Source organism: Vitis vinifera, chromosome 15 (assembly GCF_030704535.1).
Source record: "Vitis vinifera cultivar Pinot Noir 40024 chromosome 15, ASM3070453v1".
NCBI lineage: Eukaryota > Viridiplantae > Streptophyta > Magnoliopsida > Vitales > Vitaceae > Vitis > Vitis vinifera.
Genome location: NC_081819.1, coordinates 6,593,619 through 6,665,707, shown reverse-complemented (window position 1 = coordinate 6,665,707; position 72,089 = coordinate 6,593,619). Strand labels below are relative to the sequence as shown.

The following is a 72,089-nucleotide window of genomic DNA, read 5'->3' as shown; positions in this document are numbered from 1 at the left end:
TGTCCTACAAGGAATTAATCGGTTGTCTCCTTAGGAATTTCAATAGATATAAAATACCCAATATTGAAATATAGGGCAATGATTTTAACTATGGGTAATATTAAAAATAAGTTTTAGAGAATATGATTTTTGAAAGATTCTTAGGAAAGTTTCCTTTTTTTTTTTTTTTAATCTCCAAACAAGTTGAAATGTTATCTTAAAAATTTGTCAAGGCTAATACAGAAACTAATTTTGATTTAGAATAAGAAAATACACAAATTTAAGGCCAATAAGCATTACCATCTCCATCTATGAGTAAAAATAAACAAATTATACATATACCAAGTCTAACCAAAATATGGTGCAAGTCATATTAAATAATCTAACCAAGAACATAGCATGCATTTAGAGAAAATTGCCCACATAATTGGGTTTCGGTTAGGTTTGGGTAGTTCAGACCTTGACTTAACCCCAATTGTAATTGAGTTTGATTTAAAAAAACTTAACCTAAGCTCAAACTGAATGGAGGTGATAAAACTCACCTAAGTCGAATTCACTGCCCTACAAGTGTACAATCAAAAACTAGGCTAGGTAGTCCAGCCAATTTCTTGACCTTAACCGAATGGAAATACCAATTCACTTGATTAACAAGTACAAAAATTGCCTAAAGCCATGAAACGTTTGTAGGATGTCTTAGCAAAAGTTGTACACTCTTTAAAAAAAAAAAAAGTCATGCCACTAAATAACAAACCACCAATGAATTCAAAGTAGTACAAATAGGAAATCAATTGTCCAAAGAGGGACGAAGGTCGGCCCTCATCAAAAACAGCTCGACCACTTTGTGTATTGCCTCAAAGAGTATAATGCAACTATTTATCAAAATTAAGTCTCCTTTTAGACATTAGACTTCTGTTCAGAGTAACTTGGTAGATTGGTGAACTAAGAAAGTTAGCAGATGTTTTTTCTAGTGCAAAGGAAAATTTTTTAGGAAGGATGCAAGAATAACATGGTTGAGAATTTTATTGTGGTAAAAGGGCTTATGAGCTCATGTTACAGACATTATTCATAATTTAGTTTAGTATGATTAAAAGTACATGTATTCTAGTTGATCAAAGTTCCATGAAAAGGTAAAAATGTAACTTGTTTTATACTACATTTACTTCGATGGATATCAACTTGCAGGTTTCTTAGATAAGAGGATCAATCATTAATTTTATATTTGTTTTTGCAAGTTGTTATTCATATTTACAACTCATTCCACCATTCTATGATTTCAAGTACTCCACCCAATCATCTAAACTTACATTTGTCTTTCATTCTAAATAATTTCATGAAGTACAATTTAAGCAATGAACAATCAACATTAACATTTTTAGTACTGCTGGTGTTCTCTCTCTCTCCCTCTCCCTCTCCCTCCCTTAGATGGGCATGTACATATCGTCTGACATGAAATCATTTCTTTCACCCTTTATTTTATTTTTTCCATCTATTTCTATTCCATTAATTCTACCATTTGTTTCACCAACCTCTATTTTGTTTTTGTTTTTTTTTTCCATCTATTTATATTCCACGTTGTCCCATTAAACTTAGGAGTATTTCCAGCTATATGTGTATCAAAGCCTCACATTTAAGTAACGTTTAGTTCTTTGTGCATGAGATGAGATACAATGAAAGCATGATCATTAATTGGTTGTACATATATAGCTTTACTCATATGAGTTACTATCTTTATACTATATTTGCATTAGGATTGGATGCTCAAGAATGGTTTGAAGGCTCTTCTTTTAAATCTTGACCAAGGTAAAACTATTTAATGCACAATTGTTGAAACTCTCATATATTACAATTATACATAATTATTATTCTCCATAATGTTGTAGATCAATTTAATGTAGTATTCATGTGGTTGGATAATTTACTAGCATGATTTAAGTCTAATGCTTAAATCATGTTTTGTTCTCAGAAAGTACCAAGGAAAGAAAAAAAATGTCAAAAAAAATTATTTTCAGATGTTTGATTTCATCATGAAAAAATACGAAAGAAAATCAAATACAATTAAAATTAGTTTAAAATTTACATATATTTAAATTATTTAATCTTTATATAATAGAAAAAAGATAAGTTAAATGAGTTTGAAAAAGCATACAAAAATAATTTATTTACTTTTAATCTATTTTTAATTTTCTTTCACTTTTTCTTTCTTTTTAATTTTTTTTCTATTTTCTTTTCCTTATATTTTCTCTTGAATTTTCCGAAACCAAACATAGCCTTAATGAATTTGTTTGGTAGAACTAACTTAAAAATTTTCTCAAATTGTTTGGATGCGACTTGGACACATGGTGGTAAGGAATGTGGAAAGAAAGATCATGTCACATGGGAGAAAGCAAGAGTTATGATGAGTATGGGGCTAGCAAAGCCATGTCTTTGTGGAAGTGGAACAATGTCTGGGAAAAGCCAATTTAGTAGTGATGTTACAACACATGGCAAAGTGGGTCACCTACTAAGTAAAACCTCATGATAATGAGGTGAGAGCAGTTATTAAACATAAGAAAATCTATTTGTAAGAAGGCTTTCGTGGAAAAATAGAATCCTTCCACAAGTGGGATCATTGTGAACGTATGACAATACGAGGAAGAGTATGAGGAGGAGATAATAATGTGCATAAACATAGGCAGAAAACACATATACTTCAAAAAACATGTGTGGTTTCTGAATTGGGCATTCTAGCTAATTTAAATCTCTTGTAAATATGGAAGAGCAAGTTCACTTCCATTATGAATAGGATTCTAATTATAGAGAGGAGGAACCTCCTCCAACACAAAAAATTCTTGTTATTCTAGGCTTCTTAGCCTCTGTCTTTTCGTTTTATGATCAACAGTCTTTATTTTCTATTAGGAGTGGAGTAATGTAACTTAGTCAGGAGTCACTATCATAAGAGTAAGTTTATGCATTTGGTTGTGGAATTCTTCCATTTTTATTTTTCAAGGTTAGTCTAATCAATGTATGTTTTATGCTTTAGCATCATCTCATGCCACAGGTATATTTTCCTCCAGAAATACCATAACATTGAGTACATTTATGATCAATTCAGGGATGATCCATCATTATACTTGTGCATGTGTTCAACATATTTCCTAGGGTGTTCACAACAATTCCTTATATCATTTGCAGCCTGATCAATGCGATTGTGGTGATTGGAAAAAAGGCTGTTAAATTTTTATTCAATGGCGGGATGTTTGCATTCTTGCATCCAATGCATTTTAACCAAGTGTTCTCCTGGGTGAAAGCATTCTAGTTTAACTGCAACCTGATTAATAGGGAACTATACTCATAGTTCAAAGTCGCGGTATCGGTCATTGACTCGGGAGGTCTTGAGGCACATCTGTCTCGGTATCTCAGATCGGTATCGGGTGATACGCAAAAAATTCTAATTTAAGAGCTTAAAATAATTTTTAAAAATTATTAAAATTATTTAAAAAATTAAATACAAATAAGTAGAGTGAAAATTAATAAAATAAACTTCTATTATACTAAAATTATTCAAATTGTAATAAAAGCATACTTTTGGGATGATTTAAAATAATATTAAAATTCTCTAAAAATATTTTAATTTAATCACTTAATAATAAATGTTTCTTGTTGAAGATGAAAATAATAAAAAGTAATTTTTTTTTATAAAAAATTGTTTAAATTAAATATTTTAAATTTTAAAAAAAAATTTAACTATTAAAAAAATAAAACCATGATTCATCTTTAAAAAAATAAATATAATTTTTCTTATAAAATATATTCATTAATTTTAATTTTTATATAAATATTCATCTCCTATTTATTTGATATAAGTCTAATATTCATTATTAATTTTTTATCATTATAATTTTCATCAAATTATTTAAAACTCAAATTCCCACCAAATACTCATTATCTACTTAAAAAATAAATACATATTATTTAAAACCTAAATCCTCACCTATTTATCAAAAAAAAAAAAAATCCAAATCCACATCTGTTAAATACTCATAACCACCATTGATCGGTCAAACACCCATTTCTCCCCACAACCAGCTCCTCTGCAGGCCCACTTTCTCTCTTCTCCCACTTCCATCAGCCACCTCACCGTCGTTCTCCGTCGATAATAGCGGTGTTGGAGTCCGGCGACTCTGCCTCCTCATCATGTCGCTCAGTTCCATCTCCGGCAAGAACTTGGGGGATCCGACCGACGACTACAAGATGCAGTCCATCTCTGTAATCTGTATTTTTCATTTTCGTGGGTTTTGATCCTCTCATCTTCTCCATCATTTCTACTCCAATATTACCTTTTTTTCCATTACCAATAACCCAAATAGCTTAGTCTCAACATGATCTTGGAGTTGTCTAGACGTTTCCATGGGATTCACTCTTTCAATTCAACCAAGTTTGTTCGACAAAATATCCAACTCGAGTACTGGTCCGGTATCGGCCATGGTCGAGGCGGATACGACTCGGCCGAGTCGTACCGATATCGACCGAGATTTTGAACCCTGACTATACTGGTCTTTGGTATTCCTACTATGCATGCTTTCTTATCCTTCCTAATCATGGATGCTAGTTTTATTGTTCTATACTCCAATATCTATCAAGTCCTAGGAAAAACTAGGTCTATTTTGCATTTTTACCTTACCCATTTTTTTCCTATTTCTAGTGAACATCTCCCGTATCTATATATATATATATATACATATATATATATATATATACATATATATTTCCTTCTAGCCCACAACCCAAGATTTAAACCTCTAAGGCCAAACTTTAAACCCATGGGCCAAAAATTTTATTTTTGGGTTAACTTCTCCTTAGGTGCTACATCCATGCACTCTTAGTTTCAAATAGAATACCCTAATCCTACTTTCAAGCACATCTTATTATACAATATTGATCTACTTATAAATAAGGGTGACCTCCTTTAGTTAGAGGATCAAAAAACAACTTCATTAGGGAAAAAAGACATCACAAACAGAAAAAGGCTTCATAAGGTATCCTTACTAGTCCAAATTTAAAAATAAAAAATGCATGCGAAGTATTGCAAGCGTGCTCTTAACCATCTGCAAAGTTCAAAAAAATCATTCAAAAACAAACTGTGCTAGGCCCTCAATTGAATTTCAACCAAGAAAATACTCTTATCATCATCACTTAGATTGGGATCAAAGTGATCAAATCAGAAGAAAATATTCTTTCATAAAAAATATTACCACAAAAAATAACTTTTCTAATAAAAAACAATTCATTTACATATTTTTCTTGTTGTTTTGCTTATTTGTTGAAGGACTTCTGAAATTTATGTATAAAAAGTGTTTTCTCCAATTGTGAAACATAACTCAACTAGGGTGTTACTTGTTATGGTTGCTTTAATTGATTTATAGTTGAAGCAATTGGATGTGAAGATTACTTTTCTACCTAGTGAGTTTGAAGAACAGATATATATATCAATTAGAGGAATTAATTATTTCAAGAATGTAAGACCATGTTTTTTGAAAAAAATCGCTTTATGGCTTGAAGCAATCTCCTATTTAGTGATATAAAAGGTTTGATACTTTTATGATTGATAGCGGTTATCGTACGATTGAGTCTGATAGTTGTGTTTATCATAAGAAATTATTTGATGGTTCTTTGTTTTATTTATTGTATACATTGATGATATGTTAATTGCCTACGAGAGTATGCTTGAGATCAATAGGTTGAAAACTCAAATTAGGGGAGAGTTTGAAATGAAAGACCTTGGAGTTGCAAAGAAAATATTTAGTATGGAGATTCATTAGAGACCAAGAAATGGGAAAATTGTAATTATTATAGAAAAGTACAAGGAGAAAGTGTTGGAATGCTTTGGAATGCAAGGGTCAAACCAAAGAGTACTCTAGTAGTAGCTCACTTCAAACTTTCAAGTTTTTTATCATCATAGACCAAGGAAGAGGGGAGCACATGTCACATGTTCCTTATGCTGGTATAGTTGGGAACATTATCTATGCTATGATTTGCACTAGGCCAAAAATTTTAGATGCGGTTAATGTGGTTAGTAGAATATGGATCACTCTAGAAAGATCCATTAGCAAGCAGTGAAATGGATAACTTGATACTTGAGAAGATCACATGTTAGCTTAATATATGATAAGTAGTGAAATCTCTGAGGCAATTGTTAGTTATGTTGATTTTGAATATGCTGAAGATTTGAATAATAGATCTCTAATAAGGTATGTATTTACTTTGTATGGTAGTGTTACTAGTTGGAAAGCAACCTTGCAATTTACAATTGCTTTGTCAACAACTAAAGTAGAATACATGGCAACCACAAAAGAATTGAAAGAAGTTATTTTGCTTAGGGGTTTGGTTAGTGATTTAGGATTACAACAGGAGTTAACTATTGTGTATTGTGATAGCCAAAGTGTTATACATTTGATGAAAAATCAAATATTCCATGATAGGACAAATGTATTGATGTCAAAATGTATTTTATCAACAATGTGATTGCATAGAATGTTATTTCAATGAAAAAGATCCTTATAGTGGATAATCCAATGGATATTATTACTAAGCTCATTCCTAAAGTTAAGTTTAGGCAATGCCTAGACTTCATTGATATTCGTAGTATTTGAGGATGCACTTAGGGTTGTGGGAACAAAGTAACATGGAAAACTTTTAAGTAAGTTTGAGAATCTTGGAAATTTGAGCCAAGGTAGAGATTGGTGGAAAGTGTCTCAAATTCTATTTTGAGTCAATTGGAAATTCATTGATAGTTTCCTATTATCATAAAGGAAATGTCCTATAATGAGATCTTATTTTAGGAATAAGGTTCTTTAATAATTATATAGTTAGCTTTGTATATGGAATCTTTCTACGTCATTAGGAAAATATATAGGAAGATCTTTTGACATTGATAGAGAATCTCTTTTTGGTGTTGGGACTTTGGGATTTGAGAGCTCTAGGGTTGTAATTCCTTCAACAATGGTGCAAGTTTTATTCGTTTTCACTCGTAAATGTAGGCTTTAGGCCAAACCACATAAATCATTGTGTGTTTTATATGCTTTCTCTTTTTTAGTCTCTTATTTTCTTTTCCCTATTATTATTCTTTATCTTGGTTTTTCAAAACAAGATGTAACACTAGAAGCCTTCAATGGTAAGCATTTATTATGACCATATCTAAATATCTAAAACTTTAAGAGTAACACTATCTACATATGTAGGTTTAAACTATTACTATGAATAGGTACAAAATTCCATTACCAGACTGTTTTTAATATTATGCAAACTAAACTATACATCTGTATCATAATATATATATATAGATTTCCTGTATATGATGCTAATTTATTCATGTCTTAAGTTGATGATTTTGATACCTTCAACTAACTTTATGCTATAAGATTTCTTTTCTACTTAAATAGTGTTATACTACTTGTGCATGGTGTGCATTTCTATTTCTTACTCAAGTTTAAAAGGTTTTGTCTTGCTTTAATTACTAATATTCTTCTTCAACATTTTACAAAGTGATAGAAGTATAATTTAAATGCAGGAACGCTGTTTTGCCTATAAGTATTAAAATGAAGGACCATCAACATCAATGGAAGAACTTAAAGTTACATCATGGGTAAGACAATGACTGTATGTTGATTTCTTGTTTTATTTTTTATTTTTTTTTCCCTAAGTAAGCTTACCTGCACTGTGACTTCTATTCTGAGTGCTTTTAAAGTAGAAGACCAAGTTATTCTAATGATTACTACTCAAAAAGTGCTATTTCATAGCTTGTAATTAACTCTTTTAAACACTTTTGAGTAGTAGTTATCACCTTTTAACCCAATTAACATATTAAGGACCCTTGCAATCAATTCTAATCAAATTGTGTTAAGTTTTGGTGTTTTGATAGCTTTTTTATCACCAAAGCAATCAGAGATTGAGGAGAGTTCTTTGGAATCCATGGCAAAGATGTCCGAACAGGGTGTCCGGACACACCATCGGAGGGCGGCGGAAAGGCTTGCTCACTTTAGTCAATGATCCGGACAACATATCCGGATAGGATATGCTATCGTTCGGGTGTGACGTTCACGAGTGCCGGATAGCATGGCGGCGCGTATCCTCTTGGGGAATCCAGATGAAGTTGAGCCGGATGGGTCCTTACACCTTACACACACAGACGGTCCCCCTTGCGACGTCCGGATATCTCATCCGAAATTATGTCCGGTCAGACATGTCCGGATCCTTTGATCGGATATTTTACATCCGGATATCTCACAGTCGGATGGGAGAGGAGGACGTTTCAACTTCTCCGGTCAGACTTATCCGGATCCTCTGATAGCGCTTACCAGGAGAGTTTTTCTCTCAGTATACAGTGCCACGGTGTTCTCTTGAAGCTTCTTGATATTTCCGACCGACATCCTAAGATATTTTGCTTTAGATATTTGTTGTCTAAATCCCCAAAGTCTTCTTGTAACCCACCTATCTTAGGATTCCTTAGTCTTTAAGTAAGTACAAAGGGTGAATAACCTCATATAAAAAGTTTGCAATCTTCTTTACAAAAAGAATTATTATGTAATAAGCGGAGGGAAGAAATATAATTCACAGAGCACTTGCTCTGTTTTTCCTTCATATAATTGTTTTCTCGTTAGTTTTCTTACTAGCCAAACAAGCTCTGAGGAAGTTTCCTCAGAGAATGAGTGGCTAGACTTTTAGTTCCTTGGAGTTAAGGTTGCCGAGAAAGGTTCCAAGTGCAAGAATTAGTAGCTTTGTGGTTTCAGTCATTAATGAAGAGAAAGTGTGATACTTTAATGATTTCTATGTTTTTAGTTAACTTAAAACACCTTCAAGTCACTTGAGCCAACACTTGGTAAGACACGTGATCTCCGTCCATAGAGATGCACTTGTTTATCTCTTGCGAGCTTTTGGGAAGTGACTTGGAGGTAGGATTTTCTAGAATTGCCAACACTTGGTAAGCTTTTTGACTCCAAGGAGACATCCATTAGTTATCTCTTGCGAGCTTGAGAAGAGAAGTCCAAAGTTAAAGATCACCTTGAATGGCAAATGCTAGGTGAGAAGCACGAGCCATTGCAAGTTGCATCAGTGAGAGGGAATTAGAGCTTAAATTCATTTAAAGGTTACATCTGTACAACACCGGTTAGAGAATTGACTATATGTTAATTCTCTAATGCAAGGAAATGAACCAAATGACCAGAGCTCTATTTTTGCATAAGAAACCTCCCCTGTGAACCTAAACCTCCAAGGAATGTTTTTCTTCATAAGTAATTTCCATTACTTTCTTTTTAGCTAGCTTTAAACAAAACCTCATTTAAACAAAGTTTGTGTTTTATTTCTTAAGCTAACCTTGAAATGAAAAAGCACCAATTTAACTTTGAATTGGTATCAGTTGAGAGTTGAAAACCCTTCCCAATGAACGATCCTAGAGCCACTATGCTATATTAGCTAAGCTATCCTAATGCATGGTGATATAGGTTATAAATTTTGTTGATTACTCTCTCAATCAAAGAGCACCAGTTGGACATGAATCAGCTGAGACACCAATTGGGAACGAATCATCTAAGTATTGCTAATAATTTCTAGTTAGTTGAACTAAATGTATATAAGTATGCTTTCTCATAATTCCATACAAAAAAGAACTTATAAGTTGTATATTTTAGATTCAATCGATTAGCCCCAGTTTTCCTAAATGATCAACCCTCAATTACAGTTTATTCATAAAATTATAAAAGGAATTATTCTTGTTGACACTCTGATTTAAACATTAGTTTGAACTTGGATAGAATCAACTTCAAATTGCTAGTCTTGAAGTGAAACATTTCAAACGCCTTCAAAATATAATAGCTACCAGTGTTGATTTTTTATTATAAAGAGATGTTAAAATATGTCTATTTGTAATTTTCACATGCAAGTGTGAAGTGTGACAGCTTTAAACATGAAGAATAAGTGTTTTTCTTTACATTTCGACCTTATCTTTTAAATTAACATGTTATTTATTGACTTTTTAATAAGTTTGGGGGCCAAATGTTGCTCCTTAACAAATTTAGACAACAAAGTGTTGAATTTTGAATGTAAGAGAATAAAATATAAAACACATCAAATGTTGAAGAAAAAAAAAGTTAGAAGAATAAGAAAAAGAAGTAAAAGGTTGAAAGGGTAAAGTGTATTCAATCCAAAAAATTAAAAAGATCACATGAGAAAAATTTTAAACTTAATACCAAAATTTACAAAAAAAAATTAAATATGTTTTTCAAGTCTTATTGGTAAAAGAGGAGAAGAAGAAGAAGAAGAAGAAGACGGATTTCAAGTTTCATTAGTAAAGAGAAGAAGGAAAAAAAATGATGATGATGATGAAATTGTGATGGGACTTGTGTTAAAATTTTATGATGGTGAAATTGTGATGGTAGACTTGTACTAGAATTTTATACTTTTTTCAAGTCTCATTTCTAAAGGGGATTTGTTAAGTCTGTCATCTATACTTGATTCACTTGAGCCCTAAAAGAAGAAAAAAAAAAAAAAACTCTTTCATAGAAGACCACCACCTTGTTAGGTAAAATCCAATCTCTATAAATCTCTCCACAAATTATAATCAACTACATAAAGCAAATCTCATCGGATCATCTTGATTATAAGATCATTTGTAGTATTCTTGAGTAGTCACTTAATAAGTATTTACTCGGTTTTAGAATTTATATGTTGTGTCTTTTGATTAAACCTTGTAGCTTCTTTATATAATTCTGTAAAAAAGATGCATAACATGAGCTTTCTCGTTTCACAAAATCCTTTTATGATATTAGGGCATCAAGCCAAAACCAAAAAATATCCATTATGACTAAAGAAATTTCTACAAACAAGCAAGTTGCCTTTATCACTTAATCCTTCCAATTTCATATCCATAAATGTCATTATCCAACCCTTTTGAAACTTACATCTCCAAACCATCCACCATGGTGGGCTCAATTCAATTCCTTGCTCTTTGGTTATCATCTAATAGGCTATTTAAATTTGTCAAAAAAATTTCTATCCAAATGATTGTAGGTAATGGAACATGTTTAGTGAATCAAGCCTACATTCATTAAGTGATCAAGACCACCCTTGCTTTAACCTACATTTGCCACATTATTTGAACTAGTAATGCCTTTGATTGCATATACACAAACTACACGTGAAGTGTTGAATAAATTATCCCAGGTACATGCAAATCGCTCTTGCTCTAGGGTAATATTCCATCTCAATGAGTGCATAAATCTAGTAATCCCACAGCCTATGGACCAAAAGTATTGTCTAAGTAGCTTCAAATGAATAAGAGTATGGAGAATGATGCTCTGTTGCCTAGATATGATCTTAGGAAGAGATCTAAGATTGACTTAATTGAATTTGATTCAAGGTGGAGATTTTTAGGAAGTGTCTCAAATTCTAACCAGGAAATGTTTCTTTTTGTAAAAAGAATATCATATAAAATATTTCCTAAGTTTATATGTTATTGTAATTAGGTTCCTTACAGAATAAGGAAAACTAGTAGGAATATCTTTATAAATATTATAAGTCATGAAAGGAAAAAATTATGAGAGAGAAATGAATTTGTGAGGCTATATGAGGTGGATAGAAATGTGAGCAAGAGAGAGGAACACTCGGTGGAATAAGAGGGCTCACCAAGATGTAGATGTGAATAAGAATGAGAGATTCCTAGTGGAATGAAAGAACTTGTGGTTTTGGGAGGAGATATACAAAGAGTAAGGAAAAATGGAATGTCTTAGGACCTAATAGTTGTATCTATTTTTGTCATATGTAATTCTCTATCATATAATGGAATGTTCTCTCTTATCTATGGTGATAGATATGGTTGATCAAACCATGTTAAAAACTCGTGTATTTTATGCATGGTTTCCTTTATTTTTGTATTTTTCCATTAATATGTTTATATTAATGCTTCCATTGGCACAACAAGTTGTATTAGAGCTTCTTCATATTCAACAATTGTATCATAACTTTGGTTGAAGATGTCTAGGGGAGCTTTGATTGAAGATTCTAGAAAAATCTTGGTTGAAGATGTTTAGAAAAGCCTTGGTTAAAGATGTATGGAAGAGTTTTGGAAGAGTGAAGAATAATAAAACATAAATGGGGATTACAAAAAGGAACTTGGTTATGATAGAATGTGATACAAGAATATTGTGGCACACGACAAAACTGTGGTGCACGAAGGTAACTATAGCACATGAGAAGAGCAAGGTGCACTAAAAAAATCATAGATAATGAAGATCCAATATTGACTTAATGGAATTTGATTCAAGTTTGAGATTCATGGGAAGTGTCTTAAATTCTTAATTAGAATATGTTTTTTTTTTTTTTTTTGTGAAAGGAATGTTATGTAGAATATTTCCTAAGTTTATATATGATTGTAATTAGATTCCTTGTAGAATAAGGAAAGCTAGTAGGAACATCACCATAAATATTTTAAGTAATTAGGGGAAAAGTTATGAGATAGAGATGAACTTGTGAGGCTATATGAGGTGAATAGAAATATGAGGAAGAGTGGAAGACACTCGGTGGAGCAAGAGGGCTCACTAGGGTATAGATGTTAGGAAGAGCAAAAGACACCTAATGGAGTAAAAGAGTTCATAGTTCAGTGTAGAAATACAAAGAGTAGGGGAAAGTAAGATGTTTTAGGACCTAATAGTTGTACCTATTTCTATCCTTTGTAATATTTTCTATCATATAATAGAATGTTCTCTCTCACCGATGGAGGTATGTATAGTTGGTTGAACTACATTAAAACCTCTATATCTTCATATATAATTTTCTTTTATTTTTGTGTTCTTTCATTAATATGTTTATATTGAAGCTTCCACTGACATAACAAATGGTATCAGAGCTTTTGTTGATGATATTTAGAAGAACTTTGTTTATTAGAGCCAAAATCTGTGCTCCAATGTCACATATATGATATGATTTATATATGCAATATAAAAAGCTCAAATTATCTAACTTAACTTAAATTGATGCTAAGACCCTAATTATGGATCTAACTTCTATTTTAAACCTACTTACATGTTTAAGGGATGAAAAGAATGCTAAGTGCAAAAGTCATTGTTAACCAAGGAAGTAAAAAGAGTTCAATATAATTAAATACTCATGAAACATGAGGAAAGACAAAATAAGGATGACATGAACTTGAAAGATGAGGAATAACCATTATGAAGTAAAAAAAAAAAAAAAAAAGGCATGCAAATATGGAAAATAAGGCATGAAGCAAAATCCATCAAGTTCACATGGAAATTTGAAACTCAAAATCTAACAACAGCATATACTTTTATTTTGAAGTAAAATCTGGAATACTTTCCCAAGGTTAATTTTAGTCAAACTATATATCATTTCGAAGTTTTTGAAGTTGAGAGTTTAATGCTTTAAACAATAGATGAATTAGAGGTGAAATGAGAAAGTTATGCATGTTTGAAATGAATTGTGCAAAGAATAATGCTAAGTTCGAAATTGAGAACCTAAATTCAAAATGGTTTTTGGTTATTTAAAATTCAAAGGAATGCAAGGAGACTTTTGTCAAAGGTTGAGTCCAAATCGCCCCACCTATTTCAAATAAGAGGCACACATTTTGAACTAGAAAACATGGTGAACTTTAATAGGCAGTGGGTAAGTTCAAAATTCATTGTGAATTTCAAACTCACCATGGTGATTTTGAATTAGACCTTTTTCCTACAATTGTGAGTTCGAATTTGATTTGGAATTCACTTAAATTTTAAACTCAACCACTGATGATCGAGTTTTGAGCTCTAAAACACATCGAAACGAGTTCCAAATGCCCATCCAATTCAAAAATGCATTATACTCATTTAGAACTCATAATATTTGAAGTTTTTTTAAGTTGTTTATGACTTTTCTTTATAATAAGTGGCTAAGGGGAGTGCACTACATGTTAGGCTATTGATTTTACTATATAAACTCTCTTAGTTCTAGGGTTTAGGAGTCCTAATTCAGAGTTTTGATGTTGTAGGTGGAGGAAGACAATGACTTTGGTTTATTTCCTTTTTTTCTAATACATTAGCTTTATTTTTTTATTCAAATTATGGATTTTTACTCTATTATGGATTGTGAATGTGACATCACCCCCATAAGAGGTTAAAAAGCCAATTTGGGGCTTGAAACATGAAAACCTAAGGGTTAGAAACTTAAAGGAATAATAGGTTATAACATTGAGATATAGTAGATTATTACCCAATATTAGTGATTCTTAATAACTCTTAATCATTAATTATCTCAATTTTCCCTATTGTTATCTACTCCAAAATAAACTACAAAGAGTACGAAGAGTTATAAAGTTAAAGTTTGAATAGATAATCAATCTCGTTTATTTGATAATTTTAGGAATTGGTTTAGAAAAGGAAAAATTAGGTTTTAGATGCAATTATAAGTTATAAAGCTCAGATTGATTGTGAGCAACCAAATATCCCAAAGCCCTAAGATCATCCTACATAAGAAACCCTTGTTCTCTCTTGTTTCTATACTTGAAGTTGGATTTGTTGGGATTAAGCCCCTAAAAGCAAGACATGATGTAACAAAGTTAAACTTAACTGTCCCCATGCTATCCTTTTGGTGTATTGGCTTTAATTTGATCATTCAACCCATGTCTCTTACATTGTACATGACTTGGTGCATTAGGAGTTGTACAAAAGATATAAGTCATGGGTTCCTTGTAAGTAGATAAGATGTCTATAGTTGGTTAATGGATTTGGGCAATCTAGTGGAGACTGTAGTGTACCACATCCTAATTAAAGGGATGGGTTTCCCATGGTGAGTGCACTAGTGTATGTAATGCACATTAGACAAGACCTACGGTGAATCATGGCACAAGGCTATCAATTGTCATGATTCACCAAGTTACTATATTGCATGGACTCTCAACCTTAAGAGGATATTAAGTTTGTGCCAAAATCAAGATGAGGCTTTGACCTATGAGTGAGATCCTAAAGTGGTCATATATCCCTATGGATTTGGTCACTATTGATGGAAGTTGGTAGCAATAAGTATTCTCAATAGAGGTACCATGATATCTCATGGGATTGAGACAATGTGTCCCCTTGGGTGATCCAAAAGACATGTGATCATGAAATTTATGGCCACAGTAATTCATTTAGTAAAATTTGACATATGCTCCTTAGAACTAGAGTATGTCAATTAATCACATAATAAGTGAGGTCTGTAATTTAAGGATTTGAGAGGTAATCTTGATAGGTGATAGCACTACCTTGTTAGATTATGGACACCAGTTCATAAGAAGTCTGCATGCAGTAAATAGTAAGTCAGGGATCTAAGTATTTGGTGTCTCGTAATATACATAGGGTACTAGAGTGTAGTTGACTCTCTATAGTAGGATATTGAGTCAATTTCAAAATTTGATTCTAAGGAAGCCAGTACTCCTATGGGGTCCCAATGGTCCCTGCTTTGAACTCATATTCCTTAATGACACAGTTTATGAGGGTTGGATGGGTTTTTAGTTCACTTTTATGCATAAAGGCATTTTAGTAATTATGCAAGGTTGCATAAGGATGAGTGAGTGGCATCTATAGACTGGGTTAAATGATTAATTAAGGCCTTGTATGGTTAATTAATCATAGCAACCTTTTTGGGGTAGATTAAGTGACCTAAGCCCATGGTGAGCTTAAGTTACTTAAGCCTAGTAGAAAGCCTATAAATACCCATTTAAGGGTTCAGGTTTCTATGTCTTTTCATTTTCGTCCTATAGTCCAAATAGAGAACCCTAGTCTTCACCCTTGAGGTCTCTACCATTTCATTGCCTAAACACAAGGAAAATCATCAGATCTTGGGTTTATGAGAATCACATTAGAATCACACAGGCCGTAAGCATGAGAACCATATAGGATACACATAGGTCGCGTGCATAGGAATTGCACGGGATGTGCACAAGCCACCTGCATGGGAATCTTACAGGACGTACACATGGGTAGCACCATGAGGAGAGATTCTCCTATTTTTCTAGGCATGTTCTTTACTACAAAGAATTGATCTAGGAACATCTAAATCCAAGTATGAGCACTTTTCCTCTAAATCTTTATCCTAATATGGTTTTTCAAGGTATTCTTTTCCACTACGTTAGATTTAGAGAGCCCTAGGGATAGATGCATGCACCCTACAAGATCCAGGGCATGGGAATGAAGTAATCCAAGGTTCCTAAAAGGATTATGGAAAAAAAAATAAACTTGAATCATCTGAATTAAAAATCAATATTTAAATTGCTATTAGTTTATTTTTCTTTATTTAACTCTATGTCATAAAAAAATAGTACATTTTAGGACTTAAGTAAAAGCAACTCATTTGACCTATTATTGACAATTTCCATAAGCTTATCCCTGAGCTACTACAAATGTCATAGTAGTTATTTCTCTGGTTTTTCTTACACAAAGCTATTGTGTATTTAGGCTTAAGTATTTTGGTACAACAAAGAAAACCAAATTAGTTATTTGAAGATTTCAAGAAGAGTAAATTAAGAAAATAAATCATAGAAGAGGATTACAAAAGAAATTTTAGTTAAGAGTGAAGTCAATTTTTTCTCTCAATAGTGATAAAATAAGCAAAGGGATAGTGGCATAAAACAAGACAATTGTACACAAAGGGAACAGTAGCACACAAGGAGGACGTGCCTAAGAAAACCATAGATCATGGACAAATGGAAGATTGACTTAATAGAATTTGACCTAAGGTGGAGATTGTTGGAAAGTATCTCAAATTCCTAATTTTGTCTATAAATATTCTAGGTCAAGAGGACTATATGGAGTGGATAAAGATATGAGGAAGAGTGAGAGATAGCCAATAGAGCAAGAGAGCTCACCAAGTTGTGGATATGAGGAAGAGTGAGAAACACCTAGTGGGGCAAAAGGTCTTGTGGTTCAAGGTAGAGATATGAATAGTAAGTAAACATAACATATTTCAAAACCTAATAGTTGTATCTATTTTTCTCCTCTAGGATGTTCTCTAACATATGGTAAAAGGTCATGCCTACCTCATCCATAAAGGTAGGTATGGTTGGTCAAACCACGATAAGACCTTGTGAACCTTTCTTGGTGGTTTGTTTCATTTTTGTGTTCTTTCCTTAATCTATTTATATTAATGCTTCCATTAGCACAAAGAGTTATGTTAGATCTTCTACATACTCAACAAAGACATGATCAACTCTTTAACATCAAGCATCCTTGCCAATGTTAGGATAAAGCCCTTAAAAGTATGACATGATGCAACTATAATGGATTTATTATTTAATAATAAGTTTCATGTTTACCTTTTCCATCTTATCCATGTATTATACCTTTTGAGCATTTTGGCCTAACATATCTTGCATTGTTCTTGAATTAGATGCATTAAGAGTTCCACAAAAAATCTAAATGTTGGGTTCCTTATAAATGGATGATTACTTTACAATTGATTTATGGACTTAGGCAATCCATTTGAGGCTATAGTGTACTACCTCCTAATTAGAAGGATGACTAGTCTTGGTCATCTGGATGGGGCTTCCATGGTGATTACACTAGTATCCAAGGTTATACATTGGATATGACATATGGTGAGTCATGAAATTGGCTATCAAGTAGTCATGATCTCATCAAGCTATTATATTATATGATTTCTCAACCTTGAGAGGATACACTACTTATGTTAAAGTTTGTAGTGACTTTGACTATGGGTGAGACCCTAAGGTGGTCATATATTCCCTATAGATTGGGTCACTATTGATGGAGGCTGGTGGTAATAGGTATTCTTAATAGAGGCATGATGATATCTCATGGGATTGAGATAGTGTATCCCCTTAGATGATCCTAAGGACATATGTTCAATAAATTTATGGTTATAGTAGTTCCTTAATTGGAATTTAACATATGATTTTTATGAGCTAAATTTTGTCAATTAATCACATAATATAAGGATATGAGACTCAAGAATTGTAGAGGTAATTTTGAGAGGTTGATAACATTTATATTGTAATATACAAACATCAATTCATTTGGAGTCTGCATACTGTGGATAATAGTCCATGGACTGGAGTTTTTATATCTTATTATAATTACACATGATGCTAGAGTGTAGTTGACTTTCTATAGTGGAATGTTGATTCAACTTCAAAATTAGATTATGAAGAGCTATCATTTTCTTATGAGTCTTAGTGGTCCCTAATTGAGTTTAGTTTTCATGGCAACACATCTTATGAGGGTTAGTTGTGTTCTTTGTTCACTTGTGTGCATAAGGGTGGTTTGGTAAATACATAAGGTTTCTTAGGAGCTTGTGAATGATTTCTCTAAATTAGGTTAATTATTTAATCAAAGTCCAATAAGACTAATTAATCAATTAGGACCCATGTAGGCTAATTTCAGTAACCTAAACCCAAGATGAGATCAAGTTACATAAGCTCACAGAAAGCCTATATAAACCCCCTTTAGGGGTTTAGAGCTTCATTTTTGCCACTCTTGCCTCCAAATCTCCAAAGAAAAACAAAACCTAACCATTATAAGGAATGCTTGAATTGCTCTATTATTTGCCCAACATCTTAGAAGATTCATTCAACTAATCCTATTGCCCTCTAGATTTATGTATAGCAAAACATTCAAAAACCTAGATCTAGAGATTAGGTGTTTAACCTTAGATCCAGATATTCCTAGATCAATTCTAATGTGGTGAAGAGGCTTTATAAGTGTCGTAGGTTTCGTAAATGGAACAACTTTCCACTTAATCATACATTCTCATAAATTTAAACACTAGAGAATGGTAGTCTTCTCTCTAAAGGAGGAGGCTAGGGTTTCTCTCTAGAGTCTAAAAAAATAAAAGCATAGAATGAAGCCCTAAATATATGCTTCCCTATGGGCTTAAGTGATTTGAACTAGATTTGGGCTTGGATCATTTAATCTAACTCACTTAGGTCCTAATTAATTTATTAGCCTTATTGGGCTCAAATTAATTAATTAACCTAGTCCAAAAAGGTCATTTATAAGATCCTATGCAACTTTCCATTTTTACCAAAACACTTTTATGCACACATATTTATTAAGAACCCAAAATTTTCTTTAAAAAATATACTATCATGAATTAAGAGCTCAAATAGGGATAATTGAGACCTATAGGAAAATCTTAGCTCCTTCATAATCTAATTCTAAAGTTGACTTAACATCCCACTACAAAGAGTCAATAGCACTCCAATACCCTATGATATTACAATGAGATACAATTTAGATCTATGACCTACTATCAACTGCATGCAAACTCCCCATGAACTTGTGATCACAATCTAATGAGATAGATGCTATCAATTTCTCAAGATTACCTCTCTAATCCTTGAGTTATAGTTCATCCTATTAAGTGATCAACTAACATACTTTAACTCATAGAGCATATGTCCAATTCTAATTAAGGAATTACTATAGTCATATTTTTCCTTATCACATGTCTTTAGGATCACACACGGGGACACGTTGTCTTAGACCTAGAGATATTATGGTGCCTTAATAAAAAATACTTGTTGCCACCTAACTTAATCAACAATGACTCAATCCATAAGGAATACTTCAATAACATTAATTTAAATGGAAAGTTGAAAGGACACCACATTTTAAAAGTCTATAAGAGATTTATGAGATAACAAAAGATCAAAACAATATATCTAACTCTCCTTTGTCTTTTTACAAATTATGAACCAATCAATTATAAAGAAGCAATTCTATCCTACAAATGAGGAAGTAAAAGAAATAAGAAAGAATGATGCATGAGAAATAAAAAGTGTTTTTTATAAGCTAAAATAATTACCAAGAGTATGGAATAATAGAATTGACAAATATTTTTAAGATAATAATTTTATTAAATGTGCTCATGAACATACTCTCTACATAAAGGTGAATGAGAAGGTATATATTACTTGTCTATTTGTTTGTGGATGACCTAATCTTCTTTGGAAATAATTCAATTATGTTTGATGAGTTTAAAGAAGTAAGGGTCGAGAGTTTGGGATGATTGATATTGGTATCATGTCATTCTAACTTAAGTGAAAAAACCAAAAAGGATGTTTTTATTTTTCAAAAAGGTTATGTATAAAAAAATGGAGAAGTTTGACATGAATATATGCAATCTGGTGTACCCATCAATAGAATGTAGAGTTAAATTGTCAAGACATGTAGAAGGAGAAAAGGCGGATCAAATACAATACAAAAGTTGAGTTAGAAGCTTATGCTATTTGACTTGTACAAGGCATGACATTTCTTTGGATATAGTGATAGTGATAGTAGTAGGGCCAAAGACTTAGATGATGAAAAGAGCACTACTGGCTAGTGTTTTTTTATAGGAGATAGTACATTCACTTAGAGATTAAAAGATATATATACATATATATTGTGACACTTTCAACTTGTGAAGTGAAATTTGTTTCAAAAACATCATGTGTATGTCATGTAATTTGACTCCAAAATTTGTTGAAAGAGCTCAATTTGTCATAATAGGAACCAATAAAATAGAAAACAAATTAGCATTGCATTATCAAAAAATCTAGTTTTCTTAAGCAAGTACATTGATACAAGATATCTTTTATTATTGAGTGCATTATAAAGAAATTAGTGCAATTAAAATTTGTAAAATTTTAAGATCAAATTATGGATAATTTTTTACCAATCAAGTTTAAGGAAGCATGTTGGAAAGTTAAACTTGATTTAGAAAGTTTTTAAAATTTAGAATTAGATGTAGACAATACAAGTCAAAAAGAATATTTTATTTTGAGTAGTTATTTTAATTTCTATATTTGAATAATCTAATCATAGAACATTTATATATTTTATTATTAGTATTTCTTATTTTGTTAAGTGTAAATATTTATAAATAAAATATTATATGATATTTGAATAAGAGAGCAGTGGAAGATAGTAAATTTCCAATTTTACCTTTCTTTATGTAATTGTTTATATTTCCCATTTAACCCTAATACTCTAGTAGAGACATCCTTGTCTTCTGTCACTGAGACAATTATGAATTTGTCTTTCTTGTGACCATGTTAATATATTCACTCAAACTTGTGAAGCCCAATAGTCTAAATTTCCTCCCTTTTTTATTGTCATGGTTTAGCAATAGAGAAAAGTTCAACTGATTTTGAAATCCCCTTCCTCATCTAGTGATTATCATTACATGTACACTATATAGCCTCCTTAATACAAGTACTCATAGATTTAACATGATGGCAAACTAATTATTTATCTTCTTCATCTTGTCATTAAAAAGGAAACTTTGGTTATCTTACCATATCAAATTTAATGGTGAATTGACAACCTTCTCTATATCTTCTTTGATTATTTTGACTTTCCAGTCTTTCAAAATGAATCTTAGGGTTTGAGATTAGTCCTTTTAAGTCAATGAACATATAATAAGGGGACATAAATTTCAGCTTGAAGGTATGGTTTATGTACTTTATATTTGAGAATCATCCTAACTACATTTTTCTTCGATTGTAGAATCAGGTCAATTATTTGTCTTAATATGCCTAGCTTTCCAGGTGGACTCGATCCCTGGGGAGAACCCAATGTGAAGGAAAAAAAAGAGGTAAATTCTGCAGAAATCAAAGTTAAATAGAAGTAACTTTCTCTATGACTACAAGTCAAATACTTGATCTTGATTAGAAGTTTCATTCCAATATTTTAAATGAGTTCTAATATGGTATGTAGAGAAAATTCACGGCCTCTTTTGTGGGCGATCAACTTCTTGAGGTTATTGGATTTAGAGATGCTTGGCATGTGGATAAATCTCTTCCTTTAAATGCTCATGGAACACGTCTTGCGCAGGTCAGTTTGATGTATGTCTATTCTTTATGAAGACCTAGGACTATATCGTGTGTAGAGTTCGAAAACAAGGATTCTCAAAAAATATGAAATAACGACATCTAGGAATTCAGACTGTTAGATTTAGATAATAAAGTTCAGGAATCAAGCTAGGGAACTACAGAGTGCATATCATATGCATTGACTTTTGAAACAATGAAGGCAAGGAAGTATAAACTGGTAATTATTTATTAGACTCATAATAAGTTGAAACTTAGCATATTTGTTGACCATTTTCTTTGGAGCTTTTAATCTTTTTCATACAATAACAATATGATGTATTGTCAAAGGCCAAGCTTAACTGCTATATATGTTTTTTTACTCACTAACTCAGGCACAACGAATTCGCTTTGAGCTTTGTAGAGGTGCAGCTAAGCAAATTTACATGAGTTTTGACGGGATAAAATGGAAACAACCTACTCCTATTGATGATGACACCTTTCCAATTGAAATCTCTTATTTAGGTAGAACTGGAATGCTTGTAGATTCAACTTCAAAGTGCAAACTGAAAGCATCCAGTGCCACTTCTAACCATGATCCTAATCAACCAAAACTGGAATGCTTGTCGATTCACCTTTCTATGTGCATGCAGAACATAGAAAGCACAGAAAATGACTCAAGAAGAAACAGTATTAATGACCACATTAAGTTCACCCTACATTCATAGATTCATCGATTGATACATGCATTTTCTAACTCACATTCATCAAATATTTTGGCTTCTTCATGTATGTAAAATACTATATACATACATAGATTCATGGATTTTCATAGATTGATGCATTTTTCTAGTTTGTATGGTTGCATACATTAATTAAATTCATCCTAAAAGAACTCAAAATTCATGAAAGTTATGTTCTCATCTAAAAATCAATTACCGTTCCGTGAAAGTAGATTCAGATGTCTACTCCAACATGATGACCTTAGCTTTGGTATCAACTTTTAGATTGAGTTTTGATCATCTTATCAGAAAACTAAATGGTATCTAATGATTTGAATCTTTTATAACATTAAACATCACTATCATTTAGATGACTCATTTTGAAGTTGAAAAGCGATATTATTGCATTCCAATACAAAGAACTTAATTTTCGCTTATCGATGAGATAATTCATAAAGAAGTATATATAAAAGACTCGTAATCCCTCTCTCCACTCATTATTTTCTTATTATCTCTTATCCATCATTAAGAACCGCTTAAAAGTAAAAGTAGGAGCATAAAGATTAAAGACTTCAAAATTATTATTTTCATATTTTTACTATTAAAATTTTAGTATTATCGATCAATGCATGCACTATTTCATTCATATTGGAACTATGTTTACTTAAGATAATATTGATTGGGTTCTATGCTTCTTCTTTTTTATAGACCTGCTTGTACTTGTAAATCTTATTGATAGTTTGAATTCTAATTTTCTACCCCACAAACTTGAATTATTATATCTATTATAAATGGGGCCAGAAAAAATAAAGAACACAGAATTTATTCCATTCAAAGTAAACAAAAAACAATTAATCTTTTAGTTAGGAACAAAAAACCAAAATAAAACAATAGGGAGAACATGAGGTAATCTTGCATCTAGAAGGCCTTCAATGATTGGACACTATTTAACTATAAATTTGGGATGAGCATATCGGAACTTACTATTTTCTAAGACCTATTCATCTCATTTTTCATTTAAATAATGGCTTTTAAAATTGCATAGGGGCGAATTCTGAACAATAGAGTCAAATTTAATGGCCAAGATCCACTATGCAGTCCAATAAAGGAAAATAAATAAATAAGTAAATATATCTTTTATCTAGTGCATAACCATCAACCAAATTTGGACCAGAAAATTTTATTAAATTTTGAAAAGGGACAAAGTTTTACCATTTCAGAGATGGACTAACTTTAAATGTGTACTCTAATTCTTCTTCAAATCATCAACCCGACAATCTCCAATTATTCACTCCAGATTCCTTTCCTAAGCAAGTTGACCATTGATTGTCAACTCTAATTCAAATCATGACTTTAGGGTTGTTGGTAGACTAGTACGTACTAATGGCACAATCATCTGTTCTTTTTTTTCAATTTTGTGCATGGAGATTTTTCAATTTTTCAAACTTCTCTTCAATTTGAAATCAGATTCTCAAAATATCAAGGCCATGGAGAATTATGAAATAATTTTATTTTTCCACAATATCTCAGGTTGATTGATTAGGCATCGTATTGACCTATTGCTCTTAATATTTTTTTAAGTCGTGCATACTGCTAGTAGGACAATGGACTAGTTCTAAAAACTGATTGACCAATCCTTTTTTATTGTTAATGTCCAATGGATACTCCAAATGGAACAATAGATGGGTCTTAAAAGGTCAATGGATTGATAAGCAATTTTGCATTTTTTTTCCCTAATATTATAAATGTGACTTTGTATCTATAGCCACCCATGCCCAAAAGCCTAGACACTACAATAATTTCACATGTAAAGCCTAAAGACATGACATGAGAGTGACCCAATAAGTTAAAGTAATTAACAATATGCTAGTCATAAAATCTTCCTAAAGTAGTAACTAAACTAATAAAAACTTTTAGTGAGATTGTTTTTATACAAAAAATTCATGACTCAAATTATGACAAATATCCCAATAAGTAGTAGTAAAACAAGCCACTTATACAAAAAGTGTCTAGTCTTATAGCCAAAGAAATAAAGGAACTCTCAACACTTTCTAGCCACATCATTCTTTCCTAGAATCAAGTATACTTTACCACATTTAATAAAAGGAGTGAACTTGAAAGCCCAATAAGGGATAAAGATTAACTACGTTTATTTTTTAAAAATGAAATAGGAAATATTTATAATACGAATTCAATCATATAAAATAAACTTGTATTATAGGTGTTATTTTCATAATAGTCTTAAATCCATTTTTTTCAATCATTGTACGTATATCATAGGCTACTTACATATTGGTGGGCGGAAGTAGAACCAATCCAGCGATATATTATAGGTTAGCAACTACCCTATTGGCTGGAATTACAAATCATCATTAACCATAACAAAAGGCTACCTGTGGACCCCATATTTCGGCTCATGCGCTTCAACTCGATGGCGAGCTCGCGTTTTAATTGAAAAAAATGATTTATTGATTAAGAAAATGACTTGGAGTCGTCACTTATTTTTGTTTTATTTTAAAGGGTAAACAAAATAAGAAAAAAAAACCCTAAGTGTGACTTCTTATTTGGAAAATGTGGTATGGGAAAAACCAAAAATGGGCTCGGAGGTCAGGTTACTTATTGGGAAAGTACAGTAAGGATCGTAACACCCCTTTAAGTCCCTAAAAAATGGGTCTCTACAAATAAAATGAATCAAGCACGACGATTAATAAATAAATAAATGGATACCGAATGAAAATCAAGACAAAATACCCGAATAAATATGAGAGGCAAAGAGCGTACTTGAGTGATGAGCAGATTCATTTCATTGGGAAGCAAAGGTTATTGAACAAACACAGAATAATCGTGTGCATATCATAGAATGGAATAAATCAGTCATGCATAGCAATCAAATCAATCAATCATAAAATCACATATGTTGGGCCCCCCACCAAAGCCCAATTTATTTCTATATGAATTAATCCCATGAATTTCCATTATTCGGAATTATGGGAATAAGTTCATACTTATTTTAAAACATTTTTAAAATCATGGAACTTATGAAAATTGCTTTCCAAAAGAAAAAGTGGTGGAAAATTTTTATTGAAAATGATATTTTGAGTGATCTTAAAAATTCTAAAGATGAAAAGTTGAAAAAATAAAATTATTTGATAGAAAGGGAATTTGGAAAATTAAAAAAACTAAAATCCGAGAAATCATATGGAAAATGGGAGGGTGGAGAATCATTGCAAAATTCAGAGAGGAATAAATAATAACAAAGAAAAAAAAATAAGAAAGACACGTGACCTAAAGTTGCATGCCAAAGGTGGCCATGCAAGGCTTTCACCAAACTTCAGCTTCATAGCTGCATCGCTCAAAGGACCCCTCTAAAGTGGAAGTTTTGATCTCTCTCCTTACCTCTTTATTGCTGAAGTACTTAAATTGTAGAGTTCTACCCCATAAGAGCATCATTGCCAACGAGCCCATTACCAGAGATATTTAAAATCTGGTTCTCATCTCTCTTGTTGCTGTAGGTGACATAATACCAAACTGACGCAGTGGTCATGAGGAGATGGATTAAGATAAGAGATGGTCTTCTCATCAAGGTGTTTCTCAAATCAAGTGAATTTGGGAGCTACTATTGTCTTCAGGGCCTGTGATGGCGTAGGGACACTTGAAACTAGGAATGGTAATTTCGCGGGTTTGTCGAGTCACCCGCTCTGATCCGCCCTGGTTAAGGTGGGTATCAGAGCATAGTAATCGGGGACGGGACGGGTTTGGGCTTAATTTTTAAAACCCGAATCGGGTTTGGGGCAAGTTCGGGTTTTGTAATAATCCACCACGCCCCGCTCCGGATATATATCTTACAAAATACCAAAAACCTCCACTTTCTCTCTCTTCCTTACGATTACTCCCCTTCAACACAAAAATCTCCCTTTCTCTCTATTCTCGGTTACTCCCCTTCAACACAAAAATCTCCCCTTCTCACTGTTCTCAGACGCCTAGCTTTCGGATTGATTTTCCCAACTCAAAAAATTTTCATCTCAGATTTTGAGCCGTTAGGGGAGAAAGGAGATAGGGCTCACAGCTTGTGGAGAAAACAACCCCTCTAGCTTCATTTTCTGCCTTCTTGAAACACGAAGAAAACGAAGTCGAAGCTCACCAAGAGTACCAAAATCTGAAGTCTAAAGGCTTTGGTTTTGTTTGGATTTCTTGTTTGCAGGTAAAAAAAAACCCTAAATTTCTAGGTTTTATTTGCTCGAATTTCCTCTTTCTTATTCTTGCCTGAAATCTCCATGTAATTGGTTATTGTCAAAGCCAAACCGATTTGATTTAGTGGCTTCACATGGAATGATTTTATGATTTTTATCAACTCATTAATTGTAAAAAAAAATAAAAAAAAAAATCTTTGCTTTGACCCTAGTTTGAAATCTGTAATCATTTTTCTGATGATTTTTATTTTCATATTTATTTTCAAATTTTCCATTTCACATAGATTTCGTTTATGTGCTATTTAGAATTTAACAACTCCATAATCCGTAATCATTTTTTTTTTCATTTTTTCTCTATGTTCTATTTGATTGCTGAGAAAGTGTGGGAAAAGATGGGTTGGGACGGGTCGGGGATGGGATTTCAATGGTTATTTGAAAACGGGAATGAGACCACAAACCCTGCCCCACCCCGGGTTTGGGACGGGGATGGAAAATAATTATATATTTTGGGACGGGAATGGGATAGGGGAGCCCGTCCCAAACCCGCCTCGTTGCCATCCCTACTTGAAACAGCCCCACAACCTAGATGAGGGGACTTTAGACATAACATCATGAGAGAACGAACAACAACCCCTGTGTTTTAACATTTCCTTCTCATCAATTATCAATTCCATGCGCATTAAAACATGCATAATCCCCACCAAGCCATGGGCAGCACCCCAATACTTTTCCCCATACCATTCAAACATCAATGGGCATCTTCCCTTGTTAGCCAATCGTATTCCGTTCTTTATAATTTCACTTACAACTGCTCCAGTGTAGGTAGGAGGAACTGTTCCCTGACCTATATGTTTGTTTAAGAACAAACACGCCCATAAGAACCCAACTCTCCCATACAATAACTCATCAGGGAGACTTCGTGGCAGTTTTATCTCGTTAAATCGACTTAAATAGTAATTCATCAAACGCTCATCACCACTGTACTTTACTACAACAGCACCAAGAGCACAAACACCAGCTCGTCCGCATATAAATGTAATATCCTTTGAACCAAAAGAAGTAGAGTCGCAAGCCTTCACAATCTCAGAGCAAAGACCCAGATCAGTCTTGTTGGCAGTAACTAGATACGCTCTGTGTTGATAAAATTTGGATACAATGGAGAAAGGAAACACTCTCACACACTCACTTTGATACAATAAAACTCTCTTAGATACAAAATAAGAACAAGAAGAAGAAGAACACAAGAAAGGCTCAAACAAGTTCTTGGAACTTTGTCCAAAGACTCTATTTCCTCCCACCTCTAAAAATCTTTTTGGGAACTAAAGGGAAATAGTCTTGGGATTGATCAAGCCTTTTCACTTTTCTGCATGAGATTTCAAAAAGAAGAAAAGTCATATATATAGCACTCTTAGGGTTGAAAAAGGTTACAAGGATGAGAAAAAACTCATTGTCTTCCTCAATCTCTTCATCTTTGTAACATTCAAAATTAAATCATATGTTTAATTCACACATTAAACATGATTTAATCTCAAATGTGTAACTCTCTTACACTTAACCTCTTAAGTTTATAAAGTTACAAAGATGAGAAGACTCATTGTCTTCCTCAACCTCTTCATCTTTGTAACATTCAAAATTAAATCATATGTTTAATTCACACATTAAACATGATTTAATCTCAAATGTGTAACTCTCTTACACTTAACCTCTTAAGTTTATAAAGTTACCAAGATGAGAAGACTCATTGTCTTCCTCAACCTTTCAAGTTTTGTAACATTTCAAAACTTAATCATGTGTTTAATTCACACATTAAAAGTGTAACCCTTCTTACACTTTATTTTCCAAAAGTTATTTTCAAAAGTGTAACTCTTCTTACACTTTATTTTTAACCAACAATATATATATATATATATATATAAATATAACACTCTGAACAGCAAGTAAGTTGTCCCAAGAACCCCAGACTCAGAGTAGAGGGTAAAGTCTCGCACATGTTGCCCAATGAGTCCCCAAGTCTCTATCACAGCGGTTTCTTTGAGATCGAGAGCTGTTCGTTTGAGCCTCTGAGAGAGTGCAGAAAAGGGAATAGAGAGAAGCTTGATAAGCGAGTCCTTCCCCCCTTGGGCGGGTGTTTCTTCTTGGGTTGGTGGGGTTTCTTCAACGAGCTCGGAATCCATGGGACTCACTCCCACGCTGCATAAGAGCCTCTAGCATGTACAGCAAGTGTTGGTTGCTGAATATCGCCAACGCGTTCCCTGAGGTCAGTCTTTCTATGTGTTCCAACATATACCATCTAGTAATTCTGATGGGTCCGCTTAAGAAATAGTTCTCTATGTCTCTCTTAACACATATAGCTTTCTTCAGGACCTTAGGGTTCATTATCCAACCATCTGATGACATCTTAAGCATAACATGCCTCCGCTCGATGAATGGCAAGACGGGCCATGACTGAAGCTGCCGCTTCTTGATCAAACCCAGTGGCGAGAAATGGAGAATGGAAGTGTGGTGATTGGTTTGGTAGATAGGTAAAGTTGAAGGTGATGGGTATGAGGAATAGTTTATTAGGATGGGCAGGTGATGATGTACGTAGGTTCATGCACGATGGTCTTCATACACTTGGGGAATGATTTAAATGAGCTGGATGGTGGGCAAGTTAATAGGCATGGAGGATATAAGCATGGAGTTAATGGAATGGGTAGTGGGGGGTTGGTGGAATAGGTACTGGAAATGCAATAAGGAGCTTTGACCCAAAATAGTGTGTTTTAAAAAAAAAATCCAAAAAATAAAGTTGTTTTGAAAATAATGTCTGATCTAATGCGTTTGTGCCACATAAGCTGCCATGTCATAAAACCGTAGTTGGTGACTACGGTTTTATTTTTCTAAAGTGGTTAGAAACCGTAGTTACCAACCACGGTTTTAACTTTAAGTTTAATGCCGTAGTTGGTGACTACGGCTTTGACTTTTTTTTAAAATGGACAAAGCCGTAGTCACCAACTGCGGTTTTAACTTTATATATATTTATATATAACTTTAATTTTTTTAATAAAAATATTATATTATTTTGATTTTAAATATACTTATTTCATTATTTTAAAAATAATAATATATGAAATTAAATAATTGATATTTTTAATTTGATATAAATATATTTTTAAATTTTATTAAAATAATATACTCTATATTTAATATAAATATATTTAGTTAATTATATTTAAATATAAATAAAATATAATAAATTATGAAAGCCTATTAAAAAACAAATAATATAAATTATTATATTAATTAATAATTTTTTATATACTATATGTAAGTGGTATATAATGTCACATGTATATAAGTTCAATTAAGTTTAAAATTTATCATAATTTAATTTAAGTTCATAATATTATATCGATATGATAATAATTTATTTATATATTTAAATAAATATGCTAAATTTTAAACTTCAATTAAACTTTTATATATATATATATATATATCTGTGTGTGATATTATATACTATTTACATATAATATATAAAAAAATTATGAATTAATATAATAATTTATATTATTTTTTTTCTCCAAATAGGCATTTATAATTTATTTATTTTAAATAAACATAATTTATTATATTTTATTTATATTTAATTTTAATTAAATAATTATATTTATATTAAATATAGTGTCAATTGTTTTAATAAAATTTATTTATATATTTAAATAAAAATGTGATAAATTTTAAACTTAAATTAAACTTTTATATATATATATATATATATATATATATATATTGTGTGTGTGTGTGAGGTATTATATACCACTTATATATAATATATAAAAAATTATTAATTAATATAATAATTTATATTACTTTTTTATTTTTCTAAATAGGCATTTATAATTTATTTATTTTAAATAAATATAATTTATTATATTTTATTTTAATTAATTAATTATATTTATATTAAATATTGTGCCTATTGTTTTAATAAAATTTAAAAATATATTTTTATATCAAATTAAAAATATCAATTATTTAATTTCGTATATTATTATTTTTAAAATAATGAAATAAGTATATTTAAAATCAAAATAATATAATATTTTTATTAAAAAAATTAAAGTTATATATAAATATATATAAAGTTAAAACCGCAGTTGGTGACTACGGCTTTGACCATTTTAAAAAAAAGTCAAAGCCGTAGTCACCAACTACGGCTTTAAACTTAAAGTTAAAACCGTGGTTGGTAACTACGGTTTCTAACCACTTTAGAAAAATAAAACTGTAGTCACCAACTACGGTTTTATGACATGGCAGCTTATGTGGCACAGACGCATTAGATCGGGCATTATTTTCAAAACAACTTTATTTTTTGGAATTTTTTTTTAAACGCACTATTTTGGGTCAAAGCTCTGCAATAAGAGAAGTGGGGCTATGAGTATGATGGCGGAATAAACAGCTGGTAATGAGTGCAGGGAGCATCAAGGGTGGTAAGAGGGATATGAAGGGTGGAAGAGTGAGGAGATGAAGCGGGTTCGACAGTGGAGATAATGGGTATGGAAAAAATGAAGGTATAAATGAGGATGGGTGCATTGGTTCTGGATAGAAACCCTTGTGGCCAGTCCGTAATAGTGTTTACCTTTCTTGTCACCTCATCACGGTCCTCGAATCTCAGGATAGACTGAACGAGTTCAAATATAACGTGTCATTTTATCAACATGCAGTCTTGAACTTTGAGAAAGCTATAGGCTTAACAAAGAAGCCTTCATTGCCAGATCTCTCACCTCCAGTTTCAAATTTTACCTTCTGAGCATATATAACCAACATACCTATGTCAACTTGAGAAGCACCGCTGATCATATTTGGGACATAATTTTTGTGACCCCATGCATCCAAAATTGTAAATCTGGTCGTTTCTGGCTCAAAATGTGCTCTGCCAACTTCAACTGTTTTCCCCTTACCTTTTTCCTCTTCATTGGTTGAACCAAGGCTCTCTGATGTATCAGAACTGCTGTTTTCACTTAGTTTTTCTTTGCTTGACCAAAATTTTGAAAATATCTTCTTTGATATGAGCAAACCTTTCACTTACTGACAGCAACATTTTCAGCATAGCCCTTAGGACCATTATTCAATTCTTTGCCATTTCTATCACTGTTATACTCTTCACCTTCATGGGCCTGTGAATAGACCTAACGTCACGAGCACCCAGCTTCAACAGATCAGATATGGCTAGAACTCCTGCCAGCTCCTCATCAATGGATATCAGAACTCCAGTTTGAACCATTACTTCCGTTTCTGCCAGCATGTCTTCAGATGGAACTGTTGGGACGTCATTTGTTTTGAGTATATTTGGCTCTGTGCCAGTCAGGGGCATCATAGAGTGGCCTCCCCAGGATTCGAACTTGGGTCCAAGCCTTAAGGCCTGGACCCAAGTTCGAATCCTGGGGACGTCAGTTCTAAGACTCTGCGTTGTCCGGCTCCAGCTGTGGTGTGCCTGACTGGCACAGTTCGGTGGTCTGGTCACCAGAGCAAAAAAGGTCGACATTTATGTTGGGACGTCATTTGTTTTTAGTATATTTGGCTTTGTGCCAGTCAGGGGCATCACAGAGTAGCCTTCCCAGGATTCGAACTTGGGTCCAAGCCTTAAGGCTTAGGACGTTGCCCTCCTGGTACCATCTGAGCTACTGGTACCATCTGAGCTACTAGCTCAGATGGTACCAGGAGGGCAACGTCCTAAGCCTTAAGGCTTGGACCCAAGTTCGAATCCTAGGAAGGCTACTCTGTGATGCCCCTGACTGGTACAGAGCCAAATATACTCAAAACAAATGACGTCCCAACAGGAACGGCAAAGTTTTGGTCTAACCTTAAATTCTCGTTGCCCACTATGATCTCTTTGCAGCAAACAATGGCTTTCACACCATGCCCAGTAATGGAGACGAAACTTTTGGCTTCTGGCCAAGTGAGATTCCCTTCATCTACTCTACGCTTCTTAGCATGTTCCATAATGGCCTTGGCTAGTGGGTGCTCACTATCCACTTCAGTGGCTGCAATCAAGTTCATAGAATTCCTTATGTACAATTCCTAATGTTGGCGTGAATTGTATAGTAAAAGGAAATTATAGTAATTATAGAAAATGGGATTTCTTTCCTTCACAGGTTAGCTTAATTATAGGAGCAAAATCTGTATAGCTTAGAATAGAAAATATATTCTGATATATACTCATAGGGTTGTGGTAACAAAATAAGAAAATATTGAATAGAAAAAGAAGAACTCTTTGACATGGTATCAGAGCCTAACCCTGGTACCCACCTACCTTAAACATTGCATCTCTCACCTCGCCCACCATGTCGTCGGACTCCGATGCAGAACCTTAGCCTGCTGCATCTCAATCCGATTCCCTCTTCTCTGAATTCACGGCTAAGATGACTGAAGCTCTTACCAAAGTCCAACCACCAACTCTGACCACCGAACCCTCTACTGCTCTGATTGGCATCAAACTGGATGGAACCAACTAGGCTCTCTGGTCCCAAGTTGTCGAGATGTATATCTCTAGTAAAGACAAGTTGGGATATATCAATAGCAATATACCACAACCATCTTCAACGGATCCAACATTTCGAAAATGGCGCACTGACAACGCCATTGTCAAAGGTTGGTTGATCAACTCCATGGATCCCTCTTTGATAGGGAATTTCATTCGGTTTCCTACAGCTAAGTTGGTGTGGGATTCCATTGCTACCACTTACTTTGATGGTAGTGACACGTCTCAAGTCTATGATCTTCGACGTCGTGTGACACAGCTTAAACAGGATGGAGGCTCCCTTGAGAAATACTACAATGACCTCCAAGGGTTGTGGCGTGAGATTGACTTCCGCCGCCCTAATCCTATGGAGTGTGCAGTTGATATTCACAACTATAATCTTCTTCTTCAAGAAGACAGAGTGTATGTTTTCTTGGATGTCCTGGATGATCGACTAGATAAGATTCGGGGCGACATGTTGCAGCTTCATCCATTCCCTACTGTGGAGCAAGCGTATGCCCATATCCGCCGCAAAGCTCTCCGTAAATCTGTTATGATCACTGGCAGTGCATATGCGGTTTCTAGCGTTGTTCTCGTAACCAAAGGACTCAAACTTGGTTCCTCTGTCCAACCTCCTACTATGCACAATGGCAGGCCTAAGTCTCGTACATCTTCAGAGGGCTTGAAGTGCTCTCATTGTGGCAATTTGAAGCACACTCGTGACACCTATTTTAAACTGCATGGGTATCCAGATTGGTGGAATGATCTTCGGGCTAAGAAGGGTCGTGACGCGGGCACTAAGGATGAAGGCTCCACTACAGCAGTTGTGGCTACTGTCGAACCTCAACTCTCATTCATACCACAGATGACAATGCCGAACTCAGGTAACTGTGGTTATGCTTGTTATACTTCAACTAATGATGGTTACCGTGGTGCATGGCTATTGGATTTTGGCGCAACTGACCATATGACGTTTACTGCTATGGATTTCACCACGACTTCCCTACCACGACGTACCAATATCGCCAAAGCTAATGGTGTTACCTCCCCTGTCACTGGCGCGGGCACTGTGACCTTATCCCCTAAGTTGCAGCTGCATAATACTTTGCTTGTTCCATCCTTATCTCATAAGCTTCTCTCCGTGAGCCAAGTGACCTCTGATCTGAATTGCATTGTGCTAATGTATCCTACTTTCTGTCTTCTCCAGGACATTCTAACGAAGGAGATTATTGGGTGTGGTACTAAGAGGGGGGGACTCTACTATATGGAAGACCTAAGTGTGAATCGAGCACATCACACGCAACATACTCTTGATGTCAAAGAAAAGGAACTCTGGCTTTGGTACCGTCGGTTAGGACATCCGTCCTTTACCTATATGAAACATTTGTTTCCGGATTTGTTTTCTCAGTTGAAAATTTTTTATTTTCAATGTGAAACTTACATATTGGCCAAAAGTCATAGGGCTTCATTTCCATTACATTTGAATAAAAAGGATACTCCATTTGCTTTGATCCACTTGGATGTGTGGGGACCTTCCCCAATTACTACTGTCAACGGCTTCAAATGGTTTGTGTTGTTTGTTGATGATTGTACCCGCATGACTTGGCTTTATTTGCTCAAACATAAAGATGAAGTACTAGGAGTTTTTAAATCATTTCATGCTATGGTGCAAACACAATTTTCTGCTAAGGTTCAGGTTCTTCGATCGAATAATGGTGGTGAATTAAAAACAATGCTCATTTTTTTTGTTAAAATTATCTTTATTTATGTTATTGAAATATGATAGCATATGTTCATTTTTCACTATTACTTTTTTTTTTTTTACTTTAAATAAAAATTTTAAATTTTAATTAATTTTATCATAAATAAAATTTACTAATTCAAAGTCATTTTATTAATCGTTATTTCATTACTCATTTTGTAATAAACTCATATTGGAAACTTTACTCAAGATGTCGTTGAATTTAGTAAGTATTATCATTTGACTATGTTTTTTGAAATTTATTTTTAAAAACTGTTTTTTATTTTTTAACTTAAAAATAGTTTTTAAAAACAAGTTTCAAAAAACATAGTCAAACGAGCCCATATTTTCATTTTGTTTTAAAAAATTGGTGAAAACAACTCCCGTTTGTTCTCTAAATCTTGTCAATTATAAGTTTTTTTAAAAATAAATAGAAAGTTTAAAAACAATTTTTAAAATACAAATAAACTTACTTTGATTGGAAAAAAAAAATTCAAAAACTTAAAATAAAGTTCGAGTGAGTGTTGGTCATATGATTTAAAATTAATTTTTTGTTTTTAAAAATTTCTAATACTGTTTTACCATTATTTTTAGAAAACAATTTTTAAAAACAAAGTAAAATAGAATTTTTTTAAAAAAAAATAAAAAATTGCAAGTTTAAAATACAAATAAACTTGTTTATTTGTTTTTAAACAACCAACTGTTTTTTTTTAATTATTTTTAGAAGAATTTTACACATTTTTAAAATTTTTGTGTTTTATATTATTTTTCCTTCTTTAATTCTCATATTTTATATTTGATTAATTTTAAATTGGGAAATTTAATTTTTGAAATTTAACTTTTTTTCCTTTTGATTTCAATTTCTCTTTTCTTTTATTTTTCTTACATGGTTAAATTTTTTATTTAAATTAAAAAAATCAATTTATTCTATAAGCTTCACCATAAATAAATAAAATAAAAATATATAGAGATTACATTATTTTCCGTTACATTTTTTTTTTAAATTGACATTTAAAATTGTTATTTTCAATTATATTTTTTACCCAATTGACACATAAAAAGATTGTTTTGACCGTTCGTTAATTATTAATTTATGAATTTTTTTTCTTGTTTTCTTTCTATTCTTATATAAAATAATATTTTCTATATATTATGTCATTACCATTTTATTTGAGACACAGCCAACCTCTTTATTCTAGTAGGGGCAGTTTCGTCCAACATATTACAACGGCTCATTTTTTTCATGAGCCGTTGTCGAATTGAAAAGAAAACCCTAATTTTTTTCTCTATATAAATCCTTCAAATCTTCTTAGCCCTTCATTCAAATCTCTCTCAAGCGACCATACAGCGATCTTGCGGAAATCCTCTCTCGTTCATTCATATTCATGATTTTCAGTCTATTTTCAGTCTAACAGTTCTCAATTTTGCAGGATCCGATTAGTTTCTTGTTATTCATTCTTTGTTCTTGTTTATTTCTATTTTCTGTTTTGCTCTAACAATATGGATGCAGGATCTTTGACCTCTTCGAACAAATACCAGTCTAAATGCCCGGACCAAAGAAGGACTGTCAGAGAAAATGTAAGAAAGTCGTACCATCTTTTAGAGTTTGGTTGGGTTCTTTTCCTTCAGTTCGAATTTTTATGTCCTGTTCTTGAATTGATTTCTGAAGACAGGTTTTGTTTTGATTTAAGAACGAAATCTGGGTTCAATTTTCCCCCGAATTTAACTTCTGAATCTGGGTTTTGGTTTTAGGATAATTTCTAGTGGGTTTGCTTGGAAAACATAGATCTGTTTCTTAAATCGACATCTGAAGTGGGAGCCTTGTTTTGATTTAGATTTTTGAAATATGGGTTTTTTTTTTCTGATTAAACTTGCATGGTTGGGTCATTTTTCTGATTAAAAGTTTCTTTCCTATTTCCCAGTTGGACAGATTCATACCCAACCGGTCAGCAATGGACTTCGATTACGCTCATTACATGCTAACCGAAGGAAGAAAAGGCAAAGAGAACCCAGCTGCTAGCTCTCCATCCAAGGAGGCTTACAGGAAGCAAATGGCCGAGACCTTAAACATCAACAGGACCCGGATCCTTGCCTTCAAGAACAAGCCCCCTACTCCAGTCGAATTGATTCCACAGGAGTTCTACTCTGCAAGTATTCCTCAGCAATCCAAAGCCTCAAAGCCTCGCAGACATATTCCTCAGGTTGGTATTTTTTTCAAACCCTCCATCGCTAATCTTGATGCTTGCAAGTAGGGGTAGTTTCATTTCCTAAATTTGACTGGTTGTTTTTTTGGTTTCTGTCAATTAATTTGTCTATGTTGTTTTTTGGGTGTTCTTATGATGCTACATTTTGGATTAAATGTATCAGACTTCTGAGAGAACATTGGATGCTCCTGACCTGGTGGATGACTATTACTTGAACTTACTGGACTGGGGTAGCAGCAACGTTCTGGCTATTGCTCTTGGAGGCACTGTATATCTATGGGATGCTTCAGATGGTTCTACCTCAGAACTTGTTACGCTTGAAGACGAAACCGGCCCTGTCACAAGTGTCAGTTGGGCTCCTGATGGAAGACATATTGCCATTGGCTTGAACAACTCTGATGTTCAGCTATGGGATTCAACAGCCAACCGTCTGGTATGAATTTCAACTTTGAATTGAACTTTGAATCTTCGTTGTTCTTCTGGTTTTTCCCCTGTTTCTGATGACCTTCTGTATGATTTCTTATTTCTTGGTGTTCTCATTTCTGCAGCTGAGAACTCTGAAAGGTGGCCACGCATCAAGGGTGGGCTCCCTGGCTTGGAACAATCACGTCCTTACAACTGGAGGAATGGATGGTAAAATCATAAATAACGATGTGAGAGTAAGATCACATATTGTTGAGACCTACAGAGGACACCGGCAAGAAGTATGCGGACTGAAATGGTCGGCCTCGGGGCAGCAGCTAGCCAGTGGAGGCAATGACAATTTGCTACACATCTGGGACAGGTCCTCGGCATCTTCAAATTCGCCTACACAGTGGCTTCACAGGATGGAAGACCACACAGCTGCAGTGAAAGCACTTGCATGGTGTCCCTTCCAGGGCAATTTGCTGGCCTCTGGCGGAGGTGGTGGTGATCGGTGCATCAAGTTCTGGAACACTCACACGGGTGCCTGCCTGAACTCGGTGGACACTGGCTCACAGGTCTGTGCTCTGCTTTGGAACAAGAACGAGCGTGAGCTCCTTAGCTCTCACGGTTTTACACAGAATCAACTCACTCTGTGGAAGTACCCATCGATGGTGAAAATGGCAGAGCTTACTGGTCATACATCCCGAGTCCTTTTCATGGCTCAGGTACTAATATAAAAATTCCCTTCTATCTTCTTGTTGGTGATTTTCGTAGTAGCCAATCTGCGGGTTCTGATTTTTCCTTGTTCTCTTTTACCAGAGCCCAGATGGCTGCACAGTGGCATCTGCCGCAGGAGACGAGACACTGAGATTTTGGAATGTTTTTGGGACCCCAGAAGTGGCGGCTAAGCCTGCCCCAAAAGCACACCCTGAGCCATTTGCTCATTTGAACCGGATCCGTTAAGGTGGGGCAGTGAATGGGGAAACCCACTCAAAGGTAAAAAATAGTCTCTCGTGAAGTTCTCCGAGGCTTGAAGAAGAAAGACGATTCTGATATTTCCTTGAATTTGTGAATGGGAAACCCACTCAAAAGGTAAAAAAAAGAATACTATTTTCTCTCATGAAGTTCTCCAAGACTTGAAGAAGAAAGACAATTCTGACATTTCCACCATTTTTCTTGCAGACAAATGGTGGGGGATGCTTTGAGACTGCCTCGATTACGGCATAATATATATGTTTGGGAGTTTGATATGTTGGGTATATATACTTTTGTCGAAAAGTATGGAGGATAATCCGGTTGTACTATTCAGATATTTTTCATAGTGAAAGCTCTCCATCATCTTCGCCCGTGGATGTAGTCACTCGGTGACGAACCACGTATATCTGTGTCTTCTTCTTCTTCGAAATCTTGTGATTGGATCTTGACAAAATGACCCCTGTTTGGAAGCAAAGAAAGAGATATAAATCCCAAAATAAGGAAAATCAGGAAGGAAATTTCCCCTTGATTAGGGGATTTTTTTTTTTGGAAATTTTCTTTTAGACCTAAAAAATTATTTTCTGTTTTAAAAACACATATGCAAGTTTTTGGGCAATAAAATCGAGTTTTGCTTTTCATAGAAAAAAAATATGAGGCACCTTTTATTAGAGTTTTGGACCAAAATAACCTCCATTATTAAAAATAAATAAATAAATAACGTTTAGCCTTTTTATAGAACGTATAACGTTTGTTCAAATTATCATGTATTTTTCGGTTGAATCGATTGAGGCCATTTTTGACCTGAATCTCGGAAGGTTGGTTTGGCCCACAGAACCTAATCCCAAACATGAGGGCGCTCACATCCTACTTTTCACTCCACGTTAATCTGGTACGGGGCCTACGTGTTACCAAATCCGTGGGACTCATGGTCAATGAATCTAAGATCCGCCAATTTTTTTACATTTATCTGCGACAAAATTTTCAAATTCATTACAATTTTTGCACCTTTCCTCCTTCTCCACTAGTAATTGGCCACGTCATCAATGTTAACCTTTCCTCCTTCTCCACTAGTAATTGGCCACGTCATCAATGTTAAAAACATATTGGCCTTTATTATCTGCAGCCGCAGAGAATTCCCCCCTCTATCTTCTTATCTCCTCCTACAAGGCTCGGCAAGGGAGCTTGAGGATTTCAGAATTGGCGAGGCATTGGGATTGAGGTTTTGAATAATCAATACAACGCCGTTATACCCGCCCATCCATGGGACAGGTCTTGGACAAATTTCAAGGTATTATTTCTGTGAAGATTTGGATTTTTCGTCTGTTTGTTTCCCGAGTAACTGGAGGAAAAGAAATTTGGACAGGTCTTGGACAAATTTCAAGGTATTATTTCTGTGAAGATTTGGATTTTTCGTCTGTTTGTTTCCCGAGTAACTAGAGGAAAAGAAAAGAAGGAACACACTAGTAAAACCTTGTTTGTATTTATTTATTTGCTTGGTTCCCGAGCAAATGCGGGGGAAGGGGAGTAATATTTTTGCCTTCTGGATACAGTTAGAATTTCAGTTCTGTGGAATTTGGAAAATATTGCTCTTGCTGTGGAGTTACGTTTTTTTTTTTTGGAATTGGGATCTATTTTATTATACAAATCCGATTCGAGATCCATTAATATGTAAGGCTCTTAGCGTAACTCGGGAAAACGAGAGACAGGTAAGGAAAAGAAGGGAAAATGTTGAGAATTGCTTGAGAGAGGGGAACTCAATGTTCGAGTAATTTTCTTATTTTTATTTTCTTTTCTCTCATTCTTTCAAGATCCAAAATGGGGCTAATCGTCAATTCTATGGTTCTTTTCTTTTTCTCCACTAAGTTCCTTTACTTCTTTTCGGAGTTTTCCTCGTTCTCTTCCCTTGCACCGATTTTATACGTTATCTGATAGTTGTTTGATTGTTCCTAAGTAGGTTCTTCTAAATCTACACTTTAATGAACAATATTCCTGCCCCTTTGATCTTTATATTAGGTTGTTGTTTGGTATTTGGGAAAAATAGATCCTGGAAGCTATTGAAAATCTTTGGTACTAATATTATTGCAGCACAAGAGCATAGCCTTTTTGTTGATAACATCCATTGGCTTCTTCAGAGTGATGGAAAATGGCTGCCTTTTGGGACATGATTTCTTAGGAATAGGCTCAATTTTCCTGCTTTATTTATCCTGACTTATGTATAAATTTCAATTTTATCTTCCCCCAACTTCAATCACAATTATATGCAGTCTATTTCAGGAGTGTGAACCCATTTCTCTTCCTGATTTCATTTTCAGTTGGAATGACCAACTTGCAACATGTTTTGGAATTATTCATTCCTCCTTGCTAAGAATACTGACTATGCTATCGCAATATCATCGATATATTTGAAGTTTTTGAGTGCCTGCTGATACAAGCAATGTCTGGTATCCTTTTTTGATGATGAGGATAGGAATGATAGTTTGCTTGCCAAATTAATGGTAATCACAGTATTGGTTTTAGGCTCTGTTGTCTGACCCAAATCAGTCAAATATGGAGAAGTCTCTTTGATGCATTTGTACAAATCTTGGTACCATAATATTGAGATTAGCTTATCTGTGATCAAATGTTGTTCTCAAACACCTTAGTTTATATTATCCATTGGAGGATATGTTACTCATATGGTACTCTTCTGTAGGATGACTGCTAGCCAACTAGCAAGCCATGTCTTGTGGTTCTTCTAAGGGGGAAATACCTACGAACCATATTCTGAATGAGATCATGGACTGTGAAATTCTTAACCTTTCCTATTTCCCTCTACGGACATAAAGCTGCATTCATGGTCCTTTGGAATGGTTTAGTTATAGTATTCTTTGGCCCTAATGTGACAATGTCTTGGAAAATGTGAAGAATTTGTGAAAATTAAAATAAAGATAGCAAATATGCTTTAGAAATATGAAACAATTTCGATAGCATTTCTATGGTTGAGATCCAAATGGAGTAATCAGTTAGGCCCAACTCCTAAATATTGTTTTAAACAACTCAACTGTTATTTATTTATTTTTTGAACAACTTTATTGAATTATTGTCTAATGTCTTGAAGGGTGGTAGTTAACACTTCCATCAAAAATGCCTCAAAGCATCGTGCGGCTTCCTGGATATTTCAAAATTTTCCATCAGTGGGCAAGTTCCCGGGCATTTGAGGAAGTTCCATCATCTTTCTTTATTTCCTCTTAAAAATAGAGAAAAAAAAAACAGATCTTTCTGATTCCTTTTTGCTTATTTGTTTTTTTTAATGTTATTGAGAACTAAAAATCCTTCCCCAACTATTTAGCTCAGGTTTTATGGAACTAAATATGATACATCAAGGTTTGGGATTATTTAATGACTGGATCTCAACTCTCTTTGTGCCTTGATACATTCTTGGAAGGCCTATTGTTTGCTGGGGAGTGGCCTCCTTCAACCTTAGATGATAATTTTTGGCAGTTAAGATCACTTACCTATTGGTTACATTTGAAAATCATGCTACCAGTTAGTAGCATTTCACAATTCCTTGTATGATATATGGATCAGATGAAGAGGGTAGAAGCACATTCTGTTCTGGTTAATGGACTTATCATTTAAAAAGTTGGCCATCTAAGAAAACTAGGTTAATTTCCTAGTAAGGAGATAATAATCTCATTTAAAAATACTTGTACATAGCCGTGATATATCACATTGGTTCATTAATTTCATATCTTTGATAATCATCCACTTGTTTTAGTATTTAGCATTCTTATTCAGAAGTGCAATGCTCTGCACAGGGAAGGAATGGAGGCAAAGACAGATAAGAAAGATTACTGATAAGGTGTTTGATCATATCAAAAATGATGATGGAAGGGCTAATTTGACATTTGAAGATCTATATATTGCTGTCCTACTTGTGTACAAGTGAGAGGCTTGTCTATTCATTTACTTTGGCTCTACTTCTATTGACTTTTAGAAAGCCAAAAGCTTTTTTTTAGCTCAAGAAGAGCTTTGCTACCTGTTGAGCTTAATTTTGTTAAAAGAGCTTTTGGCTTAAAATTAGGTTAATATGAACGTGTGCATGCACACACAAAAATTCTAAACCTGTATTTTAGCTAATGCAAGAAGCTATTTCTGTTTAATGAAGCTTCTGCAATGCTATTAGTATTTTTTAATTCTATAAAGTTTTATTCCTCATTTCTCTTATTCTTTAGCTTTTTAAAGTTGCATTATTAACCTAAAGTTAATTTTCTGGTTGTAGTGATATGAATAAGAAGTTGCCTGGGCCTCATTTTGATCCCCCCTCCAAAGAGCTAGTCAGAGAAAAAATTCAGGTACTCTATTGATAATCCTATAGACTGATGAAACCCACTAATATTTTGGCGTGGCTTTTATTGCAAAGTAATGTAATTACTCTTTCTTGAAAATTTGTTTAGTTGAATATATTCTTAGGAGTATGATATCAATGGAAAAAAGTTGATTCTTGAGATTGTGAAAAGAAAAGTAATTTAGGGAGGAAGATGAGACTTGGAATATAAGAGATATGCACTTCTTGGTCTTCTCTCAGTATTCTCCAAGAGGCCTTAAGGATTCCACTTCAAGAAATAGAAGGAATCCACCTTGTAACAAAATAACGATTGTAATTGAATTTTCTTTGACTCAAAATTTCTGCCTTCATGGAAAACGAGAATAAATAAACAACAGTGCTCTTGTTCTAAGAAATTCCACTTATAAAACAACAGTTCTCTTGTTCCAATGTGAAATGTATTCAATATGCCTTCTGTAGAAAAGAGATGGAAGAATAAAAGGTTGAAAAATTCTTCTTAAAAATTGTATAGAGACATGTACACACACACATATATATATACACAAAAATCCTAGAACCCAAGTTCAGGACTTTCCCAACTCAATTACAATAAAATCCCTTTGATTATGGGATTGCCTGCCTAATTCTCTATTCAGAATCACATCTTTCCTAATTTCAATTTTCCATTCCCCCTCAAGTTGGGGTGAATAAATGTTTTTCATTTCCAGTTTGGATATGCTTGCTTGAAACTTTGTACCGTTTAAATCTTTTGTGAGTATATTTGCAAGTTGGCGGTTAGTAGATATATAAGGGGTATAAATCAATCCACTGTCTAGTTTCTCTTTGATAAAATGCCTGTTAATTTCTGTATTTCGTTCGATCGTGTTGCACTGGATTATGTGCAATACTGATTGCAGATTTATTGTCATAGTAAAGTCCCATTGGCCTATCCCATTTAATCTTCAACCATAGTAGTTCACAGACTCCTTTGGTCATTGCTCGGAATTCTACTTCTGTGTTGGATCTTGCTACCAAACTCTGTTTCTTGCTTCTCCATATAACCAGATTCCCACCAAGAAATGTGCAATGCCCTCATGTTGAAAGTATGGAGTTAAGACTTGATTATTATTATTATTATTTTTGATAAGTATAATTTGATTTTAGAGTTAAGACTTGATTGAAATAGTCTCTGGCATTATCGGATCAAAACCTCTTGATAGTGACACCAAACTGGTTTTCTACCATGTTATGAAAATTTGGAAGAACAAAACTCGCATCAAATTTGTGTTTAAGTATGAAAATCCAAGAGACCCTCGTAGAATCATCGATAAAAGATACGAACCAATGTGCACTAGATATATTAGAGACAAGGGAAGGACCTCAAATATCACTATGAATTAAATGAAAAGGTTTTGAACTTCTTTTATTAGATGGGAAAGGGTGAACGCTTGTGTTTTAGCAAGTTCACATACATCACAATAGAAGCTCTCAACATTTAATTTATTGAATAGGGAAGGAAACAAAAGCTTAAGAGTTTGAAATGATAAATGTCCAAGCCTATGATGATGAAGCCAATTTTTTTTTTCATTTAAAAGATGGTGCTTTGAAAGGAAAAATACAGATGACTCACTTGGTATCTCAAGGTAGTATAGCCTGTTCTGTTCCTTAGCAAGTCCAATCCTCTTTCCCAAGTCTTGGTCTTGAAATACACAATAAGTAAGAAAAAATGACACAATGCAACCCAAATCTTGTGTAAGCTTTTGTATAGAAACAAGATTAGTGGACACCTTTGGAACATGGAGCACATTTCTGAGTATGAGTGTAGGACTAATTTGGACATCTCCTATACCCGCGACAGAGATTAAGGAACCATCTGCTATGGCTATTTTCCTACTACTTGGACAAGGGTTATAGTTTTTAAATTGGTGTGATGAAATGGGTCATGTGATTTGTGGCACCTGAATCCATAACCCATGATTTGACAAAGATTTCATCCGAGACTTTTAATCCAATGGAAATAGGAAACTTACCTGAAAGTGCAAGTGAGTAGGTGCTTGAAGGTTTCTCAAGAGATCCCAACAAAACTCTTATTTTTTCAATCTCCTCCTGATTGAATCTGCCTTGTTCCAGGGATTTTTCTTCATCTGGCTGAGTAGAGGACAAGTTTGCTTGCCCATTATTCCTCTATTGTCCTCCATTGTAACCCCACTCTTTGCTAGATGTAGTTGGGGTTTACCGTGAAGTTTCCAACATTTTTCTTGTGTATGTCTAGGTTTTTGACAGTGAGTGCACCATAAGTTGTCCTTGTTATCACGGTTTGAAGCCTTTGACTGATCAATCCTTTTGTTATTCGCAATGCTAGCCTTATGATCATTGCCTTTGTTAGCAACCATAGCTGAGCCTTCCATATTCTAAGATTCAAGCATGCCACTCTTTGCTAGATGTAGTTGGGGCTTACCATGAAGTTTCCAACATTTTTCTTGTGTGTGTCTAGGTTTTTGACAGTGAGTGCACCATAAGTTATCCCTGTTATCACGGTTTGAAGCCTTTGACCGATCAATCCTTTTGTTATCAGTAGTGCTAGCCTTATGATCTCATTGCCTTTGTTAACTACCATAGTCGAGCCTTCCATATTTTGAGGTTTAAGCATGCCACTTCTCCTGCTTTCTTTTGCTCGAATAATGGAGATAGTCTCATTCAAAGTTGGAAGCTCTTTGCTAAGTATTTGAACTCAAACTTGGTTAAACTCAGCATTGAAACCAATTAAGAAATCATAGACTTGATCCTTTTTGATATGGTTCTTTAGGATTGTTGCATCCTCAGGGCATTTTGTCTCAATACAACGATAGTGGTCAAGTTGTTGCCATAGGTTTTTCAACATATTGGCTTGCTCTGTAACTGTCTTGTTTCCCTATTTAGTTGCTCCGGTCTTAACTTTTATTTCGTACACTTGGGCTGCATCTAATGCCTTTGAGTATGTTTGATGAATTGCATCCCAGATGTCTTTAGCAGTTGTCAAGAACATACAAGTGTCACTAATGTCAGGCGTCATAGAGTTCCACAACCATGCCATAATCATTGAGTCTTGTTCATCCCAGCCATCAAACCAAGGATCTCCTCTACTTGGTCCAGTTCCGAGAAGGTGACTTACTTTTCTGTTTCCCTTCAGAAAGGTACAAATAAGTTGTGACCATTTAGATAATTCTCCCGTGTTATGAGTGGTAATCACTCCTTCAGAAGGATTGGTGAAGGCAATAGTTAGTGATACCACATGCATTTTTCCATTTTTTTTTTTGGAGGAAATAAAACAAGCCTTTTTAAAAACTCCACTTTCTTTTTTTTCTTTTTTCTTTTTTTAAAAAAAGAGAAGAATAAACCTGGGGGTTTAAATAGCACGCATGGTGGGGATCCTAAGCGAGGAGAAATTGACCATGGTGTGAGGAAATGATGATAAGGTTGTTTGTGGTGTGAGTTTGAGACAAAGGTAGCACAAGGAAAAAACCGATGATGAGGGGCGACAACGAGGGTTTTGATGACGACTTGATTAGTAATGTGACGACGATGGTGAAATTTCACCAGCGCAAGGAGATCGAAGGCTCATAAAACGAGAGAGATCAACGTGGCCTAAGAAGACGAGCAAAGTCGAGGTGGCTAGGGCTTGCAAGAGTGCTATTGAGTTTGTCTGCAAGTAGTGTGATGCTTGCGAGAAGTTTGTAAAGATGCGAAGCCGAGAACACGATCTTGATTTCGCGATGAGTTTGCAAGGACGTCGATGGTGTGAGGTTGACGGCTATAGTATGATGGCAACGACTACTCTATTCACCTCCTGTGTTTGCTACAATTGCTCAACTCGGATAAGAGAAGATTTTGAGGTTGACAATGAAGGTCGATTTTGGTCTTCAATTTGGAAAATGAAGGTCAAAAAAGAAAAGCTTCTCTTCCTAGATTTACGAGCCTAGGCTCTGATACCATATAGAAGAGAGATTGAAGAATAAAAGGTTGAAAAATTCTTCTTCTTAAAAATTGTATAGAGACATGTACACATATATATACAAAAATCCTAGAACCTAAATTAGGGACTTTCCTAACTCAAGTACAATAAAATCCCTCTGATTACAGGATTGCCTAATTCTCTATTTAGAATCACATCTTTCCTAATTTCAATCTTCCACACCTTTTTACAATCTCAAAGTCTCTTCTTCACGCATGTTTAAAATTTCCCTATAGGATTGGTATAAAAGGTACTATAAAATAGAAAAATCTTTTAATGGTCTTAAAATTTCAGAATTGCCACCCTTGGCCAATAAAATTCGCATGGCATCTATCAGGACTGTGGACCCATGTCACATCCACACATACTTGAAAGCTGATAATCTTGCATCATTTTTCATAGAGGACCTGTATCCTGTTGAAACCCTGATGTAGCTTGTTATATAGACCAATCAGACTACACAGTTTGCCCAATTTCAAATGAAATCTTGCCTATCAACCAAAGAAGTGAAGAAGAAAAATGTTGTCTTTGTTGATAATTTGCTTCTGCCTATGATCATGAATCTATGAACGATAGGTCCTGGTCTTGTCATTGTCATCATTATTCTAAATGCTGTTGTCATCTTCACTATCATCATAGTCATCGTAATTTCCTCATCCCTGCCATCTAGGATTAAATAGGGTCCTATCTTCCCATCTTCCCATCTTTTAAATCTATAGGTCCCATTCCCATTTAAGCACGAATTAGAATCTTTTTACCTATTTCCAAAATTTATCCTTCTAAAACCTCTAAACAACTCATGTTGGCAGCTTCTTTTTTTAAATAGACAACAACTTGCACTTATGTCCTTGCTAGTTTTTTACTCAACCGTTACTAAATTCTCCTTTAAAAACGATAATTAGAAGAGTTAAATATACTTGTTCCGTTACTGCAATTGTGCATAAATAACATTTATTCTGCTAGGTCAAGACTGTTGGTGCAATTTGATGTTTTGATTTTTGGCCTGAAGCAAGGATTATGAGATTAACAATAACAACTTGGAGTAAAGAGTTTCTGAAGGTTTGAAGGTTCTGTTGTCTTGTTATTCCACATTTCTGTTCCAGATTGAGTATTTTGAGTCTCAAATATCTTTGATAAGTCTGATATTGATGGGTTTGAAAGACTCATTTAGTAGTAAGAAATATGACGGAAAGCTACCGTACCTGGTAAGGCCAGTACCTCTACCATGAATTATGAATTATTGGAAAAACTAGGGAAAATATGGTTACACAAATGAGCTGCATTTGAAAAATACTAAAGTAGCCTTAATGAGTGCTGAGCTATGTGAGATTGTCATTTAGACCTTCATTTTGATCAAGAAAGTCTAAGGGAAATGATATGGGAAAGAAAAAGGAGAAGAAAAAAATTGTGAAGACAATGAAAATTAGATTTGAACTCAATAAATTCTTTCTCCAATCCTTCTACATTTTTTTTTTTTTATATAAGAGTGAAGAATTAGAAAATATAGATCTATCTAGGAAAATTTTCAAAATATAGTTCTCTAAAATAAGTTTGAGAATTGTTCTTAAAAACAATTATCAATTGTTTTTAGGTATAAAATTTTGTTTGATATCTCAAATATGAAAAGTAATTTTTTTGACTTGTTTTTATGATAGTACTTCACACTTATGTACAGTACAAAAGTTTTTTAAAATTATTCTCTATATTTTTAATTATTACTTAAAATACTGTACAAAAAATAATTGAAATTAACTAAAATTTGTTTTAAAAAACTATCTGTTTTAAGAACAAAGTTACCAAAAATTGTTGTTAAGTTTGTTAAACATGTTCTTTTAAGAATAGTTTCCAAATACGCCCAATAGTTTTTGCTGCAGTTCATTTTTCTTCGTCTATCCACAGCAAACCAAATAAGAGAATTAGGATTCCTTAATATTTCTTCCATCATCGTTTTCCTGGGACTTTCTGAGATCTACATGGAGCCTTAGGGTGGGTAGGGAGGCATTTTTTAAAGTAAAGTGTAGCAGCCTTGTCGTGAACTGGAGCTAAACCACAGCTTTTCATTGTCTAGTGCATGATGATTTTGTCACTAATGACAGCCAAGAGTGCATAATGAATACCCATGACACTACCTGTAGTGTCCGGTCTTTACATGAGTGTGAACCTCCTGTTTTATGATTTGATGATTCCAAATTGAAGGAAAAAACAATGAGTGAACAGTGTTTTTTCTTCCCTTTGGCTTCTATGATTCATCAACAAAAGGATAAATAAGTAGATTGTTCATCTTGCAGGAGTGTGATATCAACTTGGATGGAGAAATTGATCGTGTAGAATTTGGGGCATTTATTCAGAAGCTAACAGTTGACACATTCATCACGGTTAGTCAGGGGTTACTTGTTACTTTGGTTGTGGCACCAACAGTTGCAGTCGCGACAAAGAGGGCAACTGAGGGAGTCCCAGGAGTGGGGAAGGTGGTGCAGCGGTTACCCAATTCAGTTTATGCATCCCTCATCACTCTTGCAATTGTGCTGTTCCAGAGATCAAGCTACGAGGTGGTGTAGATTGGTTTGTTTCTTTTTAGTTGAATTTTATGTTTGTGTGACTAATGTTTGTTTCCAGTTAAAATTTATATTGCATACCAGATACTTGCACCCTGGTAGTTGTGTATACAAGCTTATAATGATGTAATTCTCTGTGGCTGTGTGCTATTCATGAATAAATGCTTCCGATATTACTAATATTATTATTATTATTATTATCATATTTAGTGGAGCATAAAATGGGCTCAAATGGTAAGCGCTCACTTTTAGAAAAATGGGCAACTTAGCATGTTAGCTTTGGTTATAACACCCAAGAGATACCACAGATACTGTTATTTGTGCCTCCCAAGTTCGGGTATGAGGTCGATTGAATGATGAGAAAACCTGGAAATACAAAGTCACCAGGCATTTGAGGGCAATTATTAAACTGATTTTGCTCAAAAATTGCTTGTTCATCCATATCCATCGTTTTAATAAGAAAGTCTGATAAGACATTGTATATGTTGACATTCCCAGGACAACTGAGCAGTCAGAATTAGAGAATGCATAACCAGGATTCAAATAAGCACAACCACATCAAGGGCAAGAAAGCTTCCCATTCAGCATAGACAGACTGATCTTTGGTATGGAAACTATTCTAAAACACTCAGCTCTTCCCCTGTTGATCACCCAAGTCCACCAGACCTGCAAGCTGGTAAATCGTTGTACTGGAAAATAAGAATCATTTACACTGGCTCTATTTTCATTCATCTAAACACCTGGTGAGAGCGTAGCCCACACAATATTTCCAGAGGTGAAATGGCTGGTTGGTGATATTATGGTGAATTCAGCTTTTGTAGCTTAGCTTTGGCCGAATTAAGTTGCTCTGTCCAACGAATTAAGTGAAAAGCATCGTTATAATTTATACATGGAAAAAGAATGTAGGAGGTGCAGGTGGAGTTTCTTACTCTGTTCAGAAGCTGTAGCTTTCTGGATGGTCGTGCGGAAGAAGAGATTCCCATTTTTCTGGTATACATTCTGTGATCAACAGAAGGGAAAATAAAACAATAAATAAATAAAAAAGAAGTTATTTTCCATGGAACAGCAATCCTCTGGATCTATACTACTATTAGAAGTCAATAGCTGTAAATTGTAAAAAGGTTGTCCAAATAAAAACACCCCCATAAAAATAATGAAAATCCTAGAAAACTAATAACCAGGGCTCATCAAACTAAAAAACTTGATAAGCATGGCCCATCCTATAAAATTAGAATCCTTTCCCATTCAAAGCAGGATGGTAGAATTACTAATTTCCATCACCTAGGAACAAGAACATGCACAAGATCAAATAGAAAACAAAGGCATTACTCAAAATGACTCAGGAAAGCAACCCTCTATTGTTGGGTAGGGCCTAAGAGATACCCAAAATAACCATCCAAGAAAACGATGCATGGGGCTCAAGGGTGTTAAGTCCCCTCGGTTTGGGGGACTTTTCTTTTTCTACTTGCTTATGATAGGTGAGATAAGAATGAATATATTAATAATGGCGCCAAGTGAAAAAGTGGTGAAAATTCATGCATACATGCTATATCCAAGTCATGCTAAAATGAGAAAAAAAATTAAAAGGAAAAACAACCAAACCCTTTTAATTACCCCCACTCCAAAGCTATCTAAAAAAGTTGATAAAAGAAAGACTAACATTCCCCACCCCTTTCTAAGCCACAAGAATAAAGCCTTTAGAAACAAGTTATGCACAACCAAAACTGACATCTCCACTCCTTCAAAAGTTCTCCTGTTGTGCTCTTTCTATATGGACCAAGATCAATGCAAAGGGTCTCAAGCTCCCAGGCACCTTGCAGTTACCACAAATGAATAAGCTACCCCAGCTAAGCAGTGTCTCTCTGACTGAGGGGGAAGAATTCAAGACACCCCCAATGGGGAGAAAACCATAGACCACAAATTTAAAAACCTGCTTACAAAGAACAAGGACATGCCATACATACTACAGGGGCAACACCAATTAATCATATCCTGACCTCTCTTCATAAGCTGATTGATTCTAAAGATCTTTTGCCCAGTCACCTCCCAAACCAAAAAGAAAGACATCACCCTGGATGGCACCCAATGTTTCAAAATCTCTTTAGCTGAGAAGGTTGAGAAATTGCCAGAGTCTTTTGTGGCATCCACAATGCCACTTACCACAGAGTACAGCAACTCCAACAAGCAATCACAGGAGCCACCTCCTAGTCTACAATGGCACCATATGAGCCTAGGATTCCAAAAACTACACTATGAGTCTCGTTAAGAAACCATAGAGTTAGACTAAACAATGTGTGAGGAAGATCTATTTCAGGGCTTTCAGCACACTGAGATATTGATGGTGGTGATATTTAGTTTCATTTTCCTCTTTTAAGGTGCAACTATTATACTCCCTGTTTCTTTGGGCTGCACCTCTTTTCTGGAACCTTTAGTTCTCTTGGTGTATTTCCTAAAAAATTCCTCCTAAATCTAGGAGATTAGGATTCAGAGTACCAACTTCCACCTTGTTATTGGCCTCTGGTGTCTGTCCACTCTCTGCTATGGCAAACAACGGATGAAAAGTATCCAACCATCCAACACTTAGCTCTCTTATCACAACAGATAACATGTTTTTGCTTGTCACAGCCGCTTAATTCTGTGGGATCTATAAAGAGGTCTAGGTCATGGATATAGCAACATCCTTAATGATTAACCTAACTTTGATGTCAATTACAGGGTCTTTGGGCCTTACCACAGCTTTTTTCTTCTTAACCAAATGAAAAACCTATGAACACACCTTAGACTTAGAAGAGAGCCCAATGCTGAAAATGCAATCAATGAAACTAGAGTCTTGCTTTTTTCCACCCACTTTTTCCTTATTGTGTCTCATGCTTTCACTTAATTACAGAAAATTACACAATCTGTGCACATTATTTTTTATCAGAACTCATGAAATTCCATACAAGCCCAAGTTAGGTTTTCAATTCAAGAATTCTATGAACAAGTCATTTGGGGATTCCTATAAATGAAATTCAAGAAAACCCAAGTTCTATTTTTTCAATTTGAAGCATTTTTAACACCCGGGTTCTGTCTTTTCCTCTTTCTTACCTATCTATTAAAAAAGGAAAAATACAAGTCTCTTCTATTTGAAGATTTTCAACATCTTCTTGAAGAAGCAATCATAATAAGAAAAATCTTCTGGTGTTCGTCGACAACAACAAATTAAGAAAAAAAATTGAAATGGGTACTTATCAAAACTGCATAATAGGCTTACCCTGGAGGTGGGAAGATTACTAAGCTCTCCAATAGCAGTCTCATGGCTTCTTATCTGAAAAATGCCGATAACAATCATCCTCATCATTTATCATCTATCTTTATGTATAGAGAGATAAGATAATAAGGAAAAATGAAAAACAGAGAGAATCATGCCTGCATGAGGAAGTGGAGTTTGGGATCTGAAGCAGTGGGCGAGGAGACTGCGGGAGAAGGCGATGAAGCAGAAGCCGCCTCCATTGGCATAGAATGAGGCTGAGAGTTGGGCTCCCAAAGCCCACGTCCCCTTCAAAATTGATGGAAAAAAATGGTAGGGGTAAAAGTGTATTTTCACTTGTCAGCAAACCTAACAAAAAATCCTGATACAAGGGTATATTAGACGGGATGATACTACTTGAGAGTAAATATCCACATGCTTATCATATGCTCTAACTAATAATCCTAACAAGAAACTTATATTAAAGGATTTATATTATATTGCTTTAAAAAACGTTTAGAAATTAAATTGTAATTTCCTCATTATTATTATTATTATTATTCATTAATTTTTTATATCCTTTAAGTATATTCAAATTATATCAACCGTCAATTTCGTATTTGTTTTGGCATATATGTTATTTCTTTTAATAAAACAATTTGAATATGTGTATTATTACTTGTTTTAACATTTTCTAAAGTTTATTTTAATATATTTACAAGTTTTGATTAATTTTTGTTTTGGCATACTTTTATGCTAGGCTAATTTTGTTTTGAAAAATTTTGGTATTAATTGACTTAATTTTTATATTTCAAATTATTTTTGAAAATTAATAAACTCGTTAAAAAGTCAACATTGAATAAATTAATTGATAAGTATAATGGCCATCTATAATGAAACTACATTAGTTGGAATATAAGTCGAAACATCTTCCTATTGGGTGCAACTATTAGTAAAGCAATCATACTTCCTTCAACTAATGTATTTATTACAATTTTTTCTACATAATTATTGCAATTGGAATACTATTATTACTCCAAAGAAATCAATTTCCTTTTTTTTTTTTAAAAAAAAAAAAAAGTCAAAGATTTTTCTTATTCCTCTATAATTTTCATGTATGTGAATGTTGGAAAGTGTTTTAATTCTATTTTTAAGTCAATTGGAAAGTCATTGATAGTTTCTAATAGAAAATATTCTTATAAGGGAGTTTCCTATTATTTAAAAGGAAACATCCTATTGTGAAATATTTTGTTAGAATAGGCATCTTTGACAATTATACAATTAGTTTTCTATATGGAATCTTGTTATTTAAGAAAAAAATATAAGAAGAGATTTTGACCAAAAAAAGTGAGTCTATTTTTTTTGGGTATATTGGGATTTGAGAGTTCTAGGGTTGTACTCTCCTTGAATAATAATGAAAGTTCTTCTTTATCTTTGCCTATGGATGTAGCCTTTAGGTCAAATCACATAACTTGTGTGCTTTGTGTGTTTTTTTGTCCTTGTTCTCTTATTCTTTTCTCCCAATTATTATTCTTTGTCATGGTTTTTCACAACAAATTGGTATCAAAGTATAGGTTATTAGACCTGGAATGGAAACAAAGTTTAAGGTTGAGAAGTTTGATGAAAGAAATTTTGGTTTATGACGTGTTAAGATGCGTGCCTCATTAGTTCAATAGGGGTTGTCCAAAGCATTGAAAGGTAAAGAGGTTCAACTAACAATGATGTTTAATGAAAAGAAGGATGAACTTATGAAGAAAGTGTAGTGTTATTCTATTGTACTTGGGTAATAAGGTACTTCATGAGGCTGTGAAAGAAAATACGATTGTCAAGTTATGGTTGAAGTTGGAAAGTCTATATATAACAAGGTCTATTACAAATGGATTGTATTTGAAGAAGTGATTGTTCACTCTCCAAATTAAAGAAGGTACATCCATTAAAGGTCACCTTAATAAGTTTAATAAAATTGTTATGGATTTGAGGAATATTGATGTTAAGAATTAATGATGAAAACCAAGCCATAATTTTGATGTATTCCCTACCAAATTCTTATGAGCACTTTCTGGATACCACAATGCATGCTAGAGACACTCTCTCCATAAAGGATGTTAGAGTAGCCTTGAACTCAAAGGAGTTGAAGAAGAGGATGTCTGAGAGTAGAGAAGGTGACTCAAGTGAAGGTTTGGTGGCTAGAAGGAGAATAGGAAAGAAAAATAACAATATAAAAAGTCGATCTAGATCTAAATCAAAGTTAAGGGAAAACGACTAGTGTTTCAATTGCAACAAAGAAAGGAACTATGTGAAAATTTGTTTAAATCGTAAAGGAAAAGAAAAAGAGAAAACTTCTAATTTTGGTGATGCAGTAGTTGCATAGGTGATGAGTTCTTATTAATATTGTAGATGTCCTTTCGATTCTTGTTAATAACTCAGATGAAGATTGAACTCTTCATTTAGGGTGCACCTATCATATGTCTCCCAATAGGGATTGGTTCAATACTTACCAACTTATAGATGGTGGGAAAGGTCTCATGGGACACAATGTAACCTGTAAGATTGTTGGAATAAGCATAATTCTAATTAAGATGCATGATGGCATTGTAAGGACATTAACTAATGTAAGTCATGTTCTAGAGTTGAAGAAATTTTTTATTTCTCACTTGACTCCAATGGATGCACATATAAGGCTAGAGGTGGAGTTTTGAGGATTTCAAAGGGTGATCTTGTTGTGATGAAAGGAAAGAAAATTAATAATCTTTATACATTGCAAGGTAGCATGGTTATTAGTGTAATCGTATTTTTAATCCCAAAACTAATTTCAAAGACTACCAAATTATAGCATATGTGGCTTGGGCATATAAGTGAGAAAGGATTGACAATCTTGAGCAAATAAGGTTTGCTTGGTGGATAGAAAATGGGAGAACTAGGTTTTTGTAAGCATCATGTGTTTGGGAAACAATACAGGGTTAAATTCAATGTAGGTGTTCATAGGACTAAAGGTACTTTGGATTAAATCCATCCAGATCTTTAAGGCCCTTCTCAAGTTGTATTACATGGTGGTAGTGGAAAATATATGTTGACCTTTATTGATGATTACTCTAGAAAGGTCTAGGTATATATCTTGAAACATAAGATTGATGTCTTTGGAAAGTTCAAGCTTTGAAAAACTATAATTGAGAAGCAAACAATGAAACAAATCAAGCACTTGAGAATTAACAATGATAAGGAATTCTATGAAAAAGAGTTCAATGAGTTTTGCAAGAATGAAGGTATTGTGAGATATCGCACAGTTAGACATACTCACAAGCAAAATAGTACTGCAGAATGGATGAATAGAACTCTTTTAAAGAGTGCATAGTGCATGTTTTCAAATGCAGGGTTGTCAAAGGAATTTTGAGCCAAAGTGGTAAATTTAACTTATTATCTTATAAATAAATCCCTTCAATCAATTATAAGACTCCTAAAAAGGTATAGTTTAGTTCTCTTTCTAATTATAGTGATTTAAGAATTTTTTGTTGTCTTGCTTATGTTCATGTGAATTGAGGTAAATTGGAACCAAGGGCAAAGAAATGCGTATTTTTAGGATATGTAGATGAAGTGAAAAGGTATAGGTTATGGTGTCTAGATTCAATATTCTCCAAATTTCTTATTAGTAAGGATGTGACTTTTAATGAGTCTCCATTGTTGAGTCTTAGAAATGAGAAATTTGATGTAGAAAACAGCCCTGATATGAGATAAAAGGTGGAGTTTGTGCCTAAAGCTTCAAGAACCATAGAAAGAACAATTCACTAAACCCCAAGGAGGAAAAGGTGCAATATCTTGATGATAAAGAAAATGCAACATAAAACAACAATATTATTTGATCAGAGATATAATAAGAAGGCAAATTAAACCACTCTAGAGGTATGCTTATGTGGATTTGGTTGCTTATGCATTTAATGTGGCAAAGAATATTGAAAATGAGGAACCCATACTTATAATGAAGTCACCACTAGTAGAGAGTCCACACAGTGGATTGTTGCTATGAATGCGAAGATTGAATCACTTCAAGAGAACCATACTTGGTAACTGAGTGGCCTAAAGATTAAAAATTATTGGTTGTAAATGGGTCTTCAAAAGAAAAGAAGGAATTCATGAAGTGAAGAATGTGTTGGGAACCCTAGATTACTCTGTTCCCATGCCCTAGATCTCATAAGGTGCATGCATCTATCCTAGGTATCTCTAAATCTATTGCAATGGAATAAAATGACAATAAAAATCATTAATAACTATAGATATAGAGATTTGAAACTCATACTTGTGATCTAAATGTTATTAGATCAAAATCTATCTTATAAAGAACATGCATGGAAAAACTGGAGTGTCTTTTCTCATGTTATTGCCCACATGCGTGTCCCATGCGATTCCCGTGCACGTTGCAATCATAATCATCATGTCCTATAAGATTGCATAATCAACTTTTACACTAATGTTGGGGATTGACTCTGATACCATTTGTAATTCTTGACATACTTAAATAGATATTACTTAATTGAGGCCTAAGGCCCTTTACTACTTTCAAATACACACACACGTGCACACACACATATATCATTCTAACTAATATGAAATGTCACAATCATCTTCTTATATACACAAACACGATGTACTTGTCCTATCATATGAGATTATGGGTTCAAATAGAAAGACACCCCCTTATGGGACCATACAAGGTCTAACACCAAAGTAAGGGAATTGAGTCCTACATAGGGTTAGAGATTGACTTTGATACTATTTTTAACTATTTACTTTCTCTTATATAAATATTGTTCATTGTAAGTCAAGACTCTTGTAGCTATAAAATTCATCTACACAATTATAGTATCTTACTATATATTATTAAAACATTGAATCTTGTTTATATGTTAGAAATTTTGTTCCTGTTAATATTTAGCCATAGAAGTCTTTTTAGATAGTGACTTGCTCTCCATTGAAGATCAAGGATTGTTGTTTATCCAACTAGGAACTCACAAGTATATCTAAAAAGGTTTGACTTGTGGCATATAAGGCTTCTTTGAGGTATAAAAGGTTCGGTATCATTTTTGAACTTAAAATGATTTTTTAAAAGAAGCAAGGGTCACTCAAAGCGGTCATCCCGCTCAAGTAGTAAAGACTACTCAAGCAGAGCGCTCAAGGGGGTCATGACAATCCTGTCGAGTTTTAAAACAAATTTTGGATGAATTTCACTCAAACTCTAATTTGGAAACTTAAGATACCGGGACTCTATTGGCTTGTGCTTATATATACCTCTCTAATAACCCCTTGAGGATTAGAAATTTGGGCAAGGAGATTTGAGATATATAGTTGAGAGATCTTTCATTCCTTGGAAAGGATCTCTTTGAGAAAGCCTAAAGTGCCACATCATTCCCGATCTCTTATTTAAGGATTTGATCTTTGAATTTTGGGTTGAAAAACTTAATCCCTTCAGAGTGGTCGAAGAATCTACTAGGGAGCTACAAGGAGTTGCTACGTTATAGACTTGGATCAAGTTGTAGATGTTGGAGAGTAAATCTTTAGGGTAAAGCGACCAGATAAATTTGTGTAACTTGATTTCAAATAGTGGATTTAGATTGGTAGCAAATAGTGAATTTAGATTGGTAAGTCTTAGATCTTGTAATTTTTTATCTCCATAGCTTGTGAGTGTTTTCCACATAAAAATCTTGTGTCTCATTGCATATTTTTTATTACTGTTTATATTCTAGTTGATGATATTGATAAACTTTTTTATTGATTGGTTCGTTTGTTATTGAGGTTGTTGGGTTGGTTATCTTGGAGGTTATGATTGTTATACCTATAACTAATTATTGTTTTTCTTAACACCTCTCAGGATATATTTAAGATGTTAACAATTATATTATTATCATCCACTACAAGGAAAAAAGAAGACAATGACAAGGGTCATCTTTGTTAAATGATAACTAATTTAAAAAGAGTCATCTTTTAGGTAGTCATAAATTGGGGGTCATTTTTTTACTATTGTTTCAAGTCATTTTTTCTTAATGATGTTTATTCTTTCAAGTCATCTTTTGATAATAATGTCAATTTTTCACTATCATTATTTCATTTATTAATTGTTTATTTCGATAATCTTTTCTTAATAATATTTATTTCTTCCCATCGTCTACTCTTACTAATGTCTATTTTGACCTATCATTATTATTCATTGATAACTATTTTCACTCTTACACAATAGTTTTTTCTCAATCATTAGAATTATATAATGACTATTTTGAAAATGTTCATCTGTGCTTATGTTTTATGCATTTGCTAATAACTATGAAAAATTATGATAAAAAAGTAAATTATAAATAAAAATGCTATTAGAACCTATTGCAATGCTATTGGAGACTTGTTACAATGCTATTGCGAACTTGTCTTCAATTGTGGTAGATTACTCCTCTTTTTAATTTAACTAAATATCATATGATGATGAGAAGAAAAAACAATCAACTATTGAACATTGAAAATTTTTTAAAACAAACAATACATATGAGTAAATAATAATAAATTTACAAAATTTATAGCTCATGGTTTGCAATTATAGTATTTTGAATGTACAAAACATATCCACATATAACAAAAGGATTGATCTATAAACAAATTTAAAAAATCTCTTGTAGCCCATGATTTTGTTTGATAAACAATCTACTTTGCACGACATACGAAACCTATGACTTTCAATGACACCAAGAATTTGCTAGGTAATTCTTTGTATTATCAAGGAAGTAATGCAATTTAAAACAATAATAAAGGAAAAGAATAACATTATCAATTATATAAAAGAAAAGAGTTAATAGAAAACTCACTAAGTTTTTTGGAATAAGGATAAAACTTTCATTACAGTCTTCAATTTGTTATATTTAACAATTTAAAACACATATTAAAGTTTTATCTTTCAATTGTTCAACACAACTTTATCATTTCTATTAAAAAAATCTCCATAATAAAGTTTGCACTATTTTAAATATAATTAATGCAACCAATTACCCTCCAAGATTGCACCCTTAGCCATAAGCATATATTGAATTCAAATAAGACATGTACAACTATTTAACAAAAAGAAAATGGAAAATGAAAATCTAGAAGGTGTTTGTAAAAAAATAGATAATATAAATGTAAGAAATTAGAAAGATTAATTAACATACCTCTTGAGGGTACCATTGTTAAGTATCAATTTATTTACAAATGATACCCATTGAGATCTTATTTGATCAATCTCTCCTTGAGAATATGTTTGACGACCTTTAAACTATCAAAAGTTAAAACCAAGGTTTGAAATATCGGTAAACATGGATGTATCGATACTTAGATTTTAAGAATATATCAGAAATATTAGAAAAATATTAGTAGATATTTTGACAAAAATATCGATAAAACAGAAATAATTCAAAAATCATGAAAATGCTTAGAAAACTTTTAAAAATGATAAAAATAAGTAAGAATACACATATTAAAATTATTTTGTAACTGTAATTAGCATAAAATAATATTTATCAAATTTTATAAAAAAAAAAAATTAGCTTAAATTTCTTTAATATATTTATATTCATTTATTTTAAAATTTTAAAAATACTTTTATTAAAACATGTTTTATTACATTTTAAATAAAAAATTAAATTGACCTATATAAAATATTTTATTTGAGATTTAATTTCTAAAATTTTATTACAAATATGTGGTGATAACTTTTTCTATTAACATTAATTTATTTAAATAATTAAAGTTATTAATAATTTATCTTATCAAATTAATTTTAATTTATAAAATATTTGGACTTCATTAATTTTTTTTATTGTAGCAATTTTGTAGTAAAATTATATTTTTAATATTTTAAAATAAAAACATTTAAAATTAAAAGGATAAATGAAAAAAATTAAGAGTCAAGTGATAGTAATTTTTAAAAATAGGATTAATGAGATAAATATGAAAAGTAGTTAAAAATAAAAGGATAATATAAAATAAAATGATAATGTAAATTTAAAATAAAAGAAAATTAAAAATGAATAATTAAAAAATAAAAAAGGACATATATGTAATTTCAAAAAATTGCAGATTTTTTTAGACCTCCCTTTGCCCACACGTGCGTCGCTCCCACACCCAAAATTTCGTTGAAATTTTGCTACAAAACCGAAATTTTGCCAATATATCAACGATTTTTGGCCGATTTTTCTCTCAATTGATTATCGGTGCCCAAAATCATTTCGACCACTGTCGATAATTGATTTTTCACTGATATTTCGATGAGAAAAAAACCGATTTTTCAAACCTTGGTTAAAACACAAATTATTATTTCAATTATTTAGTATGAATTTAAAAAAAAAAAATCATAATTTTCATTAGGTACAAACCTTTGATATAATAAGGGTTGGATCATCAATAATTTCCTTTATGTACCTCATGACAAAGTACCTGCATTCTATAACACCTTCTTGCCTTGGACACTAGCATAAGTATAATAGTATGTCATTTAAATTAATGTCATGCATTTACCTAATCATGAATGTGTTAAAAAAATAAAAAAACAATCTAACTCACTAGAACAAGTCTCCAATCAAGTTCCCTCTTAGTTGGTTTTTTTCTTTGACGTGCATAGATTCTAGGTTCCCTACATTAACAAAAATTAATACAATTGGAATTTTGTAAATTGTATTTATGTATAGAAAGAAATGAATTTATTTAATAATAATCTCCTTGAGATCTTCACATGGTTCTTGCATTAGTGGGTTTAGGTAGTATGAAGTCATTGTTTTAGGTTCAACAACTACTAAGACCCAATGAAACCTTTAACATTACAAACACAGAAGTTAAAACCAATAAAAAAAATATATCATAGTCATAGTCCCCATAACATTGATATATTGAAGAACTTACTTTGGATTATATGGGATAAAAATATAATCAACTTGCTTTGATCTTATCAATATTTCTACAATAAATCGTGCTATGTTTTCATTTTGGTATGATTTTGATTCAGCTTTGGAGACTATTGTAGGATTGGCAAAAGCAATATGTTCTCTCATTCCTGAAGCTACCAATTGTCCATACAAGCTCCTAATGAAACACAACACAATATATATAAGGAAAAAAATATTGAAATTTTTCAATAAATAAAAGAAAGTAAATGTAAAAGTCTCTCACCACATAAAGAATAAGATGCAATTTGCAAACAATTCTTGAAATGATATCATTCTCTCTATATCTTCTCTCATTATGAAGGTCTTAAAACCTATCCCAAAAAGCTCTATGGGGAAGTATACCTCAATTGTGTTACCATCCTTCAACATAAGTGAGACTAGCAAAGCAAATTTTTTTTATATCTTGTGGGTTTTCAAGATTTGATTTCATGAAACCTTTTACAACTCTCTTCCTTTTCTTCTCTTTCATTGAGTCCTACAAAATAATGGAGCAAGATAAAAATAACAATAGTTAAAAAATTAATAATAAATACATATATATTTTTATTGTTTATAAAAGGATATGAGAAAATACATACTTGGCCAAATATCACAAGATGAGTTGGCAATTGCATATGGTAGCCAATTGCCTCCCTAACAATACTCATTTGTCTAGGAATTGGGAAAGAAAATTAGGCATTTGGTTGACAAGATTTCTAAACATGTAAAGGAAGCATGGGATATTCTTCAAGTCACTTATGAAGGTAAGTCTTCTATAAAGATTTCTAAACTACAAATGCTTGCTACTAAGTTTGAGAATATTAGGATGCATGAAAATCAAACTTTTTCTTCCTTTTATTTTGAATTAAGTGATATTGTTAATGTCTTGTTTAACCTTAGAGAACCTATTCCATATTCAAAGGTGGTTAGAAAAATATTGAGATCTCTTCTAGAAAGATTTAGACCTAAAGTAACTGTCATAGAGGAAAGCAAGGATATCAATTCCATGACAGTTGATAAACTTATAGGCTCCATTCAAATATATGAGATGACCCTACCTAATTCCCAAAAGCCTAAAGACCTCGCCTTTAAGGATTCTGAGAATGAGGAGAAAAATATTGAAATGACATATGATATAACTAGTGATGAATTGGCCCATATGGCTAAAATGATTAAAAAGGTCATGAAATTCAATAAAAGGTTCTACATGAACCAAGAATCTAGAAAATGAAAAAGACTTAATGAATAATCATCCAATAAGAAAAGAAAAGGTTCCTCAAAAGGTAGTAAAGTTGATTACTTTAATTGTGGAGATCTAGGACATTATGCTCAAGATTGTCCTAGCCCCAAAAATGCCAAAAAGTCTATGCAAACAACATAGAGTGATACTGATTTTGAAGAGAGTATTTCCACTACTTCTAAAGATGCAAGGTATGATTCCAATGAATGGTTACCTTTTATTGCTTCTATGGAATCTATGCATGATAGTGATTGTGATTGTGATAGTGATGATGATGAGTTTACTGATGAACAAAGGGTTGAATTCTTTAATAATCTTATTGATGAGCATGAGAAACTAATTAAGAGTTATATGAAAAATCATGATATCCTTAATGCTCATAAGAACAAGATTGATGTGCTTAATGCTGAAAAGACTAATTTACTTGAGAAAATTAGATTTCTTAAATCTAAGCATCATTCTCTCCTTGAGAAGAATAATGCCTTTACTAAAGAGATAAAAAAATAATAAGCCTTCATCTGTGAATGAAATTTCACACCCTAGAACTAAAGACCATAAAGTGAATTTTCACCAAGATTTATTCAAGGTAGTTAATAAAGAGGGAAAGGTAGTCATCACAAGACATAGGACAATTGATAATTGTTATGCCATAAATCCTAACTCTAGAACACCTCTTATGTGCAATAAGGTTAAGCTTGATCCTACTAAGCTCTGGCATTGAAGACTAGGTCACATAAACTATGGGGATCTTGTGCATTTAGTGAATGCTGAAAAATTTAGAGGTATCCCTAGACCTAGTGGTGAACTTAAACCCATTTGTGGTAAGTGCATGAAAGGAAAACAAATTAAAAGTTCACACAAAAAGGTTAAGGAGATAAGGACCATTAGATCTTTAGATCTTCTTCATATGGATCTTATGGGTCCAATGCAAACTAAAAGCAGGGGTGGAAAAAGATATGTTCTTGTGATTGTTGATGATTTTTTGAAATACTCCTTTGTGAGTTTTTTAAGGGAGAAATCAAAGGTCGTAGAGCATTTAAAGTCATTATTCAATAAAATACAATTGAAAATAGGTCATCCAATTGTAAGGATTAGGAATGATAGGGGGAAATAGTTTGAAAATGTGGATGTTGACCTTTTTTACGAGTCTAAAGAAATTAAACATGAATTTTTAGTCCCTATAACTCCTTAACGTAATGGAGTAGCTGAAAGAAAGAATAGGGTGCTGTAAGAAATGGCTAGAGATGATTCACATGCATAATATCCCTATGCAATTTTGGGAAAAAGTGATTAATACTACATGTTATACTACCAATAGAATTTTTCTTAGACTTGGAACAAAGAAGACATCTTATGAATTATGGATTAGGAGAAAACCTAATCTTAAATATTTTAGGACTTTTGGCAATGAGTGCTACATACTCAGGGATGGGGAGAACCTTGGAAAGTTTGATGCTAAATCTAATTTAGGTATCTTTCTAGGTTATTCTACTTCTAATAAAGCCTATAAGGTGTACAATCAAAATTCACAAGTCATTCAAGAGTCATCTAATATGGTTATAAATGATATTGGGTATGATCGATTAAGATATAATTGATAAATCAAATTTCAACCCAAGAATCAATTGGGGATAACCCTAAAGATGTGGAGACTACTAAAGAAAACCCTAATGATATCCCTAAAAGAGACATTGACCCTAACATAGATGAAGTTGTGCCTCCAGATGACACTATCAAAGAAATAAAGGATAAAATTAAATCCAGAATGCCTAATAACCACCTAATCTCAAATGTTATGGGAAATGTTAATGAAAAAGTGGTTACTAGGAGACAATCAAGAATGAATGAGATGATTTTTGTATGTTATGCCTCCCAATTGGAGCCAAAGAATGTGGAGAAGCCTTAGAAGATGAATCTTGGACTATTGCACTCTAGAAAGAGTTAAATCAATTCACTAGGAATGATGTGTGGTATTTAGTCCCTAGGCCTAAAAATAAACATGTCATAGGTACAAATTGGATATTCAGAACAAACAAGATGAAAAAATGATTATTGTGAGAAAACTCACAAACATAAGGAATTGATTATGAAAAGGCATTTCCATATGTAGCCAGATTAGAATCAATTAGGATACTTTTGGCAATAACATGCTTCTTGAGGATAAAGTTTTACCAAATGACTTTTCTTAATGGGATTTTGAGTGAAGAAGTCTATGTTGAGCAACCTAAGGGATTCAAGGATAAAAAATTCCCCAATCATGTCTATAGGTTAAAGAGAACCTTTTATGGATTAAAGTAAACTCCTAAAGCATGGTATGAGAGACTCAAAATCTATCTTTTAGAAAAAAAGTTTGAAAAAATGGGGAATTGACAAAATCTTGTTTATAAAATGATCTAATGATGAGTTATTAGTAGCTCAAATTTATGTAAATGATATTGTTTTTGGAGCTACCTCTAGAGAACTTACCCTTAGTTTTGACGAAAAGATGAAGACTAAATTCAAGATGAGCATGGTAGGTCAATTAACCTTCTTTCTAGGATTGCAAATTAGGCAACTAAAAGATAGAACCTTTTTTTCTCAATCCAAGTATGCTAAGGAATTAGTTAAGAAATTCAGTCTAAAATCCTCCAAACACTCTAGAACACTTATGATGCGACTCATGGTAGCTTAGCTTTAAAGGCGTATCAACAAAATTTATACCTTAAATACTATTACTAAAGTAGCCAAGCTACTATAGCATAGTGGTTCTAGGATCGTTCACTGGGAAGGGTTTTCGCAAACACAAGTGATATTCAAATTAGGAAAATAGGTGATTTTCTTATGGATGTTAGCTTTAAAAGAAGATGTAAATGTTTTAGAAAGATTTAAACTAATCTAAGCTAATATTAAAGACTAAAATGAAAGGGTGTAAAAACAAGTTTCTCAAAGATAGGATAGCTATGCTCTGGCTCTTATGCAAATTGGAAATCTCAGGATAGGCTCCTCGCGTTGGGGTTGCAACTATGGTGATGCTTGCTTCCCGAACCGGTATGGATTTAGCAAATCAAGTTTTAATCCTTTAAAATGGCAAAACAGATGGTAGTGAATTTCATCAATGGTTATTCACCTTAGACTTCCTTTGAATGGCTCGTAAGAGATAAGTAATGGTCTAAAGCCAAAAGCTTACCAAATATTGGCAACTCAAAGTCATTCCAGGTGATAAACTCACCTTTCAATGGCCATTGAAATTGGTTCTAACGGATTAATGCAAAACTTGGAATTGAAAACCTCACCTTCCAATAGCTCGTAGGAGATAACTAATGGATAGAAATCCAAAAGCTTATCAAGTATTGGCCGTTGGAAGTTGTCCAAAGGAAATAAAAACCAAACTTTGCATTAATGAACCATTAATGAAAAACGACTACCTTACCTTCTAGGTGCGAGAAATTTCCATGGGATTGCATCCAAGCCATCACATAACATCCATACTTTGAGAAACTAAAAGTTTTCGCCAATCATCCTCTAAGGAAAAGCCCTCAGAGGCTGTTTGGCTACTAAGAAAATAGAAATGGGGAAGAACAGGAGAAGAGAGAAAAACAGAGCTTTATATATTTCTAAGTTAATGTACAGAGGATCGATCCCCCAATATCCCCCTCTTTTTTTGGAGGTGTTGTGCACCTCTATATATAGCAAAATTACAAGATAAAGCTTTATGTCGGCTGAATACAAGGTTACAAAAGGAATTTACACGAGAAAATATCAAGCTAAAAATATTTGGGAAGTCGGTGGTGCGTGCGTGGAGAAACAAAGGATTCAAAGGAATTTCGCAAGGTGCCTAAATCCTCCTTGCGAAATTTTCGCAAGGTAAAATTCACCTTGCGAAATTGGTCATTTGGCATGATGCAGTCGTCTTCCGAAGGCCATATCTTCCTCATTTTAGCTCCAAATCATACACGGTTTGAAGCGTTGGATTCTTGACTTCCTGAGATTTGAAATGGTATATAGCATATAGAAAATGGACTTCGGGAAGTGCTTCAAAAGTGCGAAAGAAGACTGCAGCTGTTTTATTCACTCTGTTTTCCTCTTCTCCATTGCTTGTGCTCGTGTTTCCACTTGAAATTCAAGCCTGTAATCATCCAAAATCCTTGCTTAACTCGCCCAAATAGCTCTTCCATCAATTGGCATGCTTGAATTGGTTCATAAGCTGATAAAAACATGTAAACTTGCCACAAAATGGTTAAAACCAATTACTAAGGACCTTAATGAATTAATTGGGTTAAATGAATATGATTACTACTCAAAGGTGCTTAAAACCATTATTATTAGGTCTACAAAATAGCACTTTTTGGTAGTAATCAACTTATAAGCACTACCATTAAGTTTAGAAAGGATGCATTTAGAAAAGGCGTTGAGCAAATGCTTTATAGAAGTATGATAAGAAGTTTACTTTACCTCACTGCACATCGTTCTAACATATTGTTTAATGTTGGAGCTTGTGCTAGAAACCAAGAAAACCCCAAAGAGTTAGACTTAATTCTTGTTAAAAGAATTATTCGTTATATAAATGGGACTCTTGGTTATATTTTGTGGTATCCCTATGATTCTTCTTTTATGATTGTTAGATATTCCAATGCTGACTAGGCTGAAAATGTTGAGGATAGAAAAAACACATTTGTTGCTTGTATTTTTATTAGTGATTGTCTTGTGGCTCAGCTTAGTAAGAAACAAAACTCTATAGCCTTATCGATTGTCGAAGCTGAGTATATTGTTGTTGGGAGCTATTGTATGCAACTCCCATGGATTAAGCAAATGCTTACAAACTATGGAATTGAGCAAAGGACTCTAAGCATACACTGTGACAACTCTAATGCTATAAATATCTCAAAGTATCTTGTTCTTCATTCTCGCACTAAACACATTGAAATTAGTCATCATTTCATTAGGGATCTTATTGAAAAAATGGTTGTTTCTCTAGAGTTTATCCCCATTGAACATCAATTTGCAAATATTTTTACCAAACCCCTAAATTCTCTTAGGTTTGAGTACCTTAGGAAATCTCTGTGCATATGCCTAATCGATTGATCATCTTAGAAATAGCCTTCAAAGGTGTTGAGGTTAGTATTTATATCTTTTTGTGTTTCCTTTGGCCTTATTTTATTTTGGGCACATGATTTTTGTTTATTTACTTAATAAATTAGCATGATTTGTAATACCTTGACTTTGTGACTTAGAGAAATATACTATATCTACAAGATTTAGATGGATTCATAGATATTTGTTAATCACTATTAATGTATTTGATTCTTGATAACTAAATGTATTTCTATGTGAGAAATTCAATATTGGTTACATCTTGTGCTTGATCAAGAGGAGGACTTCTTAAGTGGAACTCAATAAAGTAGACTTTGATTGCTTTGGAATGATCTATTGTCATGCTTAAATCTTATTATCCACATACCTTGTTTGATTATGATCATTATAATTGTTTCCCAAAGTGAGTTAGCACAAATTATTGAATCATTGGTTAAGCATAACTCTCATACTCTTTTCAAGATTCATGCTCTTAAATGTAAACACTTGCAACATTCGAAAACACCCCCAAAGTCGATACAAAGGCAACCATGAATGAAAAGAAAAAGAAAAATCAATATTAATCATGGTGTACAATGCCTCCACTTTCAAAAGAAAATGAAAAATAAAAGAAAAAAGAAAAAGATATCAAATTAAAGAGGATTCAAGTTGTATTTTATGTAGATCAATGAGGCCATGTTAAATAGAAATCTAACGAACTTAGTTCAAATTAACTAGATGTGTTCTTTAATTTGACCAAAGACATGATTGAATCTCTTCTTAGCGATCAATTTCAAAATATGGAACTAGATAGTTAGTCATATTCCCTTGAACATTAATGCTTATGTTTCTATATTGACTCTTATACATTGATGGTTATGCATTGGGTTTTCGAATATGAGATTGTGATTAACTCTTACCTTTGATCTTGAAATCTCATTCTTGATGGATTGATGCGTACTATCTAAAGTAACTTAATTTATTACCGATTGAGCTAATGTTGAAAGTTTATGGACTTAATTATCTGCTCACTTTGATTACTTTCTCAAAAGTTCATTCATTTTGTGTCAACCTTTGTCTCTAAGTTAGTTAATTGAGTATTCTATCCTTTATTAGAATTGAAATTAGGCTCTAGTCTCTTGAGCGTTGCATCTAGCGCTCAAGCCTCATCCAGCAACCCTACTACTCAAGCGTTATAGGTTATATCCAGTGGCGCATCCATCGAGTGTTCCGTTTCAGTGTTAATTTGCATCTAGTGGCATGTCTGAGTATAAAACCCATCTAGTGCACCTTTTGGAATTTCAAACATTTTCCTATTCTCTCAAGCACTTTGGGACTCCATCTCTTTAATTTTTAAGGTTAGTTTTCTTCTATTTTCATGTTTTCAACTTTATAGTATTGTTCTACACTTTGTTTAGACCATTTCTAGCAATTTAGATTTTCTTCATATTTTTCTTAGTTTTCATATCCTTTGGTATTCACTTAGTTATGGCTAAGGTGACCCCATCTGAGACATTCGAACCCCTTTAAGGTTTTTTGCTTCAGGTTCCTTTCGACCCCGTGGCTCTACCAATGAAATGTTTACTTTGTCAAGTGTCCCTAGTTCGATATTATTTGTTTATCCATTGTCATCGCATTGAGTTTGTATGAACCATTCCTCCTTTGATCCTAAAACCCCATAAAATCATATTTTACAAAGATGGTGTCAGTGAAGGTCAATTCAGTTAAGTTTTGTTGCATGAGATGGATTCTATAAGAAAGGTTTGTGCATCACTTGAAGATGAGTGTTACTAGCTCTTTTCATGCATATACTTTAGCATTGCACTATCTTGTTTTCACTTGCGAATGTTTTCTCTTGATCATATAATGGATACGCGTTTCGAGTTTTGCTTCATCACTATCGGATGCTTAGTTATTTTGTTTCTTCTTATGTGTACTTTTGTTGATTTGGAAGTTTTTTCATTACTTATCTTATGTATCCAAAATCAAATTATTGATATATACATATCTATGTGTTGTTCATTATTCTCTTTATCTCTTGTGTGCTTTCTCGTGATTATATTTCTATTACTTTTCCACTTTTGTGACAAAAATGGGGAGAACATTGAATATTTAACAACCCTTGTAAATAAATAAAAAGAGGGAGAATATGGAACCGCTTAAATAAAGAAAAAATAGGAGATCGCTTAAATAAAGAAAAAGGGGGGGATTGCTTAAATAAGGAAAAATGTGGAGTTCACTTAATATTTAATTCATTTTAAAAAGGGGAGTTATAAATAAGGGGAGATAGGTTGATCATAGAAACTCCTTAATTTATGGGAAGTTAATATCAAGGAAATTTAGTTGAAATATTGGAGGAAATTGAACATGAGACATTGGAGTAAACTAAATCAACCTATGGAGCATAATTTAGATAGTTTATAAAGATGCATAACACAAATGTTTCTTACAAGAAATTTATGTTTGAATTGATTATCTTTTTATAACTAATCTTAGTCACAGAAACTTCTTCCCAAGGCTTTCACTACTTATTTGATGGTTGGTGAATGCCCCCTAAACTTTACTATTAAATTATTAGGTCTTATCTAGTTTTTATTATGTTGATTTGATTTGCATACATTCATATTCCTTTTGAGCTTTGATTTGTACCTTGGTATCACTAAAGGAATTTATTCCTTTTTCATGCTTTCATAAGGCATCAAGCAAAACCTCGAATTATCATATTTTGCTTTCAAGATATTATTTTATCTCTCACACTACTTTACCTTTAGTATAGTTTTCTGTATGTGTGCAGATTATAGGATTGGAAGATAAGTACTACAAAGCGTTGCAAAGCATTCCCTTAGTTTATTTTTAATTGAGCCTTAAAGTTTGTTATGTAAACTCCTTTATGAGAGTTCATGTAGGTTTATGTAACGATGTTTTGTCACAAAATTGCTAAAAAGGAAGATTGTTAGGACATTGAGTCTTGTTTATATGTTGGCAATTTTGTTCCTATTAATATTTAGTCATAAAAGCCTTTTTAGATAGTGACTTACTCTCCATTGAAGATTAAGGGTTGTTGCTCATCCAACCAGGAAGTCACAAGTATGTCTAAAAAGGTTTGGGTTGTGACATATAAGGCTTCTTTGAGGTATAAAAGGTTCAATATCATTTTTGGACTTAAAATGTTTTAAAATTATTTTTTAAAAGAAGCAAGAGTCACTCAATCGATAAGGACCGCTCAAACAGTTAGCCCACTTAAGCGGTAAGGACTGCTCAAGCAAAGTGCTAAAGCAGTTTAAGCTTGCTTAAGTGGACATGACAGTCCTGCCAAGTTTAGAAATGGATTTTGAATGAATTTCACTCAAACTCTAATTTGGAAACTTAAGATGCCAGGATTGTTTTGGCTTGTGTCTATATATATCTCTCTAATAACCCCTTGAGGTTTAGAGATTTAGGCAAGAAGATTTGTGATATATTATTAAGAGATCTTTCATTCCTTGAAAAGAATCTCTTGGAGAAAGTCTAAAGTGTCACATCATTCTCAATATCTCATTCAAGGATTTGATCTTTGAATCTTAGGTTGAAGACCTTAATCCCTTCGGAGTAGCTGAAAGATCTACTAGAGAGCAATAGGGAGTTATTGCATCGTGGACATGGATTAAGTTGTAGGTGCTGGAGAATAAGTCTTTAGAGTAAAACAGTCAGTTAAATCTGTGTAACTTGATTTTAAATAGTGGATGGATTTAGATTAGTAAGTCTTAAACCTCATGGTTTTTTATCTTTATAGTTTGTGGGGGTTTTCACACAAAAATCTTATGCCTCATTGCATATCTTTTTATTACTGCTTATATTATGGTTAATGATATTGATAAACTTTTTTATTGATTGGTTAGTTTATTATTAAGGTTATTGGGTTGGTTATCTTAGAGGTTGTGGTTGTGTAGACCCTCAATTTTGTCCTCCTATCATGTCCTATTAGATACTTGTTCAATACTTTACAGTAGTTCCTTGGTGGCTCATAGCTACTCATACTACTTACCTTTTTTGAGTCACCTCGAAGACTTTGGTTGAGGGATTTATCTAACCCCATTGTGACTCTTGACAGACCTAATTTAGACTTAGGCCCACTTAGGCACCCTAGACCCATTTAGATACACTTGGCCCATTAGGCATCACCTTAGGCCCATTTAGATGCACTTGACACCTTCTAGCTTGCACACATTCACCCTAGGTTACTTAGACAATCTTTCAGAATAGGTCACTTGGACACTTCTTTTGGAATAGTTC

General features: G+C 33.3%; 4 protein-coding genes across 4 annotated transcripts; 2 read left to right on the top strand and 2 right to left on the bottom strand.

The window, feature by feature from the left end:
• Positions 1-27,256: 27,256 nt before the first annotated feature.
• Positions 27,257-28,870, bottom strand: LOC100246808 (lanC-like protein GCL2). Its single transcript, XM_010663008.1, has 2 exons — positions 28,629-28,870; positions 27,257-27,827 (listed from the first exon to the last, which is right to left on the bottom strand). Exons 1-2 carry the CDS (start codon positions 28,868-28,870, stop codon positions 27,257-27,259), a joined length of 813 nt encoding a protein of 270 aa, XP_010661310.1.
• A 7,380-nt stretch (positions 28,871-36,250) lies between these two features.
• On the top strand, positions 36,251-39,049 carry LOC100250079 (anaphase-promoting complex subunit cdc20-like). The gene is made up of 6 exons (XM_019225707.2): positions 36,251-36,514; positions 36,859-37,137; positions 37,304-37,573; positions 37,689-38,270; positions 38,365-38,637; positions 38,728-39,049. Exons 1-5 carry the CDS (start codon positions 36,437-36,439, stop codon positions 38,506-38,508), a joined length of 1,353 nt encoding a protein of 450 aa, XP_019081252.1. The 5' UTR covers positions 36,251-36,436; the 3' UTR covers positions 38,509-38,637; positions 38,728-39,049.
• Positions 39,050-39,613: 564 nt separating this feature from the next.
• Positions 39,614-49,577, top strand: LOC100255239 (uncharacterized). The gene is made up of 4 exons (XM_010662998.3): positions 39,614-39,808; positions 42,318-42,444; positions 42,782-42,854; positions 49,106-49,577. The coding sequence occupies exons 1-4, from the start codon at positions 39,781-39,783 to the stop codon at positions 49,373-49,375; spliced, it is 498 nt and encodes a 165-aa protein (XP_010661300.1). The 5' UTR covers positions 39,614-39,780; the 3' UTR covers positions 49,376-49,577.
• A 208-nt stretch (positions 49,578-49,785) lies between these two features.
• Positions 49,786-52,943, bottom strand: LOC100854074 (uncharacterized). Its single transcript, XM_003633845.4, has 4 exons — positions 52,781-52,943; positions 52,626-52,679; positions 50,302-50,371; positions 49,786-50,219 (listed from the first exon to the last, which is right to left on the bottom strand). Exons 1-4 carry the CDS (start codon positions 52,868-52,870, stop codon positions 50,170-50,172), a joined length of 264 nt encoding a protein of 87 aa, XP_003633893.2. The 5' UTR covers positions 52,871-52,943; the 3' UTR covers positions 49,786-50,169.
• Between the last annotated feature and the right edge of the window lie 19,146 nt (positions 52,944-72,089).

Excerpts from the sequence above, each read along its gene's own strand:
- LOC100246808 (XM_010663008.1), bottom strand. The coding sequence starts at position 28,870 with ATGGATTCCGAGCTCGTTGAAGAAACCCCACCAACCCAAGAAGAAACA. Across the intron at positions 27,828-28,628 it reads CTTGGGACAACTTACTTGCT|AGCGTATCTAGTTACTGCCA; the intron begins GTTCAGAGTGTT and ends TTATCAACACAG.
- LOC100250079 (XM_019225707.2), top strand. The coding sequence starts at position 36,437 with ATGGATGCAGGATCTTTGACCTCTTCGAACAAATACCAGTCTAAATGC. Across the intron at positions 37,138-37,303 it reads CTCGCAGACATATTCCTCAG|ACTTCTGAGAGAACATTGGA; the intron begins GTTGGTATTTTT and ends TAAATGTATCAG. Across the intron at positions 37,574-37,688 it reads ATTCAACAGCCAACCGTCTG|CTGAGAACTCTGAAAGGTGG; the intron begins GTATGAATTTCA and ends TCATTTCTGCAG.
- LOC100255239 (XM_010662998.3), top strand. The coding sequence starts at position 39,781 with ATGGGACAGGTCTTGGACAAATTTCAAG. Across the intron at positions 42,445-42,781 it reads GCTGTCCTACTTGTGTACAA|TGATATGAATAAGAAGTTGC; the intron begins GTGAGAGGCTTG and ends TTCTGGTTGTAG. Across the intron at positions 42,855-49,105 it reads TAGTCAGAGAAAAAATTCAG|GAGTGTGATATCAACTTGGA; the intron begins GTACTCTATTGA and ends TTCATCTTGCAG.
- LOC100854074 (XM_003633845.4), bottom strand. The coding sequence starts at position 52,870 with ATGCCAATGGAGGCGGCTTCTGCTTCATCGCCTTCTCCCGCAGTCTCC. Across the intron at positions 52,680-52,780 it reads AACTCCACTTCCTCATGCAG|ATAAGAAGCCATGAGACTGC; the intron begins GCATGATTCTCT and ends GGCATTTTTCAG. Across the intron at positions 50,220-50,301 it reads AGCTACAGCTTCTGAACAGA|AGCAACTTAATTCGGCCAAA; the intron begins GTAAGAAACTCC and ends TTCGTTGGACAG.